Source organism: Astatotilapia calliptera, chromosome 16, assembly GCF_964374335.1.
Source record: "Astatotilapia calliptera chromosome 16, fAstCal68.1, whole genome shotgun sequence".
Lineage (NCBI taxonomy): Eukaryota > Metazoa > Chordata > Actinopteri > Cichliformes > Cichlidae > Astatotilapia > Astatotilapia calliptera.
The window spans coordinates 7,257,837-7,329,925 of NC_137437.1; the positions used below are offsets into that span (position 1 = coordinate 7,257,837).

Consider the following 72,089-nt stretch of genomic DNA (forward strand, 5'->3'; position numbering starts at 1 on the left):
CAGTTAGCATGCAGAGTGCACCGAGGGGGTTACGTTAACCGGTTTGTTTACATATTCCACTCTCCGTGTTCCACATGTTGCATTCGCAGATTCTCATTTTCACCGAACGATCGTCTCTTTCCGCCTGGTCTTGTGTCTCTGTGCTTCTGTAACATAAAGAACGAGCTGACATTTTTCTCACGAAACCAGCGATCAGCTCAACAGACCCTCAGTTTACCTGCATGCATCCTCCTCCTCATCTGTCAGCTGTTTAACACCTGCTGCTAATTCAAGAAACACGCCTACGTTACCTGGTGATAGTCACAGTTTAACTGGGCAGCCGGTGCTCGATATAACGCAATGTCAGCGCATTTTTCTGCACAAGATAAGTAAATATAGTGTTTTCCCCGAGCGCAGAGCTGCTGGAGCTCGTTTCCTTACAGAGCACTTTATAGGCGAACAGCTTTATCAGCGGCTGATGTCCAATCACCGGCACACAGCTTTCAAACCTCAGCTGAGTTTTAGCTCTCAGTGGTTAAACGCTGGACTTCATTCACTCAGGTTCTGTCTGTCGGGTCACGTTTACTTCGCTGTTTTATTTACAACTGAGCAAATCGGTTTGGCTGAGGTTAAAGTTACGTTTCATAACTGCATAGTTTCACAGACGTTTAATGGTTCACTGGCACATGTGTTAGACTGAACTATCATCTAAATATCATCTGTTTTTTAATAGTTATTCAACTGTATTCTAAGCACCAGCTGTCTGTTAGAATGTGATTTTTTTTCTCTCTCTGTTGGCAGACGTATAAAAATGCGCAGGAAAATCTGACATGCATGGCGAACTTCACCGACGATATTTAGGGAGGAATAAACACACATCAAACATAAATGAACCATTTGTCTGTCTCCATAATTGAGAGAATTTTCTCTTCTTATGTCAACACTCTCTCTCTTTTTTTTTTCTTTTTTTTTGCTTTTTCGGTCATGTTATGTTTACCTGTCAAAGGCTTGTTACAAACTATGAAACACATTGTGCAGACTTCTGGATGTTAGAAGAAAACTAATACTGCTCATGAATGAGACTAAAGGCAGGAAGGTGTCCTTTAAAACTAAACATGTTAATAGAACCTCCCTGTTTATATCATAGTTTATGATATAGCATGTGTATTTCAGTAATAGCCTGCTGAGGCCACTATACGTGCTGGCCTCATATACAAATGTGAAGGCAGACTGAGTCTATGTTTGACGTTTGTTTATATCTAATCTTCCTTTTCAAACATTTAAACAGCAGCGAGTCTGCAGCTGAGGGAATACAAATTCAAATTGTCGGAACAGGTTTGCTCGTTTCTTGGATTCATTTGGTGATTTATTAAATGTATAACTGTTATTCTAATCTGCTGCTGAGTCTCTTACACTTTTCTTTATGCTGTATATTTTCACATCTCTGGAATAGTTGGCAGTTAGATAGTCAGCTGGGAAACTTTGTGTTAACTCATGGAGCTGAGGATATCGTGGATATGCTGACCTCGCTGCGTGGTGTACAGAGCGAGGTCAGCATGATTAATATTCACAATAAAAATATTAGCCGAACATCATGAAGTCTGTATGTGTTTCATAGTGTCGAACAACCTTTGTACAGTTAAAGCCAGCAGTTACTACATGACGGAAACACCAACGTTATCTCTTTTATGTGTTTATACACAGGTCACACTGATTACTGAACAAAAACCCAAAGATCAGATGTTAAACAGATTTATTTGCTCTCTCTCCTCCTTAAACATGTTTTTAATGTTAGTTATAATTCAGAATTGGCGACTGAAACACGTAGGACACATAAGAACATCAGGAAATAAAACACCGATAAATATAACCTCAGTAAAAGAAGTCAGCGGGGGTTACTACAGCTGTGTACCGGGGCCTGCGCTTTGTCGGTGGGATTGCTTGCGAGGCGAGCGGGTCTATCCCACGCTTTGCCGTGAGACTGGGCAGACATCTCCGAAATCATCGAAACACTTTTGCAAAGAGGCTGTATCTTGACAAACCGACCAGACACATGAAGATTAAACCACTACATTCTCGGCTAAAAAAATATTAAAACGGTATTTGGTAACACACAAACAGGGTTTTTCAAAGCTCAGTTCTGTTAGCTTCCACATGCCGGTTGTTGTGTGCTAGAAACAATGGCCACCAGGCCAAAGCAATGGTTTTGACTCGATCAGCGTTAACCCCGCCCCCTGAGTTTGATGGGTGAGGCTGACAGATAAAATTATTTCATGATGAGAGCCAGGCGTCAGGACTGCCAAAATGAAATAAATAAATATATCATTAAATAATTAATTAAATGTGTCAATAATTAATGAAATGTGTCAATAATTAATTAAAATGTGAAATACATAAATAATTAATTAAATGTGTCAATAATTAATTAATTAAATGTGTCAATAATTAATTAAAATGTGAAATACATAAATAATTAATTAAATGTGTCAATAATTAATTAATTACATGTGTCATAACTATTTATTTAATTAATTAATTCCAATTTTAATTAATTATTGCCACATTTAATTAATTATTTAATGGTGTATTTAATTAATTCATTATGGCAGTCCTGGCGTTCCATAGGTTCTATGGTAGGTCTTAAAGGGTTAAACTAGTTTTTTAATTAAGCAGCAAGGCAGAACAAAATCAGAGGCTGCATCAAGACACGGGGCCTAAACCCCAATTCAACCAGACCCAGAACTGATCTGGAATTAAAACAGGACTACAACAGTTCAAAATCAGGACTACTTTAGGACTTAACCAAGACATAACCAGAATCAATACTACATGATAGGAGCACTGAAAATCATCATAGACCTGCAGTACACTGAAAACACCTCTTTATTGTGGTAACAGGAGACTGTATCTTAGAGGCTTGAGTTTTGTGAACCTATCAATGACCTTTTCAGGGTCAATATTATTCAAATATTCCTTTTCAATAGATAATATGGCCAAATCATTCAGCCTCTCTTGTCCCACGGTTCTCCTTAGCCATGTGTGGAGACAACACAAGGCACTAAAAGAGCGCTCACAGCTGCAGCTACTGACAGGAATGGCAATTCTAAAGATGACCTGATGTCATCAACGAGTGCCCAGGGGAGAGAGTGGACAGCTTCAAATACCTCGGAGTTCACATCACGCAGGACCTGTCATGGTCCTGTCACATCAACACCGTGGTGAAAAAGGCCCGTCAGCGTCTCTACCACCTCAGACGCTTGAGAGACTTCCAACTGCCCTCCAAGGTGCTCAGGAACTTTTACTCGTGCACCATAGAGAGCATCCTGGCGGGAAACATCTTAACCTGGTTCGGGAACAGCACCATGCAGGACAGACGAGCTCTACAGAGGGTTGTGCGGTCAGCTGAGCGCACCATCCGCTCCGAGCTCCCTGACCTGCACTCAATCTACAGCAGGCGGTGCTGGACCAAGGCCAGGAAGATCGTGAAGGACCTCAGCCATCCCAACAACGGACTGTTCTCTCTGTTGAGGTCAGGAAAGCGATTCCGCTCCCTGAAGACCAACACAGAGAGACTGAGGAGGAGCTTCTTCCCACAGGCGATACGGTCTCTCAATCACACCACCACACAGTACTGACCCACACATATAGTTCTTACACACACACTGGACTTTCTGGACTTTGTTTTCACTTCATCACTTAAATCACTTTAAGCATGTTTGCACTGCACAAGACATAATGTGGATTGCACAACACTGGTCACTACATTCTTCATTTCCGGTTAATACTTGTACAGCTGCTGTTATTGTGTATATATTTATTTATATTTATATTTCTTCATACATTCTTATATAGTTCTATATTGTGTATTTTGTTGTACAGTTATTTTATTTTCAACTTTAATTTATATATTTTATCTTATTCTTCCCAGTTAAATTTACCCTTCATTCTAATTTGTGTTGTACAGTTATTTCATTTTTAACCTTAATTTATATTTTATTCCTTCCTAGTTAAATTTACCCTTTTTAATTTTTCATATTTATTTCCTATCTTATTCATAGCCTTTTCCTTTTTTGTTTTCTTTAGGTCACGAGCAGTTGTCCAAGCATTTCACTACATATCGTACTGTGTATGACTGTGTACGTGACAAATAAAAATTTGAATTTGAACCTTCAGAATTGGGAACATGTCATCGTCAAGCAAGTGGAAGGCAGTTGTAATGTTGTGAATGTCCTCTTTTTCCATTTTTCTTTTCATGAAGTTTTTTGCCATGACAAGTTCTTCAGGCTTTATCGTCACATGGTAGTGTGCCACAATGGGTTTTAAGGCATCTTCGGAAAGTAATGTTGAGGAAGATGGATTGCATGCCTGAATACCCTTCATTATTTTCTGTCCTACCCCTAAAAATCTGTCTGCTAGCTCCTGCAACATTCGGTCCAAACAAGGAAAGAACATCTCACACCTAAGCTCTGCTGAGCTTGTGAGATTTGGTTGTTGCACCACAGCTGGATTCGAGCACAAATCCTTCGAGTCTTTTCTGTTTGTGCCTTGCTCCCTGAGGAATCTCAATGTTGCAGCTTCTACAAATGTCCATGGCCTTCTCAAATGTTTCCTCAGCAGCAGCTCTCTCTCTCTCTTTATTCGCCACCAAATTCGTCACACTCTAAAGCCCTTGTAATGATACTGGATTTCCAAGGAAGGGTATTACAAGGGAGGTAGATGAATAGTCTCCTGCTAGCTTGTTGGCTGAACACACTAAAATGTAGTTTTCTGTCTTCGCTCCAAAACAGCACTCTCCTCAGTGCCTCCAATAGACAATTCCTTTTTTCCAAGGTAAGGGACATCTGAACAGAGACAACAGTCCAAATAAATTCACGTTCCCTGTTGCTGTACTCATGATTATAAGACATTGAGACTGTATACTGCGTGTGGTGCAATGATCTGGAGTCGAATTTTGAACTGCCTTTATTCTGGGTTATGAGCCCAACAGCAGTCAGATGCATAATCAGCAATTTCTCCCAGGTGTGGAACAGCACAGTGGGAAGCAAGCTCAACTATAATCAGATCATATACACAGACAGAAATGGGAGAATCGACCGAGAGGACCATGGCAATCTTTGAACTGAACATTAAAATGTAACAAATTTTATGACAGGGGATTTCTATAAATCACCCCCGCAGTTCTTCAGCTAAGACACCTGAGTTAGAAAACACTAACACTGCAGTTGTCTTTTACTCGCGAGGACGGTCACAGAGCGCTCTTCCTGATAGGAGGCACTCACAGACTCGCACTGTATCACCATCTGCGTTCTTTATTTATACAAGCTTGTGTGTGTGTGTGTGTGTGTGTGTACAAAGATAACAGAGTTATTCTAGGAACTCAGAGCTGAGGTTCCCCTTTTCTAAGTCTGTATGTTCTTATAAAAGAGGAAGCTGTTAGTTGTTTATCACACAAGAGTTCATGTCAAAAGTCACGTAGCCATTTGCTTAGTGATCAATAAAAGAACACATTTCATGAAGCTGATCACACTATATACAATTTTCTTCTGACAGGAATCAAGGGCACAGTTTATATTTATTGTTAAACATTTAAATCTTTAAATCTTTTTCTATACTTCAGGATAGTTACCTACCCACACTAAAATATCCTATATACCATGGCCATAAAGAGGTCAAGATGGGGATTGTACTTGTTCGGAATGATAAGTGCTTTTAGAAAGAAGTGGGATGCATCCTCTACATATCAAATGCTGTAAATCAGTACCATTCACAGAGAGTTGGGGAATGGCTGCAATTACAGCATTGTAAGATGCCTGTAGACTGAAGAAGTCACTTGGATGAGTGACAAAATGTTTCTCCCACTGAAAACGCTACGTTCCCAACAACTTGAGATAGAAGACATTCAGCATGACACTGATACATAGTCTCTCTCCAGATCTCAGCACAGCCCTTGCTTAAATACACTAAAAAAGAACAAAAGCATTCCACAGCTGTTTTTTACGCCATTGAGCATCTCCAAGAGAAATAATTTACAACCCCTTATCTCCTCTTACAGGGTCACCTAAAGGTGGCTTCCTGCATCCCCCAATTCCTGAGATAAGATCACCAGGCTCCACCATCTATTAAACTGTATGTGCAATAAAGTGTGAAACAGATTTATATGCTAGGAAGTGTCTTGAATAAATCACAGAGTGTTGCTGTTAAACTGCATATACTGTCAGGGTCCTGGGTCATTTGACCCAGCGTTCTTAGTTTTCCTGTGTTCCTGTGTCATGTTAAGTTCATTTGTTATTCTATGGGTCCTAAGTTGTTCAGGTTGATTTATTGGATTTCCCCTTCTGTCTTTATCCCCATTGTTTCCCTCTGTGTGACCGTGTATTTAGTGATGTGAGTTATTGTGCTTCATTCATTTTCACTTCATTTATTTATTCATTTTCAGGCACAACAAATACCTATATTGAACATAAAATACACAAAACAAAAAACAAAACTTGCCTGAAAAAGGAGTGGGACGAAGAAAACTTATTAAATCCCACCCCTATACTCACTCATCAACAAAAAAAAAAACAATAAACTTCCCGCAGCTACGCCCATCATTGCATACAGACCCATCAACAACCCCGGGCAGATACAAGCATCTAAGCGGCAGCTCGCAACCAACAATTAGAGCCTTCATAACTGAATACAGAATATATAAATTATAAATTGCATTACCACAGGTAACAGGCAGTAATAACTACAAGTAACAAACACACATACATATACATACATATATATCTACACACACAAGTACATATATGTACATACATACGCACACTTTATTTATTTATTTTTATTTTGGAATCCATACCAGCAATGGTAAGAGGACAGACATTACAGAGCACACTAAAACCCATCATTGAGTATACTGTGACCAAACCAACTGTTTGTAGAGAAATTTAAATCTATGAATATTTTTGCATTGTTTCAATTGTAAACTCAGACTGTTCCAGATTTTCACACCACATACAGACACACAAAAGCCTTTACGGGTTGTTCGAGTTCTGGGTAATTTGAATTCTCCAAAGCCTCTCACATTATAAACCTTTTCTCGAATTTCAAATCTAGTTTGTAAATTTGCCGGTAAAAGTTTAGTAAAAGCTTTATACAAAATTATGGATGTATTGTAATTAACCAGATCCTGGAATTTAAGTAACTTTGCCTGAAGAAAGAATTTGTGAGTATGATCTAGATAACCAGCCTTGTGAATAATACGCAGTGCTCGTTTCTGTACTGTGACTAATGGATTAGTTGTATTTTTATATGTATTTCCCCACACTTCCACACAATATGTAAGATATGGAAGAACCAGGGTACAGTACAGAGTACGAAGTGCATCTTTATCAGAATCAGAATCAGAAACTTTATTGTCATTGTCATGAGAACAACGAAATTAAGAATGGTCCCCGATCATTGCATCATCCCTAGCAATATCAAAATATAAATAAAACAATAAAATTCAATAAATAAAATAGATAGAATACTTAAAATACTAATAAGATATAACAGTAAAACATTCACATACATTCCCACACACATGCTTCAGACCGTGCATAGATTAACACAAGAGTGGCGTGATGGACATTTTTTTGTAGTATTCAGATGTGTTATTGCAGTTGGATAACAGCTGTGTTTGAGTCTATTAGTCCTTGCTCTGATTGCCCTGTACCGTCTGCCTGAGGGCAACAGTTCGAACAGGGAGTGGCCAGGATGTGAGGTGTCTTTTATGATGTTTTGGGCCTTTTTAAAACAGTGGGCGTTGTGTAGAACTTCCAGTGTGGGGAGAGGGCAGCCAGTGATCTTTTGGGCGGTGTTAATGAGCCCTTGGAGTGCTTTCCTCTGAGCCCCTGTGCAGCTAGTGTACCAGATGCATATCAAGGAATTGTTTCACTTTGTTCAAAACTGCGAGGCTTCTAGAAATTTTGGTTTTTATGTGTCTGACGTGGGGTTTCCATGAAATTTTGTTATCAATTACAACTCCCAAAAATTTGTTTTCACTCACATTATCAATTGGTACACCTTCAATGATAATTGGTAATTCTATATTATATTTTAAATTACCAAAAAACATTGCTTTAGTTTTATTTATATTTAATGATAATTTATTTATGTCCATCCATTTTTTTATTAATTTTAGCTCCCTGTTTACAGTCATTACAAGATCAGTATAATCATCGCTACTGAAAAATATGTTGGTGTCATCTGCGAACAGTATGAGTTTAAGTACTTGAGAAACATCAAAAATATCATTTATGTATACATTGAAAAGTTTTGGTCCCAACACTGACCCTTGGGGAACACCACATGTAATACCAAGTTTCTCTGAATGGTAATGCCCTATGCTAACATATTGTTCCCGACCTGTTAGGTAACTTTTTAACCAGTTACCAGCTTTCCCTCGAATACCATATCTTTCCAATTTATCCAGTAAAATTGAGTGATTGATTGTGTCGAAGGCCTTTTTGAGGTCAACAAAATACCAACTGCATATTTATTTTTATCCAGTGTATCAGTAATTTCTTCTACTGCCTCAATTATCGCCATTGAAGTGGTTCTTTGCGTTCTGAAACCATACTGACCAACATTTATTATTTGATGTTTTTCAAGGAATTTTTCTAATCTTGAATTAAAAAGTTTTTCTAGAATTTTTGAGAATTGAGGCAGTAGAGAAATAGGCCTATAATTGGTAAAACTGTGTTTGTCGTTACTTTTATATAGTGGTATTACTTTCGCAATTTTCATTTTTTTTGGAAAACAACCGGACTGAAATGATAAATTACAGATATATGTTAAGGGACTAGCAATATTCAGAATAACCTGTTTAACTACAGACATATTTATGTCATGATAATCAGTTGAAGACTTACTTTTACATTTTAATGTGATATTTATTACTTCTTGCTCATTTGTAGCTGAGAGGAACAGTGAAAAGGGATTTGATTTTATATTACTGATATTTTCATTTTTATGACACGGGATGTCCGCTGCTAGTTCAGGGCCAACATTTATGAAGAATTTATTGAACCCATCGACAATATTACTCATGTTGTGATTTTCACCATTTGCATCAGTAAAATATTCAGGATATGATGTTCCAGAAGATCCTTGTTTAATTAAGTTGTTTAACACATCCCAAGTTCCTTTTATATTGTTTTTATTTTCATATAATCTTCTTCTATAATAAAGTTGTTTGCTCGTTCTTATAATATCAGTCAATTTATTTCTATATGCTTTATATCTTTGTTCCACTTCTTTTGTTTTTACTTTGATAAACTGTTTATACAGATTGTTTTTCTTTTTGCAAGCATTAATAATTCCTTTTGTGAGCCAAGGACTTTTTATCTTTTTTTTCTTTGTCATGTGTTCGTTTACAGGACAATGTTTATTGTACCACATAGTAAAAATATCTAGAAAATTATCATGCTTTGCTCCCACTCCTTGTGTTCTGCATTTTCCTCTTTCCATCATGTTCTCTCTCTCTCTCTCTCTCTCTCCCTCTCTCTCTGTGTTATGTTCAAGGTCCATGTCTTGGTGTCAGCATTTTCAGTTTAGTTTCCTCCCCGCGCTGTCATGTGTAATTGTCCTCAGCTGTGTTCCCTGTGTACTTTACACTTCCCTCATTACCTTTCGTGTACTTATGTCAGAGTTCTGTGTCGTGTCGTCCCTCATGCTGTGTGTTCCCTTGTGTTCCTCTCTGTGAGGTTTAGTTTATATTTTCCCAGTCTAGTTTAGTTCATCATTAGTTGTATAATTTTTCCTGAGCCTAAAATAAACTGCCTTTTCAGTCCCCATTTTTGCCTCTGTGAAGTCTGTGTTTGAGTCCTCATCTCCTGTTTGCACACAGCGCTTCTTCACATATACACTGTAAATTGAACCCTACAGGACACCACAGTTTAAGTTTCTCGTTTGCGCAGGTGACATCTTTGCACAGTGTTTAGATGGTGATTGTCCAAACTATGTATACATTTCATTTGTTGAGGTGTTCATGTACTGTCCGATGAGAGTGTGAGGAGTTTGTTTATGTTTCATTTGGAAATATCTGCTGTAATTTTGGGCTACAGTTCAATTTACTGACAGAGCACTCAATCAGGCAAAGCTATGCAAGGTGTAGAATTCAATGGGCATAAGTACAGTTCACAGAGAGTTAGGGAATAGCTGCTATCACAGCATTGTAAGATAGCAAAAATGTATCCTTAGGCCCCTTGCTCGATTCAGAGATGCTCTTTCCCCTTTCACGTAAATGGCCTCCTTGACTCCCCGCTCAAACCAGCGTTCGTCTCTGTCCGGCATGTGTACATCCTCATCATTGAAAGAGTGCCCACTGGCCTGTAGGTGTAAACAGACCAAGTGCGTAGATTTGGTTTTGCCATTGGTGGGGATGGATGATTCAACCCCCGAACCCTGCCCTGTTTTTTTTTCTTCTTTTTATCTTTGCTTCTTGATAAAAAAAAAAAAGGAGAAATATACTTGCCTACATATTCTATTCTACATGCTTTTAAACCATTTAAAATTACAATTCATAGTTTTATATGTGAATTATGTAATGTTAAATTACTATTAAACAAATGACTGACTAAGTATTTTAGACTTTAGTTTACTTCATAAACTGAATCAGGTATCATACAAAAATAAAAATAGCTTCAAATACAGTCATGACAATAAAAGAATATGACTTAGGGACTTAACAACATTACTTCAGGTATAGTACACCAACATCTCTTATACATTAGCACTAAGGGAACACTGAATGACCTGGTGGTTTTTGTCAATAAAACTACCGTAATTGTCGGGCTATAAGCCGCTACTTTTTGCACAAGCTTTGAACCCTGCGGCTTTTAGTCAGGTGCGGCTTTTCTATGGATTGTCCATGATTTTTGTCATATCGTAAGACGATTTGTTTTGTTTGTTCCGCTGTTGTACGGCACTACGTTGCATGTGATCAGACACATAGTATCGGGGTTCAAGAGTCGTATGTTGGTCACATGTCCATCCGCCAGGCAACATAGTGCCGTACAAGTAGCGCGAAAAACAAACTTCAAAGTAGCGCTACGCGTTCAGCGGGAGGCGTGGATGACGAGCGGCAATAAACTTGCGAAAAGCAAGTTATGCTCAACTCCACCGGTGGAATCTGACAGCGTGGAAAAATGTGAAAACATCCATGATCACCAACAGATTTTGAAGGGCTGGACTGCTGCATGATGGAGAGGAGGACTGCTGCTTGCCACATGGGTGGCCACCAAGCCAGCTCCGGGGCTTCCAGAGTGGACACTTCCCCGTCGCTGAGACGGGGCATGGGGCGCCGATGGTCCGGGCCGATTCCCTAGCCTGCTCGCGGAGTGGGGAGTAGGTTCAGTGGGATGGCTCCCCGGCCAGAAGCGGGCGATTGGGGTATATGGCGGGGCGTGTTATATAAAGTATATAAAGTATAAATCATATAAAGTATTCATGTTAGATTCCTACTTGTGTTTACAGCTTAACAGTAGATATGTTAATGCTAATTCCTTATGATCCACATCAATGCTATTTCTAAACAATTTTTCTGAGTGCTTAATTTCTCCTAATAGAGAAAACACCATTTTTATTTTTTTTTACTTTTGTTTTAAATAAACCAATGGGCATGGTCCAGAGTCTCCTTGGTTGTTTGTGTTTATTAATATTCATTGTTTCAGTTAGTTTCCTGGTTATTTGTTAATTATTTCCTGTGTTTAGGTGTTCTCCGTGCCTCCCTTGTCTTGAGTCAAGTGTCCCTGGTTTGATGTTCATGTTTATTCCTGTTTTACTTTGATAGTCCCATGCCCTGCATCAGTGTATTCTGTTGCCCTTCCCCCTGGTCTCTTCTCATCTGATTAGTGTCAGCTGTGTTTCGTACCTGTCTGCCAATTCCTTGTTTCCCAGTGTGTGTGTATATTTAGTGTGTGCTTCCCTCTGTTCTTTGTCGGATCGTCTGCATTTTCTCCTCTGTGTCATCTGTGTTCCCTCCCTCAGGTTTTCATGTCTCATGCTCCTTGCTCCAGGTTGTAAGGTTTTTGCAACATTTTCAATGTTTCCTGTGTTCTTTAGTTTAGCTTTCCAGGTTTAGGTTTTTGAGGATTTTTAAAGCTTTTAAACTACAGTTAAGCTACCAAATATCAATCAGCAATAAATTAGTAACAATTTATTAAACTCAGTCTGAAAACATACATATTTTGGAGTAAATTATCAAATGCAGAATAGAATTATTTAGAAATGATCAGTGTAGCTTGTAATTAATATCTTTAACTAGTCAATTAATCAATTAATCTCAATTGCAGTTCTAGGAGGGAACCCTCATCAGCGGAGAACAGAAGTCTGAGTAACATGTGGGCCTACAGGACTGATCCAGTGGTCGAAAACCAGCCAACAAGCCAGCCAACAATGGATGCAGCTGTAGACACCAGATTGAACTCAGGAGAAGATGCAGTGATTGATCAAAACACAATACAGCATGATCCAGACAGTGTGTGCCCCGAACATTTTGGTACTTTTGACAATAATAAGACATTGTACTCTGGCTTCGATGATGGTGCCCATATCTCGCAAAGGCCCCTTGTTCCATCCCAGACCAACAATGATACCTCGACTCCAAACATTTCAGCAGCTTGTCCAAGCGGGTTCGCAGATGGAGTAGCATCATCCCAATCTATGGTGAGTCTATCACTACTGAACAATAACAACTTCTTTTGATAAAACATTTTACCAGTTTATAACACTCCTATATTTATTTCTCTTTTCTGAAGGATGACTCCTGCCACGATGTTCTTACCAGACAAGCAACAGCTCTTGTATTGACTGCAAGAGAGAAACATCGTCTTTCACAGGTTTGTGCTCATACAAAATTATATATAAAATTATATAAAATTATATAAAATTATATATAAAATTATATAAAATTATATAAAAAGGAAAATTGTAATCTTAATTAAACTAAAAATTTGAGTTTTGCAAGAAATCCGAGAAGGAATTAAAAAAAATTTTTTTTTCTTCAGTTTCAGTGAGGGAAAAAATCTATAAGAAACAGTCAAATAATTCTATGCAGTTTTTTTGGTTGCAGAGCTACGTACGTTATTAGTCCTTACATTATAAGTTGTCTATTCACTAAAAATAAATCTCTTTTAATAGCAAACAACTAAGATGTCGTTTGTCCTTTCTGTCTGTTTTTCAGAGTGGTGTGAATGATGTCGTTGCAGCATTACAACAGTATCAGGCATCGTTGGTCAATAATCTGAGAAGTCAGGTACAAAAGGTTTTCCAGCAGCATCATGGAAGTGGACTTGAAAAAGATGTTTTGGCAGTCTTCGACCAGATTGAGGATCCATTTGCCTCTGTTTCAACAACATACAGGCAGGATGATGTGATAAAGAGAAATTTCAATTTTGTGGAGTCCGAGGAGGTTTGTGTTGGGTATACTGCTGTCATGGGGAAAAAAAGGGAAAAAAAGATTCCTCACTACTGTGCCCAAATGTTTTCATTATGTTCCGCTTGTCAGAAGTTTGGAGCAGTTATTGTCCCATCCAAGAGTTTTGGCATTGATAGATGAGCAGAAAAATTACAGAAATGAGTATTTATATGATATCATAGATGGAGAACTCATGAAGTCTCACCGTTTATTTTCTGCACACCCCTCTGCCTTACAGATTATCCTTTACTCAGATGAAATTGAAATTTGTAACCCACTTGGGTCTCATGCCTCCAAAAATAAGTTGGTAATGTTCTATTATACTTTGGGAAACATTAATCCTAAATATCGATCAAAACTACCTGCCATTCGTCTACTTGCCATTGCAAAAAAGAGTGCGCTTTCTGAATGTGGTGTAGATGGAATCTTGCAAAGGCTGCATGAGGACTTAGTGAAGCTATATAATGGAGTTAAAATTCAAACTGGAAATGGTGAACGTGAAATATTTGGAGCATTAGTTTCATTATGTGGAGACACTTTGGCGCAACATGAGCTTTGCGGGTTTAAAGAGGGTGTTGGGTTTGCTCATAGTAAATGCAGGCAGTGTGAATGTTCATTTGAGGACATGCAAATTTATTTTGATGAGGATAACTTTGAGGAACGGACATTTGAACGACATGTCCGGCAATGTAGCGAAATTGAGAAGGCCAACACAGAGTATCTAAGAAGCAGCTTAAAAACAACATATGGAATAAACAGAAGAAGCAAACTTATTAATTTCCCAGCATTCAACTTGATCCAACAAACACCCCAAGACATGATGCATGTAATTTTTGAAGGGATTGCTCCATTAGAAATAAAGTGTGTGTTGAAACACTTAGTTCTCATGGGAGAGCTAGACTTAGATCTCTTCAATGCTGCAGTGACTGGTTTCCCATACTCTCCAGTTGATAGTAGAGATAAACCAAGTGTTATTACCTACAGTACATTAGCTTCCAGTGACAATAAGTTGAAGCAGTCCTCGGGGCAAATGATTGTTCTTCTGAAAATTTTGCCATTTCTGATTGATGCAGCCAAAGGTACTGAACACTACGCATTAATTCTTGAACTCATTGAGATAGTTCAGATTTTACTTGCTCCTGTCATCAGTCTGCAGACTATTAACAAGTTGAAAATCCTCATTGAACAGCACTTGAAGCACATGAAAGCCCTATTCCCATATAACAACATCACACCAAAACAACATTATTTGATTCATACACCAAGCCAAATTAAACGTTTGGGACCAATGGTCCGTCATATGTGCATGAGATTTGAATCGAAACATTGCTTTTTCAAACAATGGGCGTCAAAAATAAATTTTAAAAATGTTTGCAAATCTTTAATAAAGCATAATCAAATGTATGAATGTTCTCAGAATGTGGATAGTTTTGATCACCCCATTTTTTCCAATGAATGCACATTAGGACCAACCTCAGAAGTAAGCATAATGTCATACTTAAAAGAAAAAATGAGGGCCTTCCTTGGAAATGATGAAGTAAACCATGCAGTGACTGTTAAATGGCTTAATCTAAATGGTAACAAATACATAAGGGATAGGTCATTAATTGTTTGTGCTGTTGGTTCTAGTGGTTTACCTATATTTGGGCTTGTGAAAAATATCTATGTGATCAATTCATCATTGTACTGTTTTGAATTCCAGCAGCACAATACCATTTGTTATGACAAAGATTACATGTCATATAAGATAGAGATTCCAAACATGGCACAAGCAACGGAGCTGATATCCGCTGATAATCTTATGGATTTCACTCCATATTACAGTTTCACACACAAAGATATGACATATGCAGTCATGAAAAATTACCTGTGTGATGTAATTGGACTACACATGAGTTCAACAGATGTTTTATAAAAGGCACACTGCTTTACATGCATGAACTGTATTATCAGGTTATTGTTTTGGACAGTTTTGTTGTTGAGTTTTCTATCAAATCTGACAGTTGAATGCGATTGTAGCATTGCCACAGTGAAGATATGTGTACTGATACTTGTCTGATGCTGATCTATTAATCTGTTTGACATGGCCTAAAGTGAATGAGTTATGCCGTTTCTGTTTTTCAAATGGGCCTGTATTTCATGTTTATCATGTGCTTTTAGTTCCAGCTTTTGTGCATGTTTTGTCAAACTTGACAGCAGTTTTATTACACTTTAGTGTCAATAAATACATTTCTTAAACTGAGCAGCTGTTTAAGTGGCCTTACTCTTGAAATGAGAAAAATAATCTTGTTTTTATTAGGGAATTTCAACCAAACGGTTTTCATACCTTGTAACTGGTAAATAAAGCTCAAGATGAGCTGAAATATCCTTTTAAGGAAAAGTTAGACATATTTTCCTAGAATAAAATTTATTTTCTTGTGCAAAACTTGCTTGTTAAGAATATATTTTCTTTTTAGACAAAAAATAAGAAAAAATGTCCATAAACAAGGGTTTTTTTACTTTCTTGAAAATCGTTTTTTGCAGTGCAGTATTTTCCTTGCCAATGTGAGTTCTCTGGCAAACAAAATGGATGAGATACGGCTCTCCATCACTAACAACAGATGGATTATGGACTCAAATGTCATGTTTTTCACCAAAACATGGTTGAACAACAATTGCCCAGACAATGCTATCAAGTTAGCAGGACGCTACACACACCGAGCCGACAGGCTAGCAGATGACTCCAGCAAGACCAGAGGTGGAGGTTTGTGCATTTATATTAACAACGCTTGGTGCATGAACTCCACTACTACTGGGAGTCACTGCTCACCTAACTTTTAATGGTCAAATGCAGACCTTATTATCTCCCCAGAGAACTCACTTCTATCATACTCACTGCAGTGTATATCCCCCCTAACGCTAATGCTAGGTTGGCCATGAAAGAACTTTCTGGAGCCAGAATAAACACCCCGAGGCTGCTTTTATTGTTGCTGGTGACTTCAACCACACCAACTTAAAGACAGTCCTCCCCAGATTCCACCAACATGTCTCCTGCCACACCAGAGGAGACAAGACTTTAGACCATGTTTATTCCAACTTGGCTGGAGCATACAAAGCAACACCCCTCCCCCACATTGGACAATCGGACCATCTCTCCCTGTTCCTCACACCTCGGTATTCACCACTCATCCAACGTATGAAAGCTGCTGTGAGGACAATTAAAGTGTGGCCAGAGGGGACAGACACAGTTCTCCAGGACAGATTTAAAAACACAGACTGGAATATGTTCACCCACACAGACCTGGACAAGTATGCCTCATCTGTACTGGATTACCTCTCCAAAACCACAGACAGTGTCACCACCCAGAAACGGATCACCATGTACCCCAACCAGAACCCTTGGATGAACCGGGATGTTCGTCTCCTCCTGAAGGCCCGCAACACCGTCTTTAGGTCAGGAGATGCACACGCCTACAGTACAGCCAGGGCTAATCTAAAGAAGGGTATCAAAAAAGCCAAACACCATTACAAAAAGAAGGCAGAAGAACACTTCTCCAACTCCAACCCCCGACGCATGTGGCAAGGACTCCAGACCATTACAGACTACAGGACCACCAAACCCTCCCCCGCATCCTCTGATGTCTCCTTCCTCAACGAGCTCAACAACTTTTATGCTCGTTTTGAGCGAGGGAACCCCACAATCACAACCAAAGCAGACATGACGCCAGACCACCAACCTCTGACTGTCTCCCCCACCGATGTAGGTGCGGTGCTGAGCAGGATCAATGTCCACAAGGCTGCAGGTCCTGATGGTATCCCCGGGCATGTTCTCAGAGCGTGTTCTGGGGAGCTTGCAGGAGTGCTCACAGACATATTCAACCTGTCCTTGGCACACGCTGTGGTACCGGCACACTTCAAATCCTGTCTCCCCCCCACCCTGGGCCCCCACCAATTAGCATACCACCAGAACAGGAGCACAGGGGATGCAGTCTCCATCGCACTGCACTCTGTCCTCTCACACCTGGACAATAGCAACACCTACACCAGAATGCTGTTTATAGACTTCAGTTCAGCATTCAATACAATCCACCCCTCACAACTCATCGGGGCATCAGTTCCCTCATGTGCAAATGGTTACTGGACTTCCTGACCAACCGCCCCCAACACGTCCGGCTAGATAACCACTGCTCATCTACAATCACAATGAACACGGCTGTGTGATGAGCCCTTTCCTCTACTCCCTCTTCACCCACGACTGCAGACCTGCCGATGGTTCTAACACCATCATTAAGTTTGCAGATGACACCACGGTGATTGGCCTCATCAGTGGCAACGATGAGGCCGCCTACAGGGAGGAGGTAGATTGTCTGGCTGAGTGGTGCGACACAAACAACCTGCTGCTTAACACCGAGAAGACCAAGGAGCTCATCGTGGACTACAGGAGGAATGTTGACCCACATCCACCCATCTACATTAAGGGGACGGCTGTGGAGCGTGTGAGCAGCTTCAAGTTCCTGGGAGTTCACATCTCCGAGGATCTCATCTGGACGACCAACTGCTCCAAACTGCTCCAAGCTGGTCAAGAAGGCTCACCAGCGCCTCTTCTTCTTGAGGACTCTGAGGAAGAACCACCTATCCTCAGACATCCTGGTGAACTTCTATCGCTGCACCATCGAGAGCATCCTGACCAACTGTATAACAATCGGGAACTGCTCTGCCTTGGACCGGAAGGCGGTGCAGAGGGTTGTGAAAACTGCCCAGCGCGTCGCCGGAGCACCACTTCCTGCCATAAAGGACATCTACAGGAAGCGGTGTCTGAAAAGGGCTGGGAAAATCATGAAAGACCCCAGTCACCCATCACATGGACTCTTCACCCTCCTGTCCTCTGGGAGGCGCTACAGGAGCCTCTGGACTAAGATCACCAGGTACCGGAATAGCTTCTTCCCCACAGCTGTCAGACTCCTGAACTCTACCTCCTGACATCTGACCCAAGTTAACACATGGACTGGACATACACACACCCACAACCACCTACACACACATACAATGGACAACTGTACCCTCAAACACACAATAATAACATGGACTGAACCACCACTCACAACCACTAGCACTTTATATAGCCTCTTAACTGCACTACTGTATAGTTCTGTATAAATAATCATACGATAATTTTTAATTCTACAACTGTGTACAACTTGCATAGTTCCCATTTCTGTATAGCTGTATATCTCATATTTCTGTATAGTTCTTTATTTCATATTCTGTATAGTTGTATTTTTCATATTTATATCCTGTTCATAGCCTGCACATAGCTTGTACTCACTACAGCCTGTACATACTTATAGTTATAGCATATTCATAACATACTTCATACCGTGTACATATTACATACCGTAGTAGACCCATTTCTGTAATATACTTACATATCTATATTATTGCTAATATATATTGTAATATATCTATATCATGGCTAAAGCACTTCTGGATGGATGCAAACTGCATTTCGTTGCCCTGTGACATGTGCAATGACAATAAAGTTGAATTATATTCTATTCTATTCTAATTACAAGAGACTGAACAACCATGTTTCAGACCTCCTTCTCTCTTGAGGATGAGGCAACTTGATAAAAACCTTATAGAGACTCGCATGATACGCTGTGTGTGTTTGGGTGATGAAGGTGCTCAGAGACAAATTTCAGGTTCATATATTTTTATGAACCAGAGAAACAACAGGATTTAAATACTGCTATAGTCTTGGATTTGTTTTTTGGTTGTTTGTTTTTGTTTTGGATTTTTACTGGTTTTACAATTTTTAATTATTTTTTAATGTTTTGTCTTTGAAAAAATTCATGGATGAAGAGTCAAATGCTACCTATCTAACTCTGGACTGGTACACAGAGATTAACAAGTACAGATATATTTTCTTTTTTGTTATGTTTACATTATACATTCTAATAATCTGCACTAATTCTACTATTCTGTATCTCATCTGGAATCATAAAAACCTCCATGAGCCTATGTACATTTTCATTGCAGCATTGCTACTGAACTCTGTTCTTTACAGCACAACTGTTTACCCAAAACTGCTGATTGACTTTTCATCTGAAAAACAAGTCACAACATATTCAGCCTGTCTCTTTCAGTTCTTTATATTTTACACTCTAGTTTTATCAGAGTTCCTTCTGTTGGCTGCCATGGCCTATGACAGATATGTGGCTATATGTAAACCTCTGGAATATCAAACTATCATGAGAAAAACTACTGTGGGTATTTTCCTGGTCGTGGCTTGGCTTGTACCTGCTTGTCAAGTTGCTGTCCAAGCAATAGCAAGTGCTGAAGCTAAACTGTGTGACTCTAATATAAAAGGAATATTTTGTAATAATGCAGTTTACACTCTTCAGTGTGAAAGATCAAAATTAATTACCATCTTTGGTGTGGTCATTGTATTAGATCTTGCAATTCTTCCTATGCTCTTTATAGTTTTCACATACACAAAAATCTTTATAGTTTCTCATCGAAGTTGTAAAGAAATTAGGAAGAAAGCTGCAGAGACTTGTTTACCCCATCTCTTAGTTTTATTAAGTCTCTCTGTGTTTTTTGTGTATGATGTAAGCATAGCTCGTGCAAATCCAGATTTTCCAAAAACCACACGCATAATAATGACATTACAAATAATGCTCTATCAGCCTTTGCTAAATCCATTCATTTATGGACTCAAAATGAAGGAAATTTCTAAACATCTAAATAAGCTGCTTTCTCAGACCAACATCAGTCCTTGTATTAAAACTTAAAGCTAAGGTGAAGTAATTTTGTTGTTAATCAATTGTGTGCAGTTATTTTAAACACTTTTGAAATAGCCCAGACTACTAATACTCTGCCTATTTGTTAGTACATACAGTATAGTAGATATTGCCTGCCTTGTGTTTGCCTTTATGCTGCCTATGGTTGATGGAAATTATCTCGGTTAATTTCTTTGGTAGTAAACTGTTAAAGGTGTGTGACACACACTTTCAAATTCACCATTAACCTCCATATTTTTTGCATCATGCTTGTCCATAAACACCTCGTATAAGATTAACTGAAGACCTGGAGAATTCTTTAGATTTGTAATACAGTTGGGATACCAATCTACATTCAGTTAAAGCAGATATTGTCATATCTGTCTGTTTGTTTCTGTGCTAACATCAGTTGCATTTCAGTGCAACAGAATTCACAATAAAACTGTTGCCATGTACTCACATTCCTGGTTTTATTGTCTGACATCTGTCCAGAGTGGCTCCACAGTATAGTGGTTTATACTTTTGGCTGTTAATTGAAAGTTCCCTGGTTTGGACATGAAAGATCCCACAAAGAGAAACAAATCTCTGTCGTATTACATTAGGAAGGGTGCCTGATAAAAAAATCTGCTGAAGCAAACATGCAAACTGCTGTGGCAACATCTTGTGAAAAAGTAGCTTTACTGTCAGACAGCTGTATATGCATGAAAAACACATAAAACCATCTTTACTTCAAAACCATTTTCTAACCTACTTCTTGCTTCTCTTCAATCACAACCTCAATTTTATGACACGGACAGTGTCTAACTGTAATTACATAATTAAATGTCATTTATTATTCTTACATTCATTCATTCATACATTATAAGTCACATGTTACAAAAGTTTTCTGTTACTTGTTTGTCCTGTTACAGCACTACAGCATTTAGATATGTGAACACCTGTATGATTTTTGTTATACCTATGAGGTATATTATTATTAAAGAAAAATTAGGCTTTTTGGATATTTATCTAGCAGACTTTGTCACCTAAAGGACTGAATGATGAACTTGTTCTCAATGTAATGTTATGGTTCCGTCATGATATCAATTTTTAGGGAGCGTTCTGCTTGATACGATGTGCTATCTGTATATGCTGTGGTGAATTTTTGTATTCTTTGTGCATTAATGATAATCAAGTAGATTAAAGAATGTGTACAGTATGGATAAAAAAACAATGTTACACTTGTGGTGTTTTATAGATTTGAATTGCTTGTAAAATTTTGTAAAATCCCACCGTGAACCCAATTCTCCAATCCTCCCCTGGAGCCAAGCCACTAACCATACCCTGCCACAAAAATGGTAAACAGTTGCTGAATTTTAGCTGTTTTTGCTTTTTGTTTGTTTGTTTTTGCCATCTTCAGGCTAGAGACAGTGTGTTTAAGTTCTATTTTTTTTTCTCATCTGTTGTTCATTTAGATGTGTGTTTTGGGGGTTTGGGGGGGGGGGGGGGTTGTTGTTTTTAAACCTAGGAAATATTCAGTGTAATTTTTTTGAAACTGTGCAATATTACTCCGAAGTCTACACTGCTGGGGCAGCACGGTGCCATAGTAGATACCACTGTTGTCTCACAGCAAGAATGTCCTGAGTCTGACTCCACCATCTGGCCAGGGCCTTTCTGTTTCTTGATATTTTCAACAGTTCATGCTGCACAAAGTGTTTTTAATTCAAATGCAACTAAAATAAGTAAAATGCACAACAATGATGTAATAAAATATAAAAGACAAGAAATAAAACTATGATACCATAAAAACAACTAACGTTATTAAAACAAAAAATGTCTAGGTCCATTGTGTGTTAAAAGCCAGCTCATAAAAATGTGTCTCCAGTAAAGATTTAAAATGCTCCAGCAATTTGTGCAAATCTAATATTTAGAGTCACTTTATTCTGGAGTCTGGAGTCTGACACAGAGAAGCCTCTGCCACCACCAGATTTATGTTTAGACCCTGGAATGGATAACATTAGTTTTGAACTGGAATTCATGGTTCTTTCTGGAGCAGAGGATGTATGCTTCTTCTGTTTTCTATCAGTAAGCAGATGAGCAGCCACATTTTGGGCCATCTGGAGACGATAAATAAAAGACTGGTCCAAACCAAAGTACAAAGAATTGCAGTAGTCCAGTCTGCAAGTAATGAACAGATGAATAACACATTCAAAGACATTAGCTGGAAGGTATGGCTTTACATTGGCTTGCTGTCTCAGATGAAAAAAGCCTGACTGAACTACTGCACTCAACTGCCTACACCTACACAGTTTAAAGGAACCATCAAGGTGCACACTGAGGTTTTTTAACATTTGTCTTAAAACAAGATGATATAAGGGGCCTAGAGCACTGTCAATTATGCCCCTCCCCTTTGTGAGTGTGGACGCTTCATCTCTTTGCTCTTGAATGCTTTGCTTCTTATATTGATTTTTATTGATTTTTATGCTGATTTTTTCCCTTTTTTCCGTGTGAGCTTACCTGCGATAACTTCTGGACACTTGTAGATCATTAGGACTAGAGTGTTCTTAACAGAAACAGCAACATTTTATGGTTACCTTGTCCTCAGCGCTCCGTGTGTCTGTGGCCTAGACACAGCTGAAGCCTGATTACAGCGTCTGGGCACCGAGCAGCCTCAATAGCCTGGAAAGGTGCTAACCGCTAGGCTAACTAGCAACAAGATGCCTTCCCTCTCCACAGATGACTACCACAGCCTCCTGCAGAAGATTGCAGTACTGGAGACAAAAATTCATCGCTTAGAAGTAAACGTGGAGGTAAATGCACTGTGTGGAAATGAAACAACCTTGCCTTTGATTCAAAACAATGGCGATGAGCAAGCTAGCACACAGCTAAGGAGCACAGATAACATGACCAAGAAAGTAGACTCTGTGCATTATTATAAATCCTCAAGTGATAATCCCCCCTTAGACTGTCTTGGTGCAAAACCAAGACATAAATCATGTCTCCTGGAAGGGGGAGGACGTATCACAGGCAGGCCACAGCGAGCTGAAATCTCTGAAACCGACTGGCCTTCACTTCCTACGAGACAGAGAAGCTCTTCTACCCCTGTATACGGGAGGAAACAGGACTGGACAACCGTGAATAGGAAGGTTAACAACAAACCTCCAAAACAACTGAATGTGAAACTGCAGAACAGATTTGCTCCACTATCAAAGGACCCTGGATCTATATCGGACAACCATCCATCTAAAAGCAGCGAAATAAGGTCTGAAAATCTGTTGAAAAGTGAAAGGCCACAGGGAAAGCTAAAGGCTAGGCCTGAAACTCTGATTGTGGGTGACTCTGCCGTAAAGGATGTACAAAGGATGTGCGGTAAGAACACTAAAGTCCTCTGCTTTCCTAACGATATGGTCAACAACCTGAAGGAGAGAATTCTTCAAATTGCAGATGAATATCCAACGGTGACAAACATTGTTCTGCATACAGGGTCAAACGATGTGTCCAAACAACAGTCGGAGGTTCTGAAACGGGACTTTACTGGATTATTAAATACTGTAAACTCTCTGAATGCAGCTGTATTCGTCAGTGGACCTGTACCGCCGGTCAGAGGAGGAGACGAGAGATTCAGCAGGTTGTTTACACTGAATAAATGGCTTATATCAGCATGTGCTGACCACTCAGTGCATTTTATCGACAACTTTAATATTTTTTGGGAACGCAGGCATCTGTTCAAAGCAAATGGATTTAATTTTAACAAGTCAGGGGTGAAACTGTTCACCTCCAACTTGTTTTATTCCATACGTCATCCATCCGTGCTTGGTGCCAAGGCTGAGATAAACGAGGAGTTATCTCATAAAGAGGAACAAACAGTACTCCAAGAACAGACAAAGCCCAGCAGAAACCTTGAGGAGGAGCTCCATTTGCCCCCACCCGGGAAGAGCCTCAGAAAGGAGAGACAGCCATGGCATCTGAGGAAGAGCCTCAGAAAGGAGAGACATCTAAGGCAAGAAGAGGGGTCCCTATTTGCCTCCAACTCTCTCAACAACACCAACGACCAGGACAAGGGACCACGACCTTCCCCAGTCCCCCAAACCCCTGACAGGCCATCACCCTCCTCCCCCTCCCTTTCTCCCTCCTCCCCACACCTGAAATTCACTGAGGAGATGATGGAGCGGGTCAATGCTGGGCTCAGATCTACCCCCCGTCCCAATCCCTTTTTGTCCCCCATAAACCCCCCACCAGAGCGGCCAAAGGTTCGCCATCGAGCCCCACCCTCAACAGAGCAATCGAAGTCACATTGCCCAGCCTCGCCCCCCTTAGTTCCTCTTCATGCCCTGTCTCCGCAGTCTGATGCGTGATGTGTGAAGGGTCCGGGCTGTGAGGATTATGGCAGTGATGACTTTTCCCAGGAGAAGCTGGGACCCTGTTTACTAGAAGGTTTTAAAATTTCTGTACTTTTAGGTGACAGGAGACATGTGGCCTGGTCAAAACACAGAGAGCTGCACTCTAAAAGATCTTTAAACATAGTAAACATACCTTGTGTGCCACAGACTGCTCCCAAACACGAGGGGACAAGTAATACCTCTAAAACACTTAAGTTGGCTTTATTAAACATTAGATCTCTAGCTGGGAAAACATTTTTAATTAATGATTTAATCACTGAGCACAGCCTTGATTTTATGTTTTTAACTGAAACTTGGTTGGACCAAAGTAACAGTGGAGCTGTTCTCATCGAGACGACCCCTCCTAACTACAGTTATATCAGTGAGGTCAGGGCGAGCAGGAGAGGAGGAGGGGTTGCTGTCTTATTTAATGAATCATTTCAATGTAAGCAGCTATCTCCTGGAAGTTTTCAGTCTTTTGAATATGTGGCTTTACAGCTGAAGGCCCCATCCAAAGTTGTGTTTCTTAATGTTTACAGGCCTCCCAAATACTGCACAGACTTTTTTAATGACCTCAGTGAACTGCTGTCTGTGATCTGTGTTGATTTTGACTGTGTAATTATTGCTGGGGATTTTAACATTCATGTGGACAACCCTCAGGACAAAGGGACTAAAGACCTGAGTAACACTCTGGGCAACTTTGGGCTGACTCAGCATGTAACAGAGGCCACACATAATAGAGGACACACTCTTGACCTACTGATCTCCAAAGGCCTGAGCATTTCAAAGGTTACTGTGTCTGATGTGGGCCTGTCTGATCATTACTGTGTTTTCTTTGAAAGTAAAATCTCAGCCCACACAAATATATCAACAACAGTGATCACAAAACGGTGTATAACTGAACACAGTAGTGCAATTTTTAACCAGGTCTTCCCATTAACACCTGACCTGTCCAGAGGGTCAGTCAGTGAGCTCGTCAATAGCTTCAATGCTAACATGTTAAATGTAATGGACACTATTGCTCCCATTGAGGTGAAGGTTATCTCTGGAAGGAAAAAGTCTCCATGGAGAAACTCCACACTGGTGAAAAATGAAAAAAGAGAGTGTAGGAAAGCTGAGCGCAGATGGAGAAAAACAAACCTCCAGGTTCATTATGACATCTATAAAGAGAAACTTCACAATTATAATTTACAACTGAGGAGTGCAAGGAGGTCCTACTTCTCTGACATCATCACTAAAAACAGCCATAATGCTCGGGTCTTATTTTCTACAGTTGACAGGCTAACAAACCCCCTGTGTCAGTGGCAGCTGAACTTCATTCGACCATGGCCTGCAATGACTTTGCCAAATTCTTCACTGAAAAAATCCAAAAAATTAGACAAGCAATTGGTACATCAACAGCAGATCCAGGATATGTACTGTGTCCACCAAAAAACTGTTTAAACACCATGAAACAGTTTCAACCTATTAACAGCAAAGACCTGGAGGACATCTTAGGTCAACTGAACTCCTCCTCCTGCTGTTTAGATGTCCTGCCAACAAGTTTTTTCAAAAAGGTCTCAAAGACTTTAGAGTCAGACCTGTTACAGATCGTCAACTTTTCTTTATTATCAGGTGTGTTTCCAGAATCACTAAAAACTGCTGTAATCAAACCTATACTGAAAAAGGACAATCTTGACAAGACACAAATGAACAACTACAGGCCGATCTCAAATCTCCCGTTTTTAAGTAAGATCATTGAAAAAGCAGTTTCTCAACAGCTCAGTTACTTCTTAAAACAGAATAATTGCTACGATGCCTTCCAGTCAGGTTTTAGACAGAACCACAGCACTGAAACCGCTCTGACCAAAGTGTTAAATGACATATGTCTGAATACAGACAGTGGAAAAATGTCAGTCCTAGTTTTACTGGATCTCAGTGCAGCATTTGATACAGTTGACCACAACATATTACTCAAACGACTGGAGAACTGGACAGGTCTTTCAGGAACTGTACTAAACTGGTTCAAAACATACGTAGAAAACAGGAAATACTTTGTATCAATAGGTAACTTCACATCTGAGCAGACAAGTATCACATGTGGAGTTCCCCAAGGTTCCATCTTGGGACCCCTTCTGTTTAACATCTACATGCTCCCACTGGCACAGATTATAAACAACAACAAAATAAACTATCACAGCTATGCAGATGACACACAAATATATATCACAATGTCACCAGGAGACCGAGGCCCTGTACAGGCTCTTGGTAAATGCATTGAGGAAATCAATGACTGGTTGTGCCACAATTTTCTCCAGCTAAACAAAAACAAAACTGAGGTAATAGTCTTTGGCGCCAAAGAAAAACGATTACAGGTCACCAGAGAACTTCAATCTATACATCTAAAAACCACAAACCAGGCGAGAAATTTGGGTGTAGTGATGGATGCAGACTTAAACTTAGAAAAACACATTAAGACAATAACAAAGTCAGCTTACTATCACCTCAAGAATATATCAAGGATAAAAGATCTGATGTCTCAACAGGACCTGGAAAAACTAGTCCATGCATTCATCTTTAGTAGGCTTGATTACTGTAACAGCATCTTTACAGGTCTACCTAAAAAATCAGTCAGACAACTACAGCTCATTCAGAACTCTGCTGCTCGAGTCCTCACTAAGACCAAAAAAGTGGACCACATCAGTCCAGCTCTGAGGTCCTTACACTGGCTGCCTGTCCGTCAGAGGATAGACTTTAAAGTTCTGATGCTGGCCTACAAAGCTCTGAATGGTTTAGGACCAAAATACATCAATGACCTCCTGACCCAGTATGAACCATCCAGATCCCTCAGGTCATCTGGATCCGGTCTTTTATCAGTTCCCAGAGTCAGAACCAGACACGGAGAAGCTGCATTCAGCTTTTATGCTCCTTATATCTGGAACAAACTCCCAGAAAGCCTCAGATCAGCTGAAACACTCAGTTTATTTAAATCCAGGTTGAAGACTCACCTGTTCTCAGCTGCATTTGAATAAAGCACCAAATCCACACTTTAAGCTTAAATTTCAAAACTTACATTTAACTACTGATTTTATCTACTGTTCTGATTTTATCTGTTTTGATTTTATATACTGTTGTTTGTTTGTTTGTTTGTTAATTAGTTAGTTAGTTTATTTGCTTGTTTTAATCAATTTTAAATCATGCTTTTTATTTGTTCTTGTTTCTAATGTCTCTGTAAAGCACTTTGAATCACCTTGTTGTTGAATTGTGCTATACAAATAAACTTGCCTTGCCTTTACAAACAGATTTGCCAAAAATGAAAATTTGTCTTTTGTTTTCATTTAATTAAAATAAACGTCTTCAAAGCAATGCAATAACAGGTGAAGAGAGTTTTTACAGCTTTGAGTGGCAGATACATCTGCAAGTCATCTGCAAAACAATGAAATGAAATGTTATACCGTCAAAAAAAAAGCATATTGTGGCATGCAGAGGAATCTTAGCAAAGAAGCTCAACAGAAAGTTGGAGCTTGCTGTTCAACCCTAAGCTGGTAGGGGGAGCTCTTTAATAAACCCTTGCTGGAGCTACGCTGTGCTTCAAGGGTCAATAACAGCATAACAGAACTCACTTATGGTACTGCACTCATTCTATAAAACAATAACTGTCAGTGACTTTGAACCGCAGTATAAACACAACATTCAAGATAACAGTTAAAAGTAACGTAACCATAAACAATAAAACAAGAACATCTAAACAGCAACACATGTCCCAAGGCATGATGGGAGAGAACTGCTGCTCCCCCTGTAGACCATGTTGGACAGCCTCTCAAGAACAGTGCAGGGTCCAACCCACTGGCTCATCAGTTTGGGGGAAAGCCCTTTCTTCCTCTCCGGGCTGTAGACCCACACATGCTGACCTGGCGACAGTCCTTCCCTCTTGCAGCGGGTATCATAAACACCAAGTCCACTGGGGTACGAAGCTCGTGCCCAAACATCAAGGCCACTGGAGTGCACTTAGTAGATTCCTGGACTGCTGAAAGGTAGGCCATTAGGACCAGGGAAAGGTGTTGATCCCAGTCGCGCTGCTGGTGGGAGGTCAGGATAGCAAGCTGGGTGGCCAAGGTGTGGTTGAAGCGTTCCACCAACCCATCGCTTTGGGGGTGCATTGGCGTCGTCCGGGTCTTCCTGATACCCATCCACTGACAGACCTCCTTGAACACCACAGCCTCAAAATTACGGCCCTGGTCGCTGTGCAGTTCCTCTGGTACCCCGAACCGGCAGAACATCTCGTTGACCAGACGCTCAGCGGTGGTAACAGCACTCTGGTTGGGGACTGCATAGGCCTCAGGCCACTTGGTGAAGTAGTCCATTGGCGACCAGAACATAGCGGTTCCCCTGGTCAGTGGTGGGGAACGTTCCCAGGATGTCCACCCCAACCCGCTCCATGGGAGGCCCCACCTTATACTGCTGCAAGGGGGCATGAGAGCGTTGGAAAGGTCCTTTCTGAGCCATGCAGGCATCGCACCGATGGACATGGAGCTCTTCGTCCTGGCGACACCCAGGCCAGTAGAACCTAGACCGAAGTCACTGCAGAGTCTTGGTAACTCCAAAGTGTCCTGCCCTCGCCGCACCATGGACCAGCTGGAGGAACTTGGACCGCAACTGTTGAGGTACCAAGAGCTGGAAGACCTCACGGTGACTCCCGGGAGCCTGCCAGCAGCGATAGAGGAGGCCGTTCCGGCTGGTGAGGTTGGCCCAATGGGAGTAGAGAGTCTTGGTCTCGAGGTCCAGTGCAGATACTTCTGGCAATGATGGTCTCTGACCTGCTCCAATTCAACACTGAACCTGGGAAAGGGCAGGGTCTTGGTTCTGGTCGTGTTGCAGCTGTTGGGGATCCATGGCCTCCAGACCCTCGGTATCCCCTGCGGCAAACTAGACCTGAAGACTGCTACAGTGCCCACCCGGAACAGAGTCATTCTCATGGCCGCCCTGTGGTGACGCGATCAGTGAAGTCATGCCCTCCTGGTCCTCCGGGCATTGGCAGTACCTGCACTGTTCTTCCTCACAAGGGCGTCGGGAAAGGGCATCTGCATTGGTGTGGAGACGTCCCGCCGGTGACGAACTCCAAAGTGGTAATCTTGCAATGTCTCCAACCACCGGGCAAGCTGTCCCTCTGGTTCTTTAAAGCTGAGCAGCCAAGTAAGGGACGTGTGGTATGTGCACAGGAGGAACTTCTTCCCGTAGAGGTAGGGTCTGAAATGGAGACCCAGGATGATGGCCAGCAGCTCTCGATGGGTGACACAATAGTTCCTCTCCGGTCTGCTGAGGGAGCGGCTGTAGTAGGAGATGACCCGCTCCCCCTCCAGGCGGGTCATTTCCTACTACACAGGGCCTTCCTGTGTCAGTACAGCCCCCACACCCGTGGTGCTGGCATCGGTGTCCACGACAAAAGGAAGTTGCAGGTCTGGGTAGGCTAGCACCGGCGCCTCAAACAGTGCAGATCAGAGCCGATCAAACGCGCAGTCCTCCCTCCAGTGGAACTCCTGGCCCTTCTGTGTGAACCAGTGAAGGGTGCTTGCGATGGTGGAAGTCCTTGACGAAACGCCGGTAGTATGATGCCAGGCCAAAGAAGCTCCGCAACTCGGCAGTGTTGCCGGGAATGGGCCAGTCCTTCACAGCAGCCACCTTCGCAGGGTCAGTGGAAAACCCTGCGCCGCTGACAATGTGACCCAAGAAAGTCTCCTTTCGGAAGAGGTGACACTTTTTGGGGTGGAGACAAAGGCCAGCCTGGCAGATAGCATGGAAATCGAAAGTAAGGTTAGCCAAGGCTTTCTCGAAGTCTGTCGCATGGACATGGAGGTCATCCAGGTCGACCACACATCGGTCGCGGGGAATGTCAGCCAGAACCCTCTCCATTAGGGGCTCAAATGTGGCTGGGGCATTGCAGAGGCCAAAGTGCATCACCTTAAACTGCCACAGTCCCTGTCCAATGGAGAAAGCAGTCTTTAGACGGGCCTCTGGTGTCAGCTCCACCTGCCAGTAGTCACTGCACAAATCAGGGGAACTGAACCAGCAGGACCCAGCAATGTTGTCGAAGGCATCGTCAATACTGCCAGGTACCATCCTTTTTCCAAACCAGTATGGTGGGGGTTGCCCAGGGGCTGTTCAAGGGTTCAATGATGCCCACCTCTGCCATTTCCCTGATCTTCTGCTCTGCTGCGGCACGCTTGGCAAGGGGAAGGCGACGAGGGCGGAGGCGGAGGCGGAGGCGGATGGGGCGTGCATCCCCAGTGTCCATGTCGTGTTGTACCAGGCGTGTTAGCTTGCAGTCCTCATCCTTGGCTGCAAAGATGTCCTCAAACAAGTTGAGTAACTTCCGCAGCTGCCGTTAGTGTTCAGCCTGGAGACCCTCGCAGCTCCTCTGGTATAGGTTCTCGACAGCTTGCTTGGTCTCTGTGGACAGTTTCTGTACTGCTGGTGAAGGGGAAGCCCCTTCCACCGCCAGCAGCGACAGGCCCTCAGGCTTCCTGATGCTGGCTAAAAAAGTGGAGGCAGCAGCAGGACTTCCTTGGTGGTGTGGAGCTTCACAGCCTCCATGCCCAGGTAAAAGATTGCTCTGGACACATCCACTGTGGCCTCCCATTTGGCCAGCAGGTCCAGACCAATGTTGCATTGGTCCTGGATGCTGGCTAGCCAGAACCTGTGGTCCACAGTGCAGTTAGCAACAGTCACCAGAAGGGATCTTTCTCCCTTAACTCTGGCGCGCTCCCCCATGACTGTGGTGATGTGGAGCTGAGTAGGCTGCCAACCCTGTGGTCTTGGGCCGTCAGTACCAGGGAGGGCTCTGGCCCATACCAAGGAAAGTGGATCCAGTATCTATCAGGGCTCTACAGGTGGTGCCGGCAAGGTCACAGTCCAGATACAGTCCCCGTGTCTGGCCCAGCCGGCCAACCCGCCAGTGTCATTCGGAGGACAGATTGGTGGTGGGGGGCAGTTCCTCCGTTGTGCCACCCCACCTTAGTTTAACGGCAGCTAGGGTGCCAGGCTTCGTGGGCTCGGTGCTGGACATTAGCGTGCAATGTGGCCTGGTTCTCCGCATCGATGGCAGTTGTCCCTGTATTGGCCACCTGCTCGTCTATTCCCTCGCCGAGATCACCAGGGTGGTGTGATGGTGGTTTGGAGGGCCTTCTCCTCCTGATCACTCCCTTCGTAGTCCATTTGACCCACTCGGTGACTTGTGCCACGGCTGCATGCACCTGAGCTGAGCACATGCTCCACTATTTCTGCCTGAGTTAGAGCTGCTGCAAGGGTTTCTGGTGCATGCAGACGGATGTGCTCTTGTAGTCGTTTTGGCTGGAGACCCCGAACAAAAGCCTGGCGAGCAAGCTCTTCCTGTGCTGCAGCATCAAAAGCAGGGTACCCTCTTTGTGCGTAAAGACGAAGGTCTGCAGCATAAGCACCCAAACTCTCCTCTTGTCTCAGTGGGTGGCTGGCAAGTTTATCTCGGGCATCATCTGCATTGGTACGAAGGCCGAACCTGCTCTGCATTGCTCTGGCGACGGCAGGCCAACTGAAACGCTCTTCTGGCAGAAGATCTGTGAGGATCTGCAGGGCCCTGACTTCCAAGGGGAGAGCCACTTGGACAGCTGTCTCCTATATTGACCATCCGTTTAGCTGAGCAGCCAGCTGTACCTGGAGGAGGTAGGTCTCTGGAGGTGCCTCCCCATTATAGTGTGACAGCTTCATGCTCCCCAAGACAGAAGCCCCTGATGTCAGCGCCGGCTGCACTTGGTCCAGGAGGCAGTTGGCGTTGTCCCCCTCAGATGCCAGCAATGAGGGTGTGCCACTCTCAGGCATCACCATGAGTGGAGGCTGGCTGGTCGCTCGTGGTCTTGGAGCCTGCAGCATGCCTTGGTGGCTCTGACAGCTTCCCAGTGGGCGGGGATGTGAGGCTCCATTCAATTCAATTTATATAGCCCCAAATCACAACAAAAGTCGCTTCAAGGCGCTTCATAGGTACAGAGAAAAACCCAACAATCATATGACCCCCTATGAGCAAGCACTGACATTGGGAAGGAAAAACTCCCTTTTAACAGGAACGTGAAAACTGAAGGCTCTCCCTCCCATTCTACTTTTAAATACTCAAGTAGGCCTGCAGTGCGAGAGCAAATTGCTCTAACAGGGTGATATGGTACTACAATGTCATTAAGGTAAGATGGGGCCTGATTATTTAAGATCTTGTATGTGAGGAGCAGGATTTTGAATTCAATTCTGGATTTAACAGGAAGCAAATGAAGGGAAGCCAAAACAGGAGAAATATGCTCTCTCTTTCTAGTCCCTGTCAGTACTCTTGCAGCAGCATTTTGGATTAACTGAAGGCTTTTCAGCGAGCCTGCAAGTAATAAATGCATGAACTAGTTTTTCAGTGTCACTCTGAGACAGGATATTTCTAACTTTAGAGATGTTGCGCAAATGGAAGAAAGCAGTCTTACATATTTGTTTAATATGTGCGTTGAAGGACAAGTCCTGGTCAAAAATGACTCCAAGGTTCCTCACAGCATTACTGGAGGCCAAGGTAATGCCATCCAGAGTAAAAATCTGGTTAGATACCATATTTCTAAGATTTTCAGGGCCGAGTACAATAACCTCAGTTTTATCTGAATTAAGGAGCAGAAAGTTAGCGGCCATCCAGGTCTTTATGTATTTAAGACATTCCTGCAGTTTAACTAATTGGTGTGTGTTATCTGGCTTCATGGACAGATACAGCTGCGTGTCATCTGCATAGCAGTGAAAATTTATGCTATTTCTACTAATGATGCTGCCTAAGGGAAGCATGTATAATGTAAACAGATTTGGTCCTAGCACCAAACCCTGTGGAACACCGTAATTGACCTTAGTGTGTGAAGAGGACTCTCCATTTACATGTACAAATTGGAGTCTATTTGATAGATATGATACAAACCACTGCAGTGCAGTATCTGTAATACCTACAGCATATTCTAATCGCTCTAATAGGATATTATGGTCGACAGTTTCGAATGCTGCACTAAGGTCTAGCAGGACAAGCACAGAGATGAGTCCACTGTCAGAGGCCATAAGAAGATCATTTGTAACCTTCACTAAAGCTGTTTCTGTGCTGTGATGAGCTCTGAAACCTGACTGAAACTCTTCAAATAAGCCATTCCTCTGCAGATAATCTGTTAGCTGTGTGACAACTACTCTTTCAAGGATTGTTGATATGAAAGGAAGGTTGGAAATTGCCCTATAATTAGCTAAGACTGCTGGGTCTAGAGATGGCTTTTTGAGTAAAGGTTTAACTACAGCCACCTTGAAGGCCTGTGATTATTAGAGATAGGTTGATCATATTTAAGATCGAAGAATTAATTAATGGCAGGACTTCTTTGAGCAGCTTTGTAGGAATGGGGTCTAAAAGACACGTTGATGGTTTGGAGGAAGTAATTATTGAAGTTAACTCAGAAAGATCAATTGGAGAAAAAGAGTCTAACTTAACATCAATGGTACTAAGAGTAGCTGTAGACGATATTACTTCTGTGGGATGATTATTGGTAATTTTTTCTCTAATGATAAGAATTTTATTTGTGAAGAAGTTCATGAAGTCATTACTAGTTAGCATTAAAGGGATGGTTGGCTCAAAAGAGCTATGACTTTTTGTCAGCCTGGTGTAGAATATTTAGCTGATTTAGAGTTTAGAAATGTGTTAAAATATAATGTAGAACTGTTGTAGAGACACTGACACTGCCCTCACTATAATAAAGGCTGATTGTAGGAGTAGATTGTAGACCTCCCCCACTGAGTGGAAATTCCCCAGAGGAAGTTTTAGGGTGGGGGTCTCAACATTTGTAACTGTGGTCTGGAAGTGAGAGGGGTTTTAAGACCTCTAGGGAGTCACCTACACCCACAGTGTTTTAACGGTCACGCACACACATCCACACGCACACTCACTCATGTGCACTCACACATACACACAGGTATGCGTACACAGTTACACACGAGCACTCACATAGACACGAGGGAACGCGCACATGTAGGCATTCATGTGCTCGTGCACATAGACACAGACAGAGTTTGCAGCACACCGTGGGGGGTTTATGATGGGGTCACTTCTATAAAACTGTGTTTCACAGACAAAGGGGTGAAGATTTGGAGAGGGACACCGGCCTCGTCTTCCCTTCTAGAAGTGCATGCTTAAATGAAGATGAATAAAGATTTTGTGAAAATGACTACTGAGTCCGGTGCTATCTCTGGACGCTCGAGGAATGAAAAGAACCGGGGTAAAACTGATTTCTCAACACTGGCTACAGTGCTGAAGAGAAACCTGGGGTTGTTCTTATTTTCTTCAATCAGTGACGAATAGTAAGATGTTCTGGCTTTGCGGAGGGCTTTCTTATAAATAAGCAAACTATTTCTCCAGGCTAAATGATGATCCTCTAAATTTGTGACACGCCATTTCCACTCCAGCTTACGAGTCATCTGCTTTAGGCTACTTGTTTGAGAATTATACCACGGAGTCAGGTACTTCTGATTTGAGACCTTAGTTTTCACAGGAGCTACAGTATCCAGAGTCATACGTAGTGAGGAGGTAAAATTATTAACAAGTTAATTGACCTCTATTGGGGTAGTGTTCAGATAGCTGCTCTGCTCTGTGTTGGTACAGGCCATTGAAGATGATAAAAATCTGGTAAGACCAGCAGATCTTCCCCTGGCTGATTTGCTGCTGCCTGGGGGTCTCCTCGCTTCTTCAGTCATGCTCCATTCACCACTTCCAGGCAGGTGATAAGCTCCCGAGTCTTCCTCAGCTCCTCCTCCTCTTTCAAAATAGTGACCATGCTCTTGGAATCCCACTTCAGACACCAAAGTGGTATGCAGAGGAATCTTAGCAAAAAAGCTCAACAGAAAGTTGGAGCTTGCTGTTCAACCCTAAGCTGGTAGGGGGAGCTCTTTAATAAACCCTTGCTGGAGCTACGCTGTGCTTCAAGCGTCAATAACAGCATAACAGAACTCACTTATGGTACTGCACTCATTCTATAAAACAATAACTGTCAGTGACTTTGAACCGCAGTATAAACACAACATTCAAGATAACAGTTAAAAGTAACGTAACCATAAACAATAAAACAAGAACATCTAAACAGCAGCACATGTCCCAAGGCATGATGGGAGAGAATTGCTGCTCCCCCAACACATCACAATATGATTCCAGTCGTGATAGTTGGATATCATGGTCGATCATGTCAAAGGCTGCTGTTAGGTCCGACAACAAGAGAGCAGAAGGGTTGCCAGAATTTAAGAGAATATTTAAGAAAATATCATTAAAACCTTAAAAGTGCAGTCTCAGTGCTGTGTAGTGATTTAAAACCAGCTTACAAATTTTCAGAGATCTTGTTAAGATCAAGGCTGGCGTGCAACTGTAAATAGACCACTTTCTCCAGAACTTTTGTAAGACAGGGAAGCTTTAAATTTGGCCTGTAATTAAGCAGAACAGTTGGGTCCGGATTTTGTTCTTTAAGAAGAGGCTGGATTTAAGCCTTTTTAAGATGTGATGGGACACAGCCTGTAGCAAGGGAAGTGTTAAATAATCTCTGGATAAAAGGACCAATAGTATCAAAAGTATTTTTAAGCCAACTTGGGGGAAGGCAATCTAATGTGAAGATCTTAGGCGATGAACAATATCTGAACTGATATGGAGTAATGTGCAATTATCAACCTATAGAGGGCTGAATTCAAAGACATCCTGAAAATCAAAATGAATAAGTGAATTAAAAAAATAAAATAAAAATGAATAAATCAGTGTCTCCCTGACAAGTTTCCTTGTGCCTGTTCCATGCCACTCCACTGCCACACAGAATATTCTTTATTGCTGTATATAGTCTTGTAAATAGTAGTGTAAAGTCATATTGAGTTAAGAGGTGTTTGGCGTCCGTGTTCTACATCTCACTGAATAAATAGGTGCTTTCAGTTGGCGGAGTTTCCTGAGCCTGCTTTTGGGTCCTTTCCCTCATGTTGGCCTCCGGGCCACCGTGTGACAGTAAGTACATCTTCTTTCACAACACGCTGGTATATATTTTGAATACAGTGGCTTGCAAAAGTATACGGCCCCCTTGAACTTTCCCACATTTTGTCACATTACAGCCACAAAAATGAATCAGTTTTATTGGAATTCCACGTGAAAGACCAAAACAAAGTGGTGTACACGTGAGAAGTTGAACGAAAATCATACATGATTCCAAACATTTTTTTACAAATAAATAACTGCAAAGTGGGGTGTGCGTAATTATTCAGCCCCCTTTGGTCTGAGTGCAGTCAGTTGCCCATAGACATTGCCTGATCCCTAATGACTAAATAGAGTGCACTTATGCACTTAGTGCACTAATGTCAGTACAAATACAGCTGCTCTGTGACGGCCTCAGAGGTTGTCAAAGAGAATATTGGGAGCAACAACACCATCAAGTCCAAAGAACACACCAGACAGGTCAGGGATAAAGTTATTAAGAAATTTAAAGCAGGCTTAGGCTACAAAAAGATTTCCCAAGCCTTGAACATCCCACAGAGCAATGTTCAAGTGATCATTCAGAAATGGAAGGAGTATGGCACAACTGTAAACCTACCAAGACAAGGCTGTCCACCTAAACTCACAGGCCGAACAAGGAGAGCGCTGATCAGAAATGCAGCCAAGAGGCCCATGGTGACTCTGGACGAGCTGCAGAGATCTACAGCTCAGGTGGGGGAATTTGTCCATAGGACAACTATTAGTCGTGCACTGCACAAAGTTGGCCTTTATGGAAGAGTGGCAAGAAGAAAGCCATTGTTAACAGAAAACCATAAGAAGTCCCATTTGCAGTTTGCCACAAGCCATGTGGGGGACATAGCAAACATGTGGAAGAAGGTGCTCTGGACAGATGAGACCAAAATGGAACTTTTTGGCCAAAATGCAAAACGCTATGTGTGGCGGAAAACTAACACTGCACATCACTCTGAACACACGATCCCCACTGTCAAATATGGTGGTGGCAGCATCATGCTCTGGGGGTGTTTCTCTTCAACAGGGACAGGGAAGCTGGTCAGAGTTGATGGGAAGATGGATGGAGCCAAATACAGGGCAATCTTGGAAGAAAAAGACTTGAGAGTGGGGCAGAGGTTCACCTTCCAGCAGGACAACGACCCTAAACATAAAGCCAGGGCAACAATGGAATGGTTTAAAACAAAACATATCCATGTGTTAGAATGGCACAGTCAAAGTCCAGATCTAAATCCAATCAAGAATCTGTGGCAAGATCAGAAAACTGCTGTTCACAAATGCTGTCCATCTAATCTGAGTGAGCTGGAGCTGTTTTGCAAAGAAGAATGGGCAAGGATTTCAGTCTGTAGATGTGCAAAGCTGGTAGAGACATACCCTAAAAGACTGACAGCTGTAATTGCAGCAAAAGGTGGTTCAACAAAGTATTGACTCAGGGGGCTGAATAATTACACACACCCCACTTTACAGTTATTTATTTGTAAGAAAAGTTTGGAATCATGTATGATTTTCGTTCCACTTCTCACGCGTGCACCACTTTGTTTTGGTCTTTCACGTGGAATTCCAATAAAATTGATTCATGTTTGTGGCTGTAATGTGACAAAATGTGGAAAAGTTCAAGGGGGCCGAATACTTTTGCAAGCCACTGTAATTCTATGAATAGCCCAATTCAAGCTTGTCCTGCACTTTACCTTTATAATAAAAATATATTTTTGTAAGTCCGTAATATAAAGGAAATTATTTTTTTTAAAAAGGAAACTGATTTCCTTGGCCCTATTACAAGGCAGGAAGCATGTGTTGGATGAATACATCATATTATAAAACTAAAAAAAAATCCTCAAAAAATATATTCTTCCTAAACTACTGAAATTTCACTGTTGAAATTAAACATATGATATGACAAACAATTCAGTTCACACTGAACGGAAAGGAGAGGTTAACTGTACACTCCTAAAGCCTAAATTACAAGAGACTGAACAATCATATTTCAGACCTTCTCTCTTGAGGATGAGTTAACCTGATAAAAACCTTATACAGACTTGCATGATACACTGTGTGTGTTTGGATGATGAAGGTGCTCAGAGACAGATTTCAGATATTTTTTATGAACACGAGACACAGTAAGAGTTGAATACTGGTATAGTTTTGAATTTATTTTTTGTTTGTTTGTTTTTGCTTTGGATTTTTACTGGTTTCGCAAGTTGTTTTTTATGTTTTGTCTTCATGGATGAAGAATTAAATGTTACATATCTAACTCTAGACTGGTACACAGAAATGAACAAGTACAGATATGTTTTCTTTTTCATCATGTTTACATTATTTATTCTAATAATCTGCACTAATTCTACTATTCTGTATCTCATTTGGATTCATAAAAACCTCCATGAGCCTATGTACATTTTCATTGCAGCTTTGCTACTTAACTCTGTTCTTTACAGCACAACTATTTACCCAAAACTGCTGATTGACTTTTTATCTGAAAAACAAGTCACAACATATTCAGCCTGTCTCTTTCAGTTTTTTACGTTTTATACTCTAGCTTGTTCAGAATTCCTTCTGTTGGCTGCTATGGCCTATGACAGATATGTGGCTATATGTAAACCTCTGGAATATCAAACTCTCATGAGAAAAACTACTGTGGGTATTTTCCTGGTCGTGGCTTGGCTTGTACCTGCTTGTCATGTTGCTGTCCTAGCAATAGCAAGTGCTGGAGCTAAACTGTGCGACTCTAATATAAAAGGAATATTTTGTAATAATGCAGTTTACACTCTTCAGTGTGAAAGATCAAGATTAATTACTATCTTTGGTGTGGTTGCTTTGGTAGATCTCTCAATACTTCCTATGCTCTTTATAGTTTTCACATACACAAAACTATTTATAGTTTCTCATCGAAGTTGTAAAGAAATTAGGAAGAAAGCTGCAGAGACTTGTTTACCCCATCTTTTAGTTTTAATCAGTTATTCAGCTTTTTTTGTGTATGATGTAAGCATAGCTCGTGTGAAATCAGATTTTCCAAAAACCACACGCATAATAATGACATTACAAATAATGCTCTATCAGCCTTTGCTAAATCCGTTCATTTATGGGCTTAAAATGAAGGAAATTTCTAAACATTTAAATAAGCTGCTTTCTTAGGCCAACATCATTCCTTGTATTAAAACTTAAAGCTAAGGTGAAGTCATTTTGTCGTTAATCGGTTTTGTGCAGTTATTCAAAACATCTTTCTTTCTACATAATCAAATCATTCCAACTTTCAGGCAGAACATTTTTCATATTAGAATATTATATCTGGGAAAGTACAAGAAAATTTGAAGTGAAATAGCCCAGAGTACTAATAGATACTACGTAGTAGATACTACATATACTAGATATTGCCTGCCTTGTTTTTCCCTTCATGCTGCTGGAAATGATCTCAGTTAATTTCTTTGGTAGTAAACTGCTGCAGATGTGTGACACACCCTTTCAGATTCACCACTAACATCTGCATCATGCTTGTGCATATCATAAACACCTCGTATAAGAGTAATTGAAGACCTGGTGGATTATTTAGATTTGTAATACAGTGGGGAAACCAATATGAGAAACAAATCTCTGTGGTGTTGCATCAGGAATGGTGTCTGACAAAAATCTGCTGTGGCAACGTCTTGTGAAAATGTAGCTTTTCCTGTCAGACAACTCTATACGCATGAAACACATCAAACCATCTTTACTTCTAAACCATTTTTTAAGCTGCTTATCTTTAATCACAACCTTAATTTTATAACATTGAATATGTCTAACTATATTTACATAATTAAATGTGTTTTATTATTCATATAGTTATCCATTCAAACATGATAAGTCACATGTTGCCAATGTTTCTTTCTGTTACTTGCTTGTCCCGCTACAGCACTACAGCAGTTTCATATGTAAATACCTGTATCATTTTTGTTATAAAAAACTTTCTATGAGTGGGAAAGCAGTTAAAACAGAGTGATGAGAGGCAGTTTTACAGCAATATACTACATTAAAAATCTGTTTTCTTGAATAGTAAAATTGACTTAAATTGATTACTAAAATGAAATTTAATGAATATCCAAAAGTACTAAAAGTAGAGAGGGTGTCAGCCAATTATAAATACAATAACCTCAGTTTTATCTGAACCATTAAGCACGAAATTAGAGGTCTTGTTAACAATAAACCAAGATACTCCTCCTCCTCCTCCTCTTCGGGGAGTAACTTGTCCCGGGCTCAACCTGGGCACTCAAGTGGGCACTCAACCTTTCTGGCAGAGAACAGCTTGCAGTGGATATGGAGGTGCTGATTTGCACAATTTTCACTTCACACTCAGGCACAAATTGTTCCACTGCAAGCTGGAGAAACCTTCAGCCCTTGCTAAGCCTAGATATTCTGTCTAAAACTATGAACAGAATCGGTGACAAAGGGCAGTCGTGCACTAAGCAAAAATGACCATGTGAGAATCTCTCTGATTGGTCAGAGACACAGGCTCTTAACATAGTCAAATATGTGGTAATGTCATGGCTTGGGTCTGAGAGCCGAAGGCTCATGTGTTTCTGTATTTACCTCAAGCTGACGATCCTCGGGGGTCGTCCTGCCCGGGGGGGTCTGTACTTATGCTCCTTTTCTGTGTGTTTATGTTCATTTATGCTCCCGGATGCTTCGGTCTCTGAGGGATTGCAACCTGGAAGTGTTCTCACACTGGAGCCTGCCACATCTGCCACTCATCAGCTGTCACCAACTGCAACTGATAGCCTCGTCAAGAGTGCCCTATTTAAGAGTGTGGCTGAGATCCAGTTGGCGCTGGATTCTTGAGTCTGACTTGGATCAGGAGCGAAGTGTGTTTTTCACGGAGCGGAACCACTGTTGGGAACGGAAGTTTTTGGAGTTGCTGTTGTCACTTTTTTATGGACACTTGCACTGTGTGGGATTCAGGGAGAATTGCCATGGGGTCACAGTGCTGGGTTTTGCAAGCAGTTGTTCTTCATTGGACTTTGTAAATAAATTCACTGTTCATCATAAGAGTCCTGCATTTGGATCGTATCTTTCCCTGCAACTCTGCGGTCTATCGTCTGTTGCCTGTCTTGTCTGGCACTGTAGCAATAATAATTATTGTCTGAACGTCAAGAAATATTCCAAACAGATTTGTCTTGATACATGCCAATCACCCAGGTAAGTAAATCCCAAAAGTTTATTCTGTTCATCTGGATGTCAAGATGAACAGAATCAACCTTTGGATGGATCTATTTTCCCAAGTGAGAAAAAGTTTGCTATAACAGTCCACTTGATTGCCATAGTTTATTAGATTTTTATTAGTTTTTTTGTTTTGTTTTGTTTTAAATTTTAAGTTATTACAATAAAAATGAACAGGACCGGGGGATGGCAAAGAAAAAGAAGAAGGAACGAGAAGTTGGGAATTAACAGAAGGAGAGGGAAACAAAAATAGCAGACAAGAGGGATAAAGAAAGAAAAGACACTGAAAATCTGTTTCAACACTTACTGGAAAAAAGAAAAGAAAAGAAAGCAACATAGTAGGAAAACCACAGCAACAACCAACATAAGCATAGGTAACAGTAAATAATAAGTACTAAATGCTACTGAGCAACATACCATGGAAGCGTAGAGCTATCACCCAGGCAAAAGAAAAATAGAGCTATATTACATTATAATGTGAAAAGTTTATTGATCTAACAATATACCTTTCATGTTTCATATAGTATCATGTTAGTGCAATATACTTTTCACGTTTGAACAACAAAATATCATGTTATTACAATATACATAATTATCATGCTATAACAAAAAAACGTTCACGTTCTTAAAATATAAATCCTATATTGTACGAACATGACATACTTACAAACATGCATTCCCACCCTCACATTATGAAGATAGTACACACACTCACACTCCTCAAACATACTCTATACCAGGGGTAGGCAACCTTTCTGATGATGAGTGCCATCTAAAATTTCCTCAGAAGTCAGTGTGCCATATGATTACATTAGCAATAAATGTAATAACACTCAATATTAACAGTTACACACTATATAGAACCACTTTATAGAACTATATTTGTTTTTGGGTTTTTTTGTATTTTTTATTTTTTTTTTTTGCCTGTCCCGTTTGGCTCTTTTGCCATCAGAATTGTTGTCTAAAGGCAAAGAAAGATGCCCAACGGATTTACTTTACCAAATTGACCATCCCAGCCTTGCCGTAATGGTCCATTTGATTCACCTTTTGTTGTTTATTTTATTTTCACTTACTGAATACGGGACAGACTTGACTGGGGGAAAGAAGGGGAGAAAGAAAGAGGGAAAGAGAAACAGCTGAGAAGAGGGACGGGGGAGAAGGGCAAAAGACAAAAACCAACAGAACGGGCAGAGAAAGAAAAAAAAGAAGAAAAAAAGAAAAAAAAATGCATATATCAATCACCTGGGTCACCTGCTGAGAAAGAAAAAAAGAAAAGAAGCAGAAGAGAACAAGAGTAATAGAATAAACAACATCACAATGATATATGGGAATATGACAGTAAATACTAAATATTAAACATTATTGTTCAGCACATAAGATCAACAGAACACAGTGTGCTTTGAGGTAGGAGCCAAAAAGGGTGTAGTTTGTGGGTGTGATCACCCGTGTGTACACCTGTGAGCATGGACGCGCTTGTTTTTTTTTTTTTAAAGGTTCCTTCATGTAATAATCTGCTAGAGGGTGTGGGGGGGCCACAGCCCCGTCCTCCAGGGCATGAAGCAGGTATGGAGGAGATCAAAACTCCAGACATCCAGAGGCCCCCAGAACACAAGAGACCAAGGAAGACCAAAAGAGGGGCAGCCACGCCACTGTCCCAGAAAGAGCTGAGGAGAGTCCCAGATGAGGGCTCACTCAGCAGCCGCGGAGCAGAAGCCAGGGGGAGTTGCAGTGACGCGCCCGTGAGCTCCGCCGGCAGCCAGCCGCGCCTGAGTGACCGAGCCCCAGGCCGAGAGGCCGGGGGCACCCCACCTCCGAAGTGGCCCGAGCGAGCCCCAGGCTCCAGGCCCCGATAAGCGGCCGCCAAGGAGTGAGCCGGTGTGTACCTGGACGCCCATCCCCGGACACAAAGAACTACCAACGCACCGATGTCTGAGGGGGTCCGCCACTGGCAGGGGAAGTGGTGGTAGGGGGAGATAGATCTCCAAACCCTGGAGGGCCTGAGGTGTCCCCAGAGAGGTGGCGCCTGACACCCAACCTGACATATAGACACAGATATACAGGCACACACAGATACAAACATCCGTTCCCACCCTCATGCTCTCATATGCACTTACTCCACACTCAACCAACGTGGAGACAGACATAAAGAGACGCTGTACACACGATCACACTCCCCAAGCGTACGGGTCTAGGTACCCTTGCCCCTGGAGGGGGGAACTGCACCCAGACCCAGGTGGTGTTACCCTTTTCCCTGCGGTGGGGGGAGGCAGACCGCCCTGACTCCGCAGCAGCAGGAAGGCCCCACACTCCAGACCGCAGTCGGACGGCCAACTCCTCCTCCTAGCCCCCCCGCTCCAGCAGGTCGCAGAGAATGGGGGTGAGAGAAGACTCCAAACCTCCCTCCACCCGCTCATTGTAGTGTTGATGCATGTGTGTTCTAAGGTGCATTTAAAACCCAGGAGGGCATGGAGCTACCTGCCAGAGAGCAGCAGGTAAGCGCATGGTCCCTCCTGCTAGCCCTCAATGTCTACGTGTATTTAAAATTGAGAGGTGGGCAACGACGCCAGGGGTGGGGTGTACACCCTGATGGTACTTTGGATTCCGTGTATCGTGCCCACCCTCAAGATCCTATATGTATGTGTAATGAGAGTGTGAGTAATGTGAATGTCTAAGTTGTGGGATAAAATTGAGGCAGAGGCAGCCAGAAGGGGACAGAGGGGGGGGGGGGGGGGGGGGTAGCCTCCTCTGCACCCTGGTGACATACCCCTACTCCAAGGTCCTGCATGTGTGGGTGGTTGTGGTGGAGCGGGAAGAGGGAGGCAGCTGGAGATGGGGAGGGAAGGAAGGGAGGGGCAAGTGACCCCTCCCTGGGGCCAGCTCCCCCGCTGACCCCAGTAGGCACCCCCATACTCCGCGACCCACCAGGGAAAGGGGGCCCAGGCCCATCCAGACCGGGGCCCAGTGCAGCAGCACCTCCCGGCCCCACAGAGCCCGGGACAGTCCACCCAACCCCACCACAGAGAAAACTGCACCCACCCCACCATCCACTCATCTTCCAGACTACATAAGACAATAAACACCCAGGCTGAGATCTTCCTCCACCTCTCCTGTATCTCCCCCTCCTGCAGAGGGAGCTCCTGAGGAGAGGAAAGATCCTGCAAGATGTGACAATCTCCCCCACCAGTTGAAGAGCCCTCCAGGTGGCTCGATGCACCGGCGGCACCCTGCTCCAGGGCTGGGCCCCCATGCACCCACCCGCCCACAACCCCGGCAACACACCAACCAGGACCCAAGCCCCCGAGGCCCGTTCCGGGTCCCAGCCCAGAGACGGAGCGCCCCAGAACCTCACGCCCATCCCGGACCCACCCAGGGGCAGCCAGGCTACCAGGTCAGTAACCCACGTCCGTCAGCACAGACCCTCCCCTAGCCCCTCTGCGCGCAGCCGCGAGGAAACAGTCACCTGAGAGCCAACAGAGCCCCTAACCGGACATGACCGCTACCCCGGGTTGAGCCCCCCAAGGAAGATGCCTCCGGGGAACCCCCCGACGCCCTAAGCCTGTCCCTACCCCCACACCAATCACAACAGTGAAGGCGGGACCAAACTATGACCCCCCACCCCCACTAGGTGATGGAGCTGATCAAAGGAGCCCAGAGCAATTAATCTGATGTGGTGGCAGAGGCTGTATCAAGACTAATGTAATCTAATAGATAATTTCTATATTGGTTAGAATTAAGATTATTTTTATTTTTCCAGTTCATGAGGACTGTTTTCTTGGCTATGCATAGGGCAGTGAAAACCATATGGGCGATATTCTTTTCTGAAGTGACATTATCTAAGCTGCCCAACAAACACACTAAGGGGGAAGTTGGAATGTTACATTTCAGACACTTCGATAAGTCTTCACATATCTCGCGCCAAACCTTCTGAACTGGTGGACAGAACCAAAGAGCGTGGATATAATTGTCCGGTGAATTGGTTTGGCAGTGTGAGCAGTTGTTGGTAGACGTAAAGCCCATCTTGAACATCCGATGATCTGTATAGTGCACTCTATGTAATATTTTGTATTGAATTAATTGAAGACTGGGATTTCTAATTAGATGAAAGGTTTTTAAGCAAATCTGAGACCAGAAGTTTAGGTCTAAGTTAACTGATAAATCCGCTTCCCATTTTGCAATAGGAAGTGATATCGATTCATCTGTTTTAGAAAGCATTCTGTATATTTTGGATAGTAATTTGGGGGTTTTAAGAGTAAGAAATTGAACCACACTTGGTGGTGTTTGTAGTTCAACTTGACCCGGTTTAAATTTCTTTTTTACTATGGATTTAATTTGTTGATATTCTAAAAATCTTTTCTTGTTGATCCCATATTGTGTAACTAGTCCGTCAAATGAAATAAATTCTGTTCCTTCTAGTACATGTTCTAAATATTTGATTCCTTTACCACTCCAATCTGAAAAGTTTATCATATTATTGTTTTGTAATATGTCAGGGTTGTTCCAGATAGGTGTACGTTTGCATGGGATTAATGAAGACGCCGTCAATTTTAGAAACTCCCACCATGCTGTCAGAGAAGAGCTGATGTTGATGCTTTTAAAGCATTCATGTCGTTGGATGTTTGAGCTGATAAATGGTAGGTCTGAGATCTCTAGATTATTGCAGAGTGCTTGTTCTACATCTAGCCAAGGTTCATCTAAGAGGGTATGTTTTAGCCATCCTGAGATAAACTGAAGCCTGTTGGCTAAGAAGTAGTGCTGAAAGTTAGGCAGTTCTAGTCCTCCTTTATCCTTGGTCTTTTGTAGTGTTTTTAAGCTTATACGTGGCGGTTTATTTTTCCAAAGGAATTTGGACATACATGAATCTAGAACCAATCTTGTGGCGGTTTAGTTGGGATCATTGAGAATAAATAATTTATTTTTGGTAAGACCATCATTTTTATAGCGGCAACCCTTCCCATGAGTGATATGGGTAGACATTTCCATCTAGCCAGATCATCTTCTACCTTCTTTAAAAGTGGGATATGGTTTAATTTAGTTAGATCTGCAAGCTTGGGAGAAACATTAATACCTAAATATTTTATATTTCCCGATTGCAGTGGTGTAGAAGAGGAATTATGGAAGGAGCAATTAATCGGTAGGACTGTAGATTTTGACCAGTTAATTGAGTAATCTGATATTCTTGCAAAAGAGTTTATCAATTCAATCACCCCAGAGATATTGGTTTGTGAATTTTGGAGAAAGAGTAACACATCATCCGCATAAAGGCTGATTTTATGTTCCACGTTCTTGCATTTTATGCCCTTAATTACTGAATTCTGTCTAATTGCTGCTGCTAGTGGTTCAATAAAAATTGCAAACAGTGAAGGGGAGAGTGGGCATCCCTGCCTGGTGCCCCTCAAGAGACAGAAGCTGGAGGATGTCTGGTCATTTGTTCTAACACAAGCTGTTGGGGAATTATATAATATTTTTAACCAGTTTATGAAAGAGGATCCAAAACCAAATTTGTGTAAAGTTGCAAATAGAAATTTCCAGTTAACTCTGTCAAATGCTTTTTCTGCGTCTAAAGAGAATATTGTAGTTTCTAGGTTTTTACTGTATGAGTAGTCTATCAAATTAAGTAATCTACGTGTATTTGTTGATGAGTGCCTACCTTTTATGAAACCAGTTTGGTCAGGATGAATTAAGAGGGGGGTTATTTTCTCCAGTCTCTTTGAGAGAGCTTTGCAGATTATTTTAAGGTCTACATTTATAAGGGATATTGGACGATAGCTTGAGGGATATACAGGGTCTTTGCCTGGTTTTAGCAGGAGATTAATGTTTGCAGAATTCATATTTGATGGAAGTCTGCCCTTTTCTTTAATTTCCAACAACGTTCTGTAGAAAACTGGTGCTAGAATCGACCAGAATTCTTTGTAGAATTCTGCAGGAAAGCCGTCTGGACCTGGAGCCTTATTATTGGGCATACTTATCAGGGCTTCCTGGAGAACTATATTTGTTTGCAGATGTTGGCAGCTATCAGTGAATAGTTGTCAGCTATTTTGAAACAAAAAAGACACTTTTTATCAATAACAAGAACTCCATAACAGCAAATGAACTGTACAACAGAAAATGCAAATGCTATTTATGGTCTCCTCACAACAAAAAGAAAAATAAACTGGGCCAAAATGGCATGTCTGTGTCTCTGAGTGGGAGACCAGAGAGCGTCACCAGCTGAGTGTCCAGCATTCAGACTTGACCTGAGGACACTCATGTGAGAGAAAATCTGCTCACAAAGATATGTAGAGCCAAATACTGTCAATAAGGCCTCTGCAATGTTCTGAAGACAGTTAAACTTGTCAGGTAGTGATGTCCAGCAGGTTAAAATGAAAGCTCCATGAACATGCACAGCTGTGGATTCCAGCTGCTTCGATGTTGCATTAAATGGGATTAACTCAGCCAGTTAATGAGAGACAAATCTAGGTGCTCATTAAAGCTTTCTGGTTTGATCAGAAAATAAAACATTGGTCCATACACCTGAAAGTCCCAAAAACGCATTGTGAATTCTGTCTCGAGTCTACGGATGTATCTGTGTATTTCCACGGTGCTGATGCTGAGCGGAGAGCTCCTGAAGCTTTGAAGTGTCAGAATGTGGAAAGCTAACAACATCCCTCTTACCAGTAGGCTAAGTTATTTTTAGCCAATTACAAGTTGAATCTGGTAGTTGGGGTTGTTAGCTAATATGCCGTCATTAAGAAGCGGCACAACTAATGTGTCTATGCAAGCTAATTTGCGATGTGCACTGCCTCCAGGCCATTTATTTTTTAATGCACCTTCTCAGATTAATTCATTGCGTGGCCGGGCATTTTGACTAGAGACCGGCCCACCAGGTATTATAGGAAAAGCCATAAAGCCTTTGAATGAAAACAAACGCTGTTGTGGCAGTGATGTACAGTCTTGTTGGTGTATGATTTCTCTGCATTTTACGTTGGATAAAAACTTTGGTTGTAAGCTTCAGATAATTATTTAATAACAGCCAGACATTTTAAATGAGAATAAGAAAGTATTTCTTTGTGCCCTCCTTTCCCTGTTAATGCCCTACCTGGCCCCCCCAAAACTTTGCTAGACCCACCCCTGCACAGTTACCAGCTGTCAGTTACTTAGAAAAGGATCCTGGTGTTATTTGTCTCTCAGAAACAGTTCATAACTTCCCTTCAACTCATTCATGTCACTTAAAAGGTAAACCGGTTTCTCCATCACCTGTTCAGCTCTGATGATTCAGTAAGGACATCTCCTGGTTTCATCTTCGTTTTTCCCTCTCACCAGATAATCAAACCGATATCATGACCAGTAGCTTTACGGCTGTGGCTCCAGCAAACATTGACTGATACTAGAAATTAATATTAAATAAATTCTAACAACAGCTCATCAAGCTTAAACAAGCTGCTGTTGTTTAGCGTGACATCCGGCGGTTTCCTCTTTCGCAAAGTGGGCGATAAACAAACAAGAGAGAAAAGCCGATCAGCTGATCATTGATCAGTTTCATGATTGAAGCAGCAACAGGAGAGCGAGGGGGAGAGAATGCGAGGAGAAGATGCAGCTGTGCAGCGTAAATATGCAGCTTTGCGTCTTTTTCCATTGTAGCTGAAGTACGGGACAAACTGTGTTCCTTTTCAGCTCAATACGAAACACGTAATATTTTCTCTGAATGCGGGACGACTCCATCTTTATACGGGACGCTTGGCAACTCTACTAACTAACCTTATGAATAGAATAAAGTTCACTATCACTAACATCATAGCACCCACCCAGCAGTATATAAACTCCTTCATACTAGCTAGTACACAGTTTGAGTTATTGTAACTGACTGTAAAAAGTCAGCACAACGAAAATAAACTCCACCTAAACTTGGTTTATATCTGACCCAGATAGACTGCAGGTCATAACTTCTTACCCGAAGCTCAGTTCACCTGACGCTCAGACCGGCAGCCGCCTCGGGTCTCTCCTCTTGTCTCCCCTTTCCCTCATCCACCTGCTGGCCTCCACCACTTGCTAATGTTACTGAATCTGTGAAAGCTCCGCCATAGCCACCACCAAAAAACTGAGTTATTTTTACACACCAGCCAGCATCTGGCCAATCCACTACCTTTCATTGTTTATACCGTTACGAAAAAAAAAAAAATCATCGGCCCACCGAGTAAATGCCCGGTATGCTCAATGGCCAGTCCAGCTATGGTCGTGCTATCAGTTAACCCTTCACGTGCCAGCTGTGGCACGTGTGCCTAGGGTTGCCGACCTCTACGCTATACTCTTGTGTCCAGGCATCAGCACTCCCCACAGGGTCAATTGATCCCTGACTTAAGAGATGGTTCCCTTTACTCTGGGGTGGAGATGAGCATACTGCCCCTGTTCCTGCAGCAGCAGGAAGGCCAACCAGCCCAGATTCCAACCAGACAGCCAGCTCCTCCGCCAGGCCCCCTCCCCCAGAGGGCGAACAGAAAAACTGATTCAGGGGAACAGTATGAGAACAGCACCACCGAGGCTGGAGATGGAGCAATACTGGAAGATCATATGGGAAAAGGAAGCAACAATGCTCAGTGGCTAGTGGCTCTGACAGCAGACACAGCAACCTCTCTAAACTGTTACCGTCCAGTTAGCATCACAGTGGCAGATATCCAAGAAAAGGCCTCCAGTATGAAGAGCTGGACAGCACATGGTTCATGTCTACTGGCTGAAGAAGCTGACTGCATTCCATGAGCATCTGGCAGCACAAATGAATCACCTGCTAGTTTACGAGCGACAGCCACAATGGCTAACTGAAGGCTAGACAGTCCTGATCCTCAAGGACCCCCAGAAGGGATTGTTCCCATCCAACTACCAGCCAATAACCTGCCTCAGTACCACATGGAAGCTCCTGTCAGGCATCAAAGCGGCTAATCTGAGCAGGCACATGGGTCAATACATGGGTCAATACCTAAGCAGGGCACAGAAAGGGATTGGCAAGAATACCATAGGCGCAAAACACCAGCTACTGGTAGACCGAAAGGTCGCCCGAAACTGCAAGACCAGGCTGACCAACCTGTACACTGCTTGGACTGATTACAAGAAGGCTTATGACTCAGTGCCCAAACCATGGATCCCAGCATGCCTAGAATTGTACAAGATGGGCTGATCGCGCGATATGGCAGCCTCGCTTCTGTCAATCTGCCCCAGGGCAGCTGTGGCTACAACTGTAGCTTGTCTCCACCAGTGTGTGAATGTGAGAGTGAATGAATAGTGGAATTGTAATGTAAAGCACTTTGAGGGTCTCGAAAAGCACTATTTAATGCAATCCAATCCATTATTCAAATGTAGGATTCAATATATTCATAATTTATTTTGTCATGTATTAATCACAAATTTAATCATATCACATTAGTTATAGTATTATCACTTTCTCACTTTACAACTGGTAACAGCACTTCTATCACCAGTTTGCATGAATGTGGAATGTTAACACAGTGAGGCCATTGTAATGGGAGACGTTAAACAGATAAGATACCTTTATTAGTCCCACAAGGGGAAATTTCATGTTAAGGCTGCTGACCTATTGCACGCAATGGCGGCGCCATCTTACCCTCCGACCATACATACATTACACAAAACATCACATGGGGAAGACAGGTCAGAGAGCAAGGGCGTAGATTTGGCATGGACGGAAGGGACATGTCCCCAGCAATATCCAGCGGTTATTGAATTGTCCCCACCAATAATTCGATCTCTTTGAATACAGAAAAATAAACCTGATAGAAAGAAAAAAACGATCTGTCGACGTCTCATTCACACAGTGGTGCAGAAAGGGTAAATTACGTTCTCTACTGGAGTCCTACGTCATGTGACAAATATGGCCAATGTGATTGGCTGTGCCTTTCAGGGAGCTCTGTTTAGTTTTAGCAGCAGCAAGCCTGTGCTGCGAAGACCTGCAAGGAGGAGAGGACGATGGCAGCAACAAGGAAGAACCTGGATATAAGAAAGTAGTTTTCAAAGAAACCTGTAAGTCACTTAAAGCCAAGTTAACGCATAAAATGTGTCCGTCATAATAACGTTACAGGCTATGCTAGGCGTTTGGCCCACATCAGTCTAAAACTGTATGTAACCATGAATAACGTGTTTTGGAAACTAACTGCACAGCAGGCAGCACTATTAGTTATCTCAGTCTCCCAGAGCAGCCTCGAGCAAGCCAGGATATTCGTTTACAGAGGCTGTTAAGGTTATATGTCTAAAGTTAAAATGTTGGTGACACAATAATTTCATCCTAATGGTACTGACATATTCATTGGGGTAATTTTTTAAATGGTAAATGGCCTGTATTTGTATAGCGCTTTTCTAGTCCATAGGACCCCAAAGCGCTTTACACTACATTCAGTCATCCACCCATTCACACACTGGCGATAGCAAGCTACATTGTAGCCACAGCTGCCCTGGGGCGCACTGATAGAGGCGAGGCTGCCGGACACAGGCGCCACCGGGCCCTCTGACCACCACCAGTAGGCAAACACGGGGTTAGTATCTTGCCCAAGGATATTTGGCATGCAGCCAGGATGCAGCCTGGGATCGAACCACCGACCTTCTGATTAGTGGCTGACCTGCTCTGCCACCTGAGCTACAGCCACCCACTATTTTATTTTATTTTAGACAAAATATCATGAGGTAGTCATGATTTTGCAAATATTCCACCTTGTAGTGCAGTTTGCACAGTTTTAAAAATGCACTCACACTACAAACATTACTGATGAGTCAATATCTGCACAAATTGACAGTAACACTGAAGCAGCTACACATTTTACTCTTATTGTCATCTATGTCCTATTTGTCAGTTGACAGAAGAACCAAAAAAAAAAGCTCAGAGAGCAATGGTGATACAAGATTACAGGTGAAATTGGATGATGAGTTGGTGGTTCATTACTGTATTTGAAGCACATGTGTGACTGCATGTATTTGGAATGTCTCACTGCTATCTATCAGGTGATAGAAGCAGCTCTGCCATGTTGCAGCTCAGACAGAGGTGAAGAGGCAAGGTCACAGGTGACTGACTGATGATTTGGTGCTATAGATTAACAAGAGGAGAAGGCATGTGTTTGCCTCCTTCACATAGTGGACATTGAGTTGTTGTGTGGGGCACCAGTAGTCCATGTCTGTTGATGTAACAGTAGTTCATGTTTAGAATAAAAAATCCCAGCTCACTGATTTGGTGAGAGATCTTTTAATGTGGTAGTCTTAGATGAGTAGTTTTATGGACAAAACCCACCAAGTCATTCAGTGTTCCCTTAGTGCCAAAGTATAACAGATGTTGGTGCACTATAACTGAACTAATGTTGTTAAGTCCTTAAAGTCATATTCTTTTATTGTCATGACTGTATTTGAAGCTGTTTTTATTTTTTGTATGATACCTGATTTATATGGAATATGGCTGAAGTAAACTAAAGTCTAAAATACTTAGTCATTTGTTTAATAGTAATTTAACATTATATAATTCACATATAAAACTATGAATTGTTATTTTAAATGGTTTAAAAGCATGTAGAATAGCATACATAGGCAAGTATATTTACTTATTTTTTTTTATCAAGAAGCAAAGACAAAAAGGAAAAAAAAGGAACAGGACACGGTTCGGTGACTGAATCATCCGTCCCCACCAATGCCAAAACCAAATCTACGCCCTTGTCAGAGAGGTATAACAATGGAAAATGCACCACATTAGGAAAGATAAGGAAAAAAAAATAACTCCCCCCAGACTGATCTCCAATAGGGAGATCAGTTTGAGAACAGGAAAAAAACACCTTTGTACATAGCACATGAAAAAACTCTTAATACACCAAAGAAACACATGACAAGCAACAGGGGTGGATAAAGGGTGAGAGACAGCCAATGTAGACAGTACATCCAGGCCTGCAGTATAAGCGCTGGTCTCCTTGATCGAGCTTGTTCCTGTACTGCCATGATTAGTGCCTCTGTGCTGTCTTTCAGTCCAGCTTTGTCCAGCCACTGGTAGGATTTCTGGATGTCAGCCACCTCCTCTATCTGCCGGTGGTACATGCTGTGCAGGGGCCTGTCCTCCCATGATGGTTCCTCCTCTTTTTCCTCTTGCTCCTCTTTCTTGAGTTTCTCCTGCCTGAGTATTCACTGAGCACTCGATCGGTTGGGGCCACCTTCCTGATGTATTCATGGATGTTCGTTGTCTCTTCCTGGACTGTGGTGCTGGCACTCACTAGTCCCCGGCCTCCTTCCTTCTGCTTAGCATACAGCCTCAAGGTGCTGGACTTGGGGTGAAGCCAGTCCCAAGCTCTGCTCGTGATGAGGTTACCCTGCTGGGATAATAAGATGGCCAAAGGAGAAGATAGAAGCTACTGACAATCCAGCACATAACAGCAGGGCAGGAGCAGCAGGCACGGCATACATGGAACGCTATAACCAAGTGGCCAGCATAATATACAGAAATATCTGTGCCCAAGATGGCCAGGAAGCCCCGAGGTCAAAATGGGAGACGACCTCAAGGGTTGTGGAGAATGACCAAGTTAAGATCCTGTGGGACTTCCAGATACAGACAGACAAAAAGCTAGTGACTAACCAATTGGACATAGTGGTGGTAGACAAACAGAAGAAAATGGCCGTAGTGATAGATGTATAGATTCCGAATGGCAGCAAGAGAGAAACGTTTCGTCATTCATCAAGTGACTACTTGAGTCTCATCTGGCTGAAGGTTTCGCCAATTTATGGCCTTATAAACCCCAAAACATGTTGTGCCAAAAATCTGTCCAACCCAAGGATCGGGTAATAGTAATGTGGTGAATGCTGTTAAATGCCAGAAGGATAGCCAGGATTTATACATCAGGGAAACCAAACGACCTCTGACGTAGTGGATGGAACAACACAGAAGACCTACCTCGTCAGGCCAGGACTCCGCAGTCTATTTACACCTACAGACCAGTGGCCACTCTTTCACGGATGAGGATGTACACATTCTGGACAGGGAGTACTATGAAATACTATGCAGGACCCTCAACCTCCCTGGCCTCAGGTAGAGGACCCGAGCTTGATGGATATACTGTCCACAGGGGTGAGAAATAGTCTCTTGGAATCATATCTTCAATCCAACAGGGAGTCAGCCATGTTGAATTTAAAGTGTTAATTTGGCTGGGGGTTTGTTGCCATTTTCAGGCCTTGTACTATTTCAAAGTCCTCCTAAGAATTTCACCAGATCAACCTGATATTCACTGAGTGGAATTTAACGCCCTGTTACACTATAAAGCTTTTGATTTTTCATAAACGGCTGTACATATATATATATATATATATATATATATATATATACACATATATATACACACACATATATATATATATCCAGCTTCTCGTGTTCCTTCTTTCTGATGTTGCTGTTATTCGGAACCGCTACATCGATCACTATGGCCGTCTTCTTCTGTTTGTCTACCACCACTATGTCCGTTGGTTAGCCACCACCATTTTGTCCGTCTGTATCTGGAAGTCCCACAGGATCTTAGCTTGGTCATTCTCCACTACCCTTGGGGGCATCTCCCATTTTGACCTCGGGACTTGCAGGTTATACTCGGCACAGATGTTCCTGTACACTATGCCGGCCACTTGGTTATGGCGTTTCATGTATGCCTTGCCTGCTAGCATCTTGCACCCTGCTGTTATGTGCTGGATTGTCTCTGGGGCATCTTTACACAGCCTGCACCTGGGGTCTTGCCTGGTGTGATAGACCCCAGCCTCTATGGCTCTTGTACTCAGAGCTTGTTCTTGTGCTGCCATGATTAGTGCCTCTGTGCTGTCCAGCTTTGTCCAGCCACTGGTAGGATTTCTGGATATCAGCCACCTCCTCTATCTGCCGGTGGTACATACCGTGCAGGGGCCTGTCCTTCCATGATGGTTCCTCGTCTCCCTCCTCTGTCTTGGGTTTCTGCTGCCTGAGGTATTCACTGAGCACTCGGTCAGTTGGGGCCATCTTCCCAATGTATTCTTGGATGTTCGTTGTCTCATCCTGGACTGTGGTTCTGACACTCACTAGTCCCCGGCCACCTTCCTTCCGCTTAGCGTACAGCCTCAGGGTGCTGGACTTGGGGTGAAACCCTCCATGCATGGTAAGGAGCTTTCTTGTCTTTATGTCAGTGGCTTCTGTCTCCTCCTTTGGCCAGCCTATTACCCCAGCAGGCTACCTGATCATGGGCAGGGCGTACGTGTTGATGGCCCGGATCTTGTTCTTACCATTCAGCTGACTCCTCAGGACTTGCCTGACCCTCTGCAGGTACTTGGTGGTTGCAGCTTTTCTAGCGGCCTCTTCATGGTTCCCATTCGCCTGCGAGATCCCCAGGTACTTGTAACTGTCCTCTATGTCTGCAATGTTGCCTTCTGGTAGTTCAATCCCCTCAGTTCTGACTACCTTCCCTCTCTTTGTTACCATCCGACTACACTTCTCCAGTCCGAACAACATTCCAATGCCATTGCTGTATAGCCTGGTAGTGTGGATCAGTGAATCCATGTACATGAGGTGGCTGACAACTGCTCCGTTCCGTAGTCGGTATCCGTAGCCAGTCTTGTTAATGATCTCACTAAAGGGGTTCAGGCCTATGCAGAACAGCAGTGGGGACAGAGCATCTCCTTGGTAGATCCCGCACTTGATGGTGACTTGTGCTATGGGCTTGGAGTTGGCCTCTAGTGTTGTACGCCACATCCCCATTGAGTTCCTGATGAAGGCTCTTAGGGTCCCGTTGATCTTGTACAATTCTAGCCATTCCAGTATCCAGCTGTGGGGCATTGAGTCATAGGCCTTCTTGTAATCAATCCAGGCAGTGCACAGGGTGGTCAGTCTGGTCTTGCAGTCTCGGCTGACTGTTCTGTCTACCAGTAGCTGGTGTTTTGCACCTCTGGCACATGGGTCAATACATGAGCGGGACACAGATGTATATATATATATATATATATATATATATATATATATATAAAAAAAACACCCAGCACGCCCCTGCGGGCGGTTTATCCTTCAAGCTCGGGTCCTCTACCAGAGGCCTGGGAGCTTGAGGGTCCTGCGCAGTATCTTAGCTGTTCCCAGGACTGCGCTCTTCTGGACAGAGATCTCCGATGTTGTTCCCGGGATCTGCTGGAGCCACTCGCCTAGCTTGGGAGTCACCGCACCTAGTGCTCCGATTACCACGGGGACCACCGTTACCTTCACCCTCCACATCCTCTCGAGCTCTTCTCTGAGCCCTTGGTATTTCTCCAGCTTCTCGTGTTCCTTCTTCCTGATATTGCTGTCATTCGGAACCGCTACATCGATCACTACGGCCGTCTTCTTCTGTTTGTCTACCACCACTATGTCCGGTTGGTTAGCCACCACCATTTTGTCCGTCTGTATCTGGAAGTCCCACAGGATCTTAGCTCGGTCATTCTCCACCACCCTTGGGGGCATCTCCCATTTTGACCTCGGGACTTCCAGGTTATACTCCGCACAGATGTTCCTGTACACTATGCCGGCCACTTGGTTATGGCGTTCCATGTATGCCTTGCCTGCTAGCATCTTGCACCCTGCTGTTATGTGCTGGATTGTCTCTGGGGCATCTTTACACAGCCTGCACCTGGGGTCTTGCCTGGTGTGATAGACCCCAGCCTCTATGGATCTTGTGCTCAGAGCTTGTTCTTGTGCTGCCATGATTAGTGCCTCTGTGCTGTCTTTCAGTCCAGCTTTGTCCAGCCACTGGTAGGATTTCTGGATATCAGCCACCTCCTCTATCTGCCGGTGGTACATACCGTGCAGGGGCCTGTCCTTCCATGATGGTTCCTCGTCTCCCTCCTCTTTCTTGGGTTTCTGCTGCCTGAGGTATTCACTGAGCACTCGGTCAGTTGGGGCCATCTTCCTAATGTATTCTTGGATGTTCGTTGTCTCATCCTGGACTGTGGTGCTGACACTCACCAGTCCCCGGCCCCCTTCCTTCCGCTTAGCGTACAGCCTCAGGGTGCTGGATTTGGGGTGAAACCCTCCATGCATGGTAAGGAGCTTTCTTGTCTTTATGTCAGTGGCTTCTATCTCCTCCTTTGGCCAGCCTATTACCCCAGCAGGGTACCTGATCACGGGCAGGGCGTACGTGTTGATGGCCCGGATCTTGTTCTTACCATTCTGCTGACTCCTCAGGACTTGCCTGACCCTCTGCAGGTACTTGGTGGTTGCAGCTTTTCTAGCGGCCTCTTCATGGTTCCCATTCGCCTGTTGGATCCCCAAGTACTTGTAACTGTCCTCTATGTCTGCAATGTTGCCTTCTGGTAGTTCAATCCCCTCAGTTCTGACTACCTTCCCTCTCTTTGTTACCATCCGACTACACTTCTCCAGTCCGAACGACATTCCAATGTCATTGCTGTATAGCCTGGTAGTGTGGATCAGTGAATCGATGTCTCGTTCACTCTTGGCATACAGCTTGATGTCATCCATGTACAGGAGGTGGCTGACAACTGCTCCGTTCTGTAGTCGATATCCGTAGCCAGTCTTGTTAATGATCTCACTGAGGGGGTTCAGGCCTATGCAGAACAGCAGTGGGGACAGAGCATCTCCTTGGTAGATCCCGCACTTGATGGTGACTTGTGCTATGGGCTTGGAGTTGGCCTCTAGTGTTGTACGCCACATCCCCATTGAGTTCCTGATGAAGGCTCTTAGGGTCCCATTGATCTTGTACAATTCTAGACATTCCAGTATCCAGCTGTGGGGCATTGAGTCATAGGCCTTCTTGTAATCAATCCAGGCAGTGCACAGGTTGGTCAGTCTGGTCTTGCAGTCTCGGCTGATTGTTCTGTCTACCAGTAGCTGGTGTTTTGCGCCTCTGGTATTCTTGCCAATTCCTTTCTGTGTCCCGCTCATGTATTGACCCATGTGCCTGTTCATCTTAGCCGATATGATGCCTGACAGGAGCTTCCATGTAGTACTAAGGCAGGTTATTGGTCGGTAGTTGGAGGGGACCGGTCCCTTCTTGGGGTCCTTGGGGATCAGGACCGTCCGGCCTTCAGTTAGCCATTCCGGGTGTCTCTCGTTAACTAGCAGCTGGTTCATTTGTGCTGCCAGACGCTCGTGGAGTGCAGTCAGCTTCTTCAGCCAGTAGGTGTGAACCATGTCGGGCCCTGGTGCTGTCCAACTCTTCATACTGGAGACCCTTTCTTGGATATCTGCCACTGTGATGGTTACTGGACCCTGTTCAGGGAGGTCGCTGTGGTCAGCCCTCAGATCCTCTAGCCACTGAGCATTGCCGTTATGGGTTGCATCCTTCTCCCATATGCTCTTCCAGTATTGCTCCGTCTCCAGCCTTGGTGGTGCTGTTCTCTTATTGTTCCCTTGCCACTGAGAGTACACCTTTGCTGGTTCTGTGGAGAACAGCTGGTTTATTCTCCTGCCTTCTATCTCTCTGGTGTACCTCCTCAAGCGGCTGGCCAAGGCTGTGAGTCTTTGCTTGGCAGTTTCCAAGGCCTCAGGTATGGACAGCTTGCTGTATTTCTTATGCACCTTCTTTGTCGCACCTTTCTGCAACTCCGTTAGTTGGCTAACCTCCCTCCGTGCTACTTTGATCTTGCCCTCTAGCCTCCTTCTCCATGAAGGGTACTGCCCCTTGTCGCTGTTCAACTTGTAGCCAAGCACTGTTGCCGTATTGTAGATCAGCTTGTTAGTGTCGGTAATCGTGGTTGTAGGTATTGCCCATAGTGCTGCATTAACATCATCTAGCAGACCTTCTGAGGGAACTTCACGTAATCTTGGTAACCGGCTACGCGGGATCCAGGTTTCAAGCTTGGCCATGATCCTATTTTTCAGGTCAGTTCCTCTCGCACTCAACGATCCTTCTCCTATCGCACTTGGGGCTATGTACCCAATCTCGGGTGGGGGTGATGATATCTCCCCCCTGACCTGGCGTCCTGACTCCTCCTTGCCGTAGCATTTGTGTTGTACCTCGTCAATCTCTAGCTGTGAGAGCAGTCCCTTCTTTCGAATGTTGGAACACTGAGCTACTAGTTGTTTCGCCGTCATTGTGGATGTTGGTTATCGAAGAATCCATAGGTCCCTCATCCTATTCATGTAGCCCCTTCCGCCAGGGTTACTTGCATAGTAGCATTCCAACAACGCCCTGTTTTCGTCTCTTGCCCACCGATGCCTTCTTGTTCCAGTAGCCCACTTTTCGTCAGGGTGCCCTGGTTCCTCAACACCTGACGCGGACCTTGTTGATCTGGGCGACGTCCGAGCCGGCATGCCTTCATATTTATCTGTCTCGCTCATGTCTGCGGTAGGCTTGCTTAGCATAGGGGGTCTAGCCTTAGGACCCTTACTGGATACAGACGCCCCAGGCAGGAATCGAACTTGCGATCCTCCGTTCCAAAGGCGTGTAGTCTAACCACTACGCTATCCAGCTGCTCTATATATATATATATATATATATTTATTAGGGGTGCAACAATACTCGCATCAATATTGAACCGTTTGATACAGTGCTTTCAGTTCGGTATGCATATGTATCGAACAATACAAAATTGTTTATTTATTTTATCAACTTTTCTTCTGACGATGCTGTCTGTGTTGAGCGCTCAGTGGATCTGCGTTCGACTACTCAGCCTAGGCTGCACTGTGGAGTGCAGATCCACTGAGCGCAGCGCAAGCTAGCAAGACAGAAGCTAAGCTCGTTGCAACATGGCAACTGCCTCAACGCTACCCAAAATTGAACCTCCCCCACCCTCATTCAGAGCTGGCGTTTGGTACTATCTTGGTTTTCATGGGAAGCATGACACTGATGGTAAGAGCGTCATGGACAAAAGCTGCAACCACCAAGTACCTGCAGAGGGTCAGGCAAGTCCTGAGGAGTCAGCTGAATGGTAAGAACAAGATCCAGGCCATCAACACGTATGCCCTGCCCGTGATCAGGTACCCTGCTGGGGTAATAGGCTGGCCAAAGGAGGAGATAGAAGCCACTGACATAAAGACAAGAAAGCTCCTTACCATGCATGGAGGGTTTCACCCCAAGTCCAGCACCCTGAGGCTGTACGCTAAGCGGAAGGAAGGGGGCCGGGGACTGGTGAGTGTCAGCACCACAGTCCAGGATGAGACAACGAACATCCAAGAATACATTGGGAAGATGGCCCCAACTGACCGAGTGCTCAGTGAATACCTCAGGCAGCAGAAACCCAAGAAAGAGGAGGGAGACGAGGAACCATCATGGAAGGACAGAGCCCCGCAACGGTATGTACCACCGGCAGATAGAGGAGGTGGCTGATATACAGAAATCCTACCAGTGGCTGGACAAAGCTGGACTGAAAGACAGCACAGAGGCACTAATCATGGCAGCACAAGAACAAGCTCTGAGCACAAGATCCATAGAGGCTGGGGTCTATCACACCAGGCAAGACCCCAGGTGCAGGCTGTGTAAAGATGCCCCAGAGACAATCCAGCACATAACAGCAGGGTGCAAGATGCTAGCAGGCAAGGCATACATGGAACGCCATAACCAAGTGGCCGGCATAGTGTACAGCAACATCTGTGCCGAGTATAACCTGGAAGTCCCGAGGTCAAAATGGGAGATGCCCCCAAGGGTGGTGGAGAATAACCGAGCTAAGATCCTGTGGGACTTCCAGATACAGACGGACAAAATGGTGGTGGCTAACCAACCGGACATAGTGGTGGTAGACAAACAGAAGAAGACGGCCGTAGTGATCGATGTAGCGGTTCCGAATGACAGCAATATCAGGAAGAAGGAACACGAGAAGCTGGAGAAATACCAAGGGCTCAGAGAAGAGCTCGAGAGGATGTGGAGGGTGAAGGTAACGGTGGTCCCCGTGGTAATCGGAGCACTAGGTGCGGTGACTCCCAAGCTAGGCGAGTGGCTCCAGCAGATCCCGGGAACAACATCGGAGATCTCTGTCCAGAAGAGCGCAGTCCTGGGAACAGCTAAGATACTGCGCAGGACCCTCAAGCTCCCAGGCCTCTGGTAGAGGACCCGAGCTTGAAGGATAAACCGCCCGCAGGGGCGTGCTGGGTGTTTTTATATATATATATATATATATATATATATATATATATATATATATATATATATATATATTAGGGGTGCAACGATACACAAAATTCACGGTTCGGTTCGGTTCGATACTTTGGTGTGACGGTTCGATATTTTTTCGATACAAAAAAAATGTTCATGCCTTTTTAATTTGTCATTTATTAAAATTATAAATATATATTTTAACTCAAAAGTACAGTTTTTAAATTTAACCCTAACCCTTGTGCGTGTTTTTTATTTTGACAGCGAATGCGCACCTGCGGACCACTTATGTGCAGCCCTGGTTATTTAGCTCGTCATATTGCAGCCACAGAAATTATTTTGTCCATGAAACCATAAAGTTGCACTTTCTTTTTGCCTTATAGTCTGATTTGTCATAACTTCTCCGTTTTGTGGTAAGCTTTTCTTTGGCTGTCACTTCTTCACCCTGACCTGTCTTGTTTGGCTCAGCAGAACTGAAATGCTTTTACACACTCACTCACATAAGCTCAGCGATTCTCTGCGCGATCAACCTCTCACATGTTTAAGCTGCGGGAGATTTCACTTGTCATGTTTGCATAGTAAGCTAACGATTAATAAGACGATGTCAGAGGAATTGGTGCGCAAATTATCATCACTCACAGATCAGTGCTGTCGCTCTCTATACACAGTTCGCACGATTGCAAAGTGAAAGCAAAAAAACAAGCGCAAATTCAAACGCGATTTCAATATGTCACATATTGACAGTGGCTCACCGATGCCAATGACATAATTACCCAGCTACATTTCTGAAAGAATGCAAAAGCATTGACATATATTTTTCCTACAATAGCCCGACGGGCAGGGAAGAGAAAGATTTTGGTAGCCCGACTGAAAAAAATCGCTAGCTCCGGGACGTTGGGCTAGCGATATTGCGAGCCCTGTATCTGATTGAGGAATCACTCATCTTTGGAAAAGAGAGTTTATTACAGAGAAATGTCTCTTTCCAAAATAAAAGCTATACTATCCGCTTCTTCTGGGCTATATTCTCAGCAGCATAAGGAGAATCATGTGCTAACAGCTGTCTAAATGACTCGGCTAAAGTTAGTAGCATGCTTGTTGTTTTTGTCTTTGCACTAGGATGATGTCGGCGTAAATGTGCAGTCATATTCGTTGTGTTCCCACTAGTGCTTTCAGGTTAATCTCGTTGAAATGACCTTAACACCACAACACGGCAAATCTCCGTTAACGAGCTACCGCCGATCGCCCCGTGCATGGGGCTGGACGGCTAACACGTTAACGAGCTAACTGCGCTAACACACTAGTTCCCACCCGTGTAATTGAGCATTGCATGGCACATCCAACATACTGTTTTACTTTAGTCCATTACTCGCTTACCTTCAGGGTCATACGTCACATGAAAACCAAAATAATTCCAAACGCCAGATCTGAATGAGGGTGGGGGAGGTGCCCTGCGCTCTTCCTTCTGACTATGCTGTCTGTGTGGAGCACTCAGTGGATCTGCGCTCGACAGTGCAGCCTAGGCGGAGTAGTCGAACGCAGATTCACTGAGCGCTCCACACAGACAGCATCATCAGAAGGAAAGTTGATAAAATAAATTACAAATGTTGTATTGTTCGATACCGAAAGCACTGTATCGAACGGTTCAATATCGATACGAATATCGTTGCACCCCTAATATATACTGTATATATATATATATATATATACACATATATATTGAGAGAGAGGGGGAGCTATATAGATAAAGATATCAATGTGTGTGATTGGTTCTGTAAATATTCTTCAGTAAAGTATCTGATGAAGGCTGGTTGGACCAAAATTTTGTGGTAAGTGAGACTGTGTGTGGGGGTACTATTTTTTCTTCTTCTTACACAACTGCTTTTTTATTTAGGTTTGGGGCAGGTTAAAACTATGAAATATTCAGATGTAATTTTTTAAAAACTATATAATATCCATGAAATATAGACTGCTAGGTGCTCGGGCAGCATGGTGGCGTGGTGATTAGCACTGTCGTCTAAGAGCAAGAACACCTTGAGTTTTTCTGTAGTCATATCTATTGATCTTTTGATTGAGTAATTATCAACCTACAAATGGCTGAATACAAAAAATAATTATGCAGCTGGTTACTCCACGTGGCTGAGGACTTAAATACACAAAGTAACAAAAGGATGGGGAACAGGTAGGAACACAGCTGGGACAAATCTGACATTACAAGACAAAGGAGGATGCCTCCTTAGCAAAACTAAGTACACTGAAAACAGGACAAGGTCGGTCAAAATAAAACAGGGAGCATGACAAATACAAGGCAAGGATGAAGACACACGAGCCTAATGCTTGGCACAGGGGTGAGATACAAACATGGTCGCATCACTGACTTGGAGAGACAAAGAGGGCACATGGAACATGGAGACATGAAAATGAGAAACACAGGGAAGACACAGAGACAGAAAACTAAAGAATAAAAACTATAACATAAGCACAAAACTATAACCATAACCAAAACCATGACTGACACTAAACTATGGAATATTGACAAAACTCAAAAACACATGAACACTGGGTCACAGATCCAGTGCCATGATACTCTTCACTGATCATACATCATCTCCCTCCTAATACTAGAATATTATATATAACATGGTCATAAAGATATCAACATGACGTACTTGTACATTTATGTGAGTTATGGTTAATAGACTGACATGCATGCAACAGTTCTCATACAAACTAAAGTTGACCAGATTGATATTTATATCAAGATGGGGCCGGTGAGGTCAGCTGCCGTGCTGGATGCTCTGACCAAACTTTCCACTTTTTCCTGATTTTCGTTTCTTTTTGCTCTATCTGCCATAATCTTGCATGGGCATTGTGAAAAACACACAAATTTGTTACAGTAGAGACACTCTGGTTTCTATTGGTTTACAATATAAACACATTTCATTGTGTTTAACTCCGGAGCCAACCTGGCCAAGGGAGATCCCGAGGGAGAACAAAGGACGCGACTCCAAGTGAAGGCCTCGAGGGAAACGAGCCAGCATCAGGAACAGGCTATGGGCTCGCGCACACCGTGCACCAATGTTCCCTCTAATTTTTCATCTGTCTGAGTGAACACACAAACTCCCTGAGCGGTCCCTTGGACCACTGTGAGCAACAGCAGACCCGTGCACTGTGGTCGCGCCAGCATCGAATCCATCCAAGTTACATGGTTTATTAAAATAATCAAATTACAGCATTTACATTTATCTTAGACTACTTTTAATTAACTGCTTTAGCCCACTTACAATGAAAATTTAAACAAATCTTGTTCATGACCTGTGTAGTATGTTAACACTATTGGAAGTAAAAATAACTTTCTGTCTTTTTTTTTCTTTTTTTTTAATAAAGCTCTGACTTGTATTATGAGTATGAGTCTGTGGTCTGGGAGAGAGTCCTGTAACTCTCTGTCTGCAAAATACAGTATATATTGACCAGTTTTAGGCAATTAATTATATAGTTACTTCTTCAAAAAAGTAACTGAGTTATGCAAACATCAAAGTTTTTTGCAGCTATTTACCTAAAAATGCAGCCAAGGCATTTTTTTTTAAATAAAAATGTCTAACTATTTACAGAACAATCAGGTGCTCTGCATCAAATTTGATGCAACACAAATTATTTGTGCCACTCCAAAAAATAATTTCTGTCCACTATGAGATAAAGGAGAACAACAGCCTGATACCTGCAGGCCTGACAACAGGAGATGCATCACTCCTGTAACAGCTGTAACATTCAGTAGTCACATCATTGTTCTGACACACACAACAAATCTATTGACTAAACTACACACTAACTACACAAGATTTGCGCTAAACATCGCAAATCTCTCACATCTCAAAACAATCAATCAATCAATCAAATCAATCAAAATTTATTTATATAGCACATTTTTAAGACCGAAGTACACCAAAGTGCTTTCCAGTAAAATCGCAGTACAAATAAAATCACACTAAAATATAAATTACAAATATATAAAATATAAGATAATTACATAATCTAAATACAGAGCCAGATGTAAATTACCCTAATTCGCCTTAAATGCCAGATCAAACAAATACGTTTTTAAATGTGATTTAAAAGACTGAATGGAATCTGACGCGCGAATATGAAGCGGGAGAGTATTCCATAGCCTGGGTGCAGCAACGGCAAAGGCACGGTCTCCTCTGGTCTTCAGCCGAGACCTAGGTTGCACCGAGAGCAGTTGGCCCGATGATCTTAGTGCTCTCTGAGGGCTGTACAGACAGAGGAGATCAGCTAAGTAGTCAGGTGCCATATTGTTTAAAATTTTATAAGTAAACAATAGAATTTTAAAATCAATTCGATATTTGATAGGAAGCCAGTGTAAATTTTTCAGAACAGGGGTGATAGAGTCAAACTTTCTAGTGCCGGTCAAGAGACGTGCTGCGGCATTCTGGACCAGCTGCAGACGCTGCAGAAGAGAAGATTGTAGACCCAAGTAGAGTGAGTTACAATAGTCCAGTCTTGACGTAATGAAAGCATGAATGAGTTTCTCCATATCTTTGTGTGGTATGTAGGGTTTAGCCTTAGAGATTCGGCGTAGTTGATGAAAGCTAGTTTTTACCACAGTAGAGACCTGTTTGTCAAGTTTGAAGGAACTATCCATGAAAACTCCAAGATTCCTGGCAGGTAGTTAGCAACAGGCCCAAATGTGCCAGTCAATTGTCCCAGAGGCATATTTCGGTCAAAAACAATAATTTCTGTCTTCTTTCCATTTAAAGTAAGAAAGTTACGTGATAACCAGTCCTTGACATCACTCAGACAGTCAAACAGAGGATGTGGTGAGGATAAAGCATCCCCAGTCAGGTGAAGGTAGATTTGAATATCATCAGCATAACAGTGAAAAGAAACATTGTGTTTTTCAAAAATGGAGCTCAAGGGCAACATATACAGAGAAAACAACACAGGACCCAGTACCGAGCCCTGGGGCACACCACAGCGGAAACGGGAAGACGGACCCAAAGACGGCTTGCCGTACACACTGGCGCCATCTTGGATTAAACACCGCCGTCACTCCTAAAACTTCCCCCCTTCATAACAACTAAATGCCATGTTGCCATATCAGTTTTTGATTGGTCGACATGGTACATTTTTCGACCAATAGGAAAGGGTGGGGGTTTTTTGGTTTTGTTTTTGCTCACAGGCAGAGAGTGCTTCCAAGCGTTTCTTCCCGCAGTAAATATAAACAACGATAGTATTCAGGAAGAAAACCAAACATTGCATATATTTTTATCATAACTCTGGTTTTACGTGGCCTATCAGCACAATTTAAAAACTGGTATAAAGTCCACACTTTTTCCGTCAATTGTTCCATCTGTCCTGCTCACATCTCCAATGGTTGTACACGTTGTCATTAACGTGGCTTCACTCCACATCTGCCACGCCGCATTGCTAGTTAAAACACCGGTGTCGGCACATAAGGACGCTGTCATAGTCTGTCAACGACATTGATTAGCTGCATATATACGAATGTGAATCGCGTGATTGGCTGGACTATGGGATAAGGTGGCATCGTTCTAATCCCATACGAGAGCAGCCAGTCACTCACTGACTAACACTGCAAAACAGAATTGTTAAAGTATTAATTATAATTTCAATTCAGGTTAGATTTTTTTTTGTGCGCAACGCAGCTTTTCTGTGTGCAAAGACCGTGCCAGCAGGGCGCAATTGCGCACGCACGCAGCTTAGACGGCACATTGCCGTGCACCCATACCCAGTATCCTGCTAGCCAATGTTCAATCCATCGAGAACAAGCTTGATGACCTCAGAGCCAGAATTAAGTTCCAGAGAGACATTCGGGATTGCAACCTCTGCTTCAGCGAGACACGGCTGAACCCAGCGATACCAGACTATGCTGTGCAGCCAGCGGGGTTCTCAGAATCAGAAAGACTTTATTTATCCCCAAGGGGCAATTGACATACATAAAGTCTTTCTGATTCTGATTCTTTTCAGTTTACAGCATGGACAGGACAATGGAGTGGGGGAAGAAAAGAGGTGGTGGAGTGTGTTTCATGGTGAACAACAGATGGTGCGACAGCACGAACATCTCTCCACTCACGCGCTCTTGCTTACCCAATCTGGAACTTTTGATCATTAAATGTCGCCGTTTCTATCTCCATAGAATTCACTGTGCTCATTGCCTGCACTGTTTATTTTCTGCCTCACGCAGACTTGGACACTGCCTTATGTGAGCTACATGAGGCCCTCACACAACAACAAGCACTTCACCAGTACGCCACACTCATTGTTATGGGAGATTTTAACAAAGTAAATCTCAAACAGACATTTCAAAACCTTCACCAGCACATCACCTGCCCCACCAGGGTCACTAGGACATTAGACCACTGCTACACCCCATTCAAGGACTGCTACAAGGTTCAGCCTCTGTCAGCATTTGGAAAATTGGACCATGCGGCCATCTTCCTTATGCCTGCTTACAAACGAAGGCTAAAGAAGCAAGCACCAATCAGGAGGGAGGTCACACACTGGAGGGCCCACTCAATGACCACGCTGCAGGACGCACTGGATGATTCAGACTGGGATATGTTTCGGCGCAGCTCTGATAATAATAACAATAATGATTAAAAAAATACAATTGTATTTGTATAGTACCTTTCTAGACAGAGTAACAAAGTGCTGCACATAAGATAAATAATAAAAGGTAAAACAGACAACATAAAACATACAAAAATGAATCAGAAGCAGTTTTAAAAAGGTGAGTTTTGAGTTGTTGTTTAAAAACAACTACTGAGTCCGCAGTTCTTAAGGTTTGGGGGAGAGATGACATCAACATTTTTATGGATTGTGGGATTTATTGGGAAATTAGCGGATGACACAGTAGAAAGAACTATCATCCGAACAAGAAGCTGTGAGTGGATAAAAACATCTGCGATGCTCTGAGATTGCGCACCACTGCCTACAATAAAGGGCTCGTCGCCAGTAATATGAACCAATACAAGGCTGCGTCTTGGTCAGAGCTTGGTCAGAGAGGCCAAGCAGAGCAAGGGGGGGAAACTAGAGTCACAGCTACAACAGTGCAACTCTAGGAGCCCGTGGAAGAGACTACAGACAATAACGGACTACAAACATCCAGCTTCTCCAATGAAGAATGCCGACGCTTTACCAGCTGTTGAGCAGAACACGTTTTATGCTCGCTTCTATGCTGCAGCAATTAAAACAACAAGTGGCTGCGAGCGCACAGAGTGCACCAGTGAAGACAACGTCTTCATCATCACAGAGCATGCCGTGAGGAAAGCTTTCAGGAGGGTGAACACCAGGAAGGCAGCAGGACCAGATGCAATCCCTGGTCGGGTCCTGAGAACCTGCGCTGACCAGCTAGCACTGGTGTTCACAGAGATCTTCAACGTCTCCCTGGCCAAAGGAGTGGTCCCTGTCCCAAAGAAACAACAGCCCGCTTGCCACACTATTACCGTCCAGTAGCACTGGCCTCAATTGTGATGAAGTGTTTTGAAAGACTTCTTCACTTCCTGCCACCATTGACCCACTTCAGTTTGCATACCGGACTAATCATTCCACAGACAATGCCATAGCTCACCTGCTTCACAAATCCCTGAGTCACCTGGACACTGGCAGAGGATGTTTTTGGACTACAGTTCAAAATTCAACACAATAATTCCCTCAAAGCTTTTCATAAAGTTAAGGGTTCTACTCAGCACACCACTTTGTCAGTGGATCCTCAACTTCCTCACAGACAGACCCCAATCAGTGAGGGTGGGAAAACAAGTCTCCCTCTCCATCTCACTCTGCACTGTGTTTTAAGCCCCCTACTGTACTCATTGTACACTTATGATTGTGTAGCCACATCAGACACCACCTCCATTGTCAAGTTTTGCTGATGACATTGTTGTTGTGGGCCTTATCTCTGACAACATCGATAAGGCCTACCTGGAGGAGATTAGGAACCTGGAGACCTGGTGCCAGGAGAAAAACCTCCTCCTTAACATCAGGAAGACTAAGGAGCTGATTGTGGACTTCACTACAAAAATGTGAGGAATTATGAGCCTCTGAACATCAATGGCACACCAGTGGCGAGCGTGGACAGTTTCCGGTACCTGTGTGTCCACAGGTCTCAGGACCTGTCATGGTCCTGCTACATTAACACCCTGGTTAAGAAAGCCCGCCAGCATATCTTCTTCCTCAGAAGACTTAGAGACTTCCATCTGCCACTGAGGGTACTTAAAAACTTTTACTCCTGCACCATTGAGAGCATGCTGACGGGAATAATCTGCACCTGGTTTGGGAACAGCACCAAGCAGGACAGACGAGATCTGCAAAGAGTGGTGCGCTCAGCCAAACGCATCATTCGATCAGAGCTTCCTGACCTCAAGTCCATCTACACCAAGTGGTGCAAGACCAAAGCCAGGAAGATTATGATGGACCTCTCCCATCCCAACAATCAACTCCTCTCATTGTTGAGGTCTGGGAAGCGCTTCTGCTCCCTTAAGGCCAAAACAGAGAGAATGAGGAGGAGCTTCTTCCCCCAGGGTATTCGGGCCCTGAACCAGGTGTAGGATTGAACTCTCCCACACACATCACATCACTTTAGGCCTGGACACACACATCTCATCTCCACACGCACTCTGGTTTTTCTTTTTGCACACTTCTTATAATTTATAATGTCTTTTTATTAATAATTACATAATTACATAACAATTTACATAAGAATGTAAACTGCAAACTTAAAAAGTTAAATCTGTAAATTTTGGAGTAATCTGTAAATTACTGTCAATTCTTACTGTCATTTAATGGTTGGGCATTGCACAGCAATAAGCATTTCACCTAATGTCATACTGTGTGACAAATAAAATTTTGCAAAGCAACTCTGCATACTGCATGCAAAAATGTAGCTGAATTTCATAAGTCTATAGTGCTCCAGATGCAGTATGTTCAGTTGTGGCACTGGTCAAGTACGTACATAACAACAGCCCGGTATATATTTTGAATATTTCTATAAATCAAACTTATTCTGCACTTCACCTTTATGATGAAAAAACTAAATTTCCCATGTCAGAGCAGTATAATGACAATTATGAAAAAAAGTATTTCATATGGTCAGTGGCATTATTACAAGGCAGGAAGCGTGTCCTGAATGAATACATCATATTGTAAAAGTTTGCAGTGGGAAATATGTTTTGAGGATCAAGTGTACTTTGCAAGGCCACACTAGCTGTAAAGGCCAATATACTAGTTCTGAGCATAAGAGAGCAAAGAGAAGGGCTCCTCTTGGAAAAAGGAATAAAATCAAGTAAACTCAAGTCATTGTCAAGCTGGGATCAAGCAATATATTCTTCCTTGACTACTGAAATTCCAGTGTTGAAATTAAACATAAGGTATGGCAAACAATTCAGTTCACACTGAACAGAGAGGAGAGATTAACTGTACACTCCTAAAGCCTAAATTACAAGAGACTAAACAATAATGTTTCATACCTCCTTCTCTCTTGAGGATGAGGCAACCTGATAAAAACCTTAAAGAGACTCCCATGATACACTGTGTGTGTTTGGTTGACGAAGGTGCTCAGAGACAGATTTTAAGTTTAGAAGTTTTTATGAACCGGAGACACAAGAGTGGGTGAATACTGGTATAGTTTTGTTTTTGTTGTTGTTTTGGATTTTTACTTTACAAGTTCTGTATGTTTTATGTTTTGTCTTTGAAAAATTCATGGATGAAGAGTCAAATGCTACCTATCTAACTCTGGACTGGTACACAGAGATTAACAAGTACAGATATGTTTTCTTTTTTGTTATGTTTACATTATATATTCTAATAATCTGCACTAATTCTACTATTCTGTATCTCATCTGGATTCATAAAAACCTCCATGAGCCTATGTACATTTTCATTGCAGCTTTGCTACTGAACTCTGTTCTTTACAGCACAACTATTTACCCAAAACTTCTGACTGACTTTTTATCTGAAATCCAAGTCACAACATATTCAGCCTGTCTCTTTCAGTTTTTTATGTTTTACACTCTAGGTTGTTCAGAGTTCCTTCTGTTGGCTGCCATGGCCTATGACAGATATGTGGCTATATGTAAACCTCTGGAATATCAAACTATCATGAGAACAACTACTGTGGGTATTTTCCTGGTCATGGCTTGGCTTGTACCTGCTTGTCATATTGCAGTCCAAGCAATAGCGAGTGCTGAAGCTAAACTGTGTGACTCTAATATAAAAGGAATATTTTGTAGTAATGCAGTTTACACTCTTCAGTGTGAAAGATCAAGATTAATTACCATCTTTGGTGTG

General features: G+C 42.8%; 3 protein-coding genes and 1 long non-coding RNA gene across 4 annotated transcripts in view; all 4 read left to right on the forward strand.

The window, feature by feature from the left end:
* The first annotated feature begins 10,629 nt into the window (after nucleotides 1-10,629).
* LOC113007441 (uncharacterized) lies at nucleotides 10,630-14,344 on the forward strand. Its single transcript, XR_013902320.1, has 3 exons — nucleotides 10,630-12,678; nucleotides 12,771-12,851; nucleotides 13,196-14,344. It is a non-coding gene; the product is annotated as an uncharacterized LOC113007441 (long non-coding RNA).
* Nucleotides 14,345-18,731: 4,387 nt separating this feature from the next.
* On the forward strand, nucleotides 18,732-20,202 carry LOC113007435 (olfactory receptor 8D1-like). The gene has a single exon (XM_026144003.2). The coding sequence runs from the start codon at nucleotides 19,261-19,263 to the stop codon at nucleotides 20,200-20,202; it is 942 nt and encodes a 313-aa protein (XP_025999788.1). The 5' UTR covers nucleotides 18,732-19,260.
* An 18,282-nt stretch (nucleotides 20,203-38,484) lies between these two features.
* LOC113007438 (olfactory receptor 2AT4-like) lies at nucleotides 38,485-39,690 on the forward strand. Its single transcript, XM_026144006.2, has one exon. It carries the CDS (start codon nucleotides 38,779-38,781, stop codon nucleotides 39,688-39,690), a length of 912 nt encoding a protein of 303 aa, XP_025999791.1. The 5' UTR covers nucleotides 38,485-38,778.
* A 31,710-nt stretch (nucleotides 39,691-71,400) lies between these two features.
* Nucleotides 71,401-72,089, forward strand: part of LOC113007311 (olfactory receptor 1500-like) — a 1,293-nt gene continuing 604 nt past the window's right edge. The window contains exon 1 of the mRNA XM_026143742.2: nucleotides 71,401-72,089. This exon is cut by the window's right edge and continues 604 nt beyond it. Within this exon, the coding sequence (XP_025999527.1) occupies nucleotides 71,502-72,089 (588 nt within the window). The 5' untranslated portion in view covers nucleotides 71,401-71,501.

Bases quoted from the DNA above. Each gene is read 5' to 3' on its own strand.
- LOC113007435 (XM_026144003.2), top strand. From the start codon at position 19,261: ATGGATGAAGAGTCAAATGCTACCTATCTAACTCTGGACTGGTACACA.
- LOC113007438 (XM_026144006.2), top strand. From the start codon at position 38,779: ATGGATGAAGAATTAAATGTTACATATCTAACTCTAGACTGGTACACA.